The sequence below is a fragment of the Aotus nancymaae genome, unplaced genomic scaffold (genome assembly GCF_030222135.1).
Source record: "Aotus nancymaae isolate 86718 unplaced genomic scaffold, 86718_ANA_hifiasm-v0.15.2.pri h1tg000014l, whole genome shotgun sequence".
Classification (NCBI taxonomy): Eukaryota; Metazoa; Chordata; class Mammalia; order Primates; family Aotidae; genus Aotus; species Aotus nancymaae.
The window spans coordinates 48677836-48749924 of record NW_026988425.1 but is presented as its reverse complement, the minus strand read 5'-3'; the positions used below and the strand labels follow the sequence as shown (position 1 = coordinate 48749924).

At 42.5% G+C, this 72089-nt stretch overlaps 1 protein-coding gene across 1 annotated transcript; it reads right to left on the bottom strand.

Annotated features, from left to right (window-relative positions):
- Window positions 1–12177: 12177 nt before the first annotated feature.
- On the bottom strand, window positions 12178–38917 carry SNX18 (sorting nexin 18). The gene is made up of 2 exons (XM_012437574.2): window positions 37297–38917; window positions 12178–14826 (listed from the first exon to the last, which is right to left on the bottom strand). Exons 1-2 carry the CDS (start codon window positions 38915–38917, stop codon window positions 14573–14575), a joined length of 1875 nt encoding a protein of 624 aa, XP_012292997.2. The 3' UTR covers window positions 12178–14572.
- Window positions 38918–72089: the final 33172 nt, after the last annotated feature.

The window sequence follows — 72089 nt, the reverse complement described above, 5'->3', positions numbered from 1 at the left end:
CCAGCACTGTGGGAGGCTGAGGCAGTAGGATTGCCTGAGCCCAGGGAGTTCAAGACCAGCCTGGGGAACATGGTGAGTTTCTGTCTCTATTTTAAAAAACAAACAAAAATTTTAAAAAAGACAACACATGGAGTGTCCAACCCAATTGGCACTCAATAAATGTTAGAGTCACTCTCTCCCATGACTGCTTAGACGATAACCTTTTTTTTTCAAATTTTTTAGAAATTATGATAAACTATACACAACATAAAATTTACCATCTCAACCATTTTAAGTGTACAAGTCAGTATATTAAGTACACTCATGTTGTTGTACACTTGAATTCTCGTCATCTTGCAAAACTGAAACTCTTAATCTGTACCATTTTAACAACTCCCATTCTCCCTTCCCTCCAGCCTGGGCAACCACCATTATATTTTCTGTCTAAGAATTTGACTACTCTAGGCACATCATATAAGTGGAATCAAACATTTGTCTTTTTGAGGTTGGTTTATTTCAGATCATCGATTTTTGTAGATTCCTCCTTCAGGCTTGACAAATTGTTGCATTCAAACAAAAGTTTTGGCAGCTGCATGCTATATTGCCATATCGTATGATTATCCAACTATTTAGCCAAAGACATGAAGTTTTCCAAAACAAAGGTGATTCACTTTAACAGGTTAGATCACATAAGTTGCATTGGATGGATTTTACACAAGTATGGTCCATTCTCAAATCCCCTGCCATGCATCCTGCACTATGTCTTATACCTTTTACTGCTTTGTAAATTCCTGGAGGTCAGGAGGTGCCTGACACACATTGGGTATATGATAAATACTAATGAACTAATTATTAAATTAATAAATGTATTAGGATACTATTTTATGAATTGCTACCAAGAAAATGTTCATCATAAGGCATTTCCTTTGCCATTGATTCTGTGCTATATCTTTGCTGATCAACTGAGGGTCCTCAAAAAAAATGCCAACTCATTTAAACATTAACCTAAGCAAAACACAGTTCGAAAAATAAAGCAGATGAAAAATGCGGCTTTCATCCTTTGAAAGGCAAACACAGTTGGCTTTGGGATCATAGACACTTCGGTGTCCTATCAGCTTCTTAATGTAAATGGACATGCCAGATTTGGTTAGTTTCAAATTCTGAAGTATTAATTTAATTCTAAAAATAGAATTGGCAAGAATTAAAACATTAAAATATTCAAGACAGGTCATAGTGAGGAAAATAAAGCCTGACACACTGTGCTGGTGGAAATCTACACAGTTTACAGGGGCAGTTGAAGTTTTTCGTGCATACCCCCAATCCTGCAAGTTCATTTCTAGTTATCCTACAAAGATAATCATGCAGGTGTTCAAAGATAGGACCGTAGTAAGCTGCGTAATGCCCCCCTCCAAAGATGTCCACATTCTAATGCCCAGAAACTGAGAATCTGTGAATATGCTGTTCATGGCAGGAGAAAATTAAGGTTGCAACTTGGAATTGAGGTTGCTAATCAGCTGACCTTAATAGAAGAGTCTCCTAGATTATATCAGGTGGAACCAATGTAATCCCAAGAGTGCTTTAAATGTGGACAAGAATATTTTTGTGTCAAAGTGATTCAGTGTGGGAAAGATTCCATGAGCCTTTGCTGGCCTTAAAGATGGAGGGTAACCATGAGCAAAGGAATGAAGGAGGCTAGAAAAGGCAGGGAAATAGATTCTCCCCTAGGGTCTCCAGAGAGGAATGCAGCCCGGCTGATGCCTTGATTTTCAACTTAATTTTCAATTAAGTCTCTTTTGGATTTCTGACCTCCAGAACTGCAAGGTAATAAATTTGTGTTATTTTAAGCCACTGAGTTTGTAGTGGTTTGTTATAAAAACAATAGGGAACTAACATAATGACTAAGGATGTTCATTGCAGCATCATTTGTAATAAATTAGAAGCAACCTAAACGCCCACTGCTAAGAAGCTGATAAAATTCTGTGTTAATACTATGAATGCTGACGATTTCAGGCTTTCACCAAAGAAAGAGCTGCTGGTGGTACCCTCTCTTTCTGCTTTTGGTGAGGGCTGACCAAGCAGTTTAGAATAAAAATGAGGGCAATGATAGCAAAGACACTCCAGTTAATTAATTATCCTGCTTGTAAGTGTATAGCAAATGCAACACAACACTGAAGCTTTAACACTTTGGAGTCTCCAATCTTAATTTAATTCCTTTTTTTTTTTTCTTTTTTTAGACAGGGTCTTCACTCTGTTGCGCAGGTTGGAGTGCAGTGGTGCAATCTTGGCTCACTGAAACCACTGCCTTCTGGGTTCAAGTGATTCTCCTGCCTCATCCTCCTGAGTAGCTGGGACTACAGGTAAAGTGCCACCACAGCTGGCTAATTTTCATATTTTCTTGGTAGAAACAGGGTTTCACTGTGTTGACCAGGCTGGTCTCAAACTCCTGGCCTCAAGTGATCTGCCCACCTTGGCCTCTTAAAGTGCTGAGATTACAGGCATGAGCCACCACATTTGGCCTTAATTTCATTCTAACAGTAAATCTATAGATATGCCAGGCATTAGCCAGGTGCCATGATGTGCATCTATAATCCCAGTGATTTGGGAGGCTGAGGCTCGAGGATCACATGAGGCCAGGAGTTTGAGGCCAGCCTGGGCAACATAATGAGATCCTCATCTCAAAAAAAAAAAAAAAAAAAAAAGATATGCCAGGTACCGCGCTGAACACTGGAAAATGGAGAGAAAAGAAGCCAACTGACTAGAGAAAGAGGAAGAAGGAAGGCAAGAGAATTATACCAACCATGACAAATGTCAAAGTAGCGGAAAGCATCAGGTACCCCGGGTACAACAGAGGATACCTAACCAAGACAGGGTGGGAAGATGGGACAGGGGCAGCTGCCAGTAGCAGACCGTGCCTGAACCCCGTCCCAAAGGAGGAGTAGGATTCAGCCAAACAAAGAAGACTTGGAAGGCTGAACCAGTGGAGGAAACAGCTTACAAAGGGCTGGCTGGCATGAAGGCCAGTGTGGGTGTGTGGCTGTATGGGAGGGGTGGCATATGAGAAAGCCAGCAAACTCTGCACAAAGGACTTCTACACAATTATCTTTCTGAAGTTCTCTGAACCTCAGTTTTCCCACCTTGGCAATAAATGAATTATAAAATCTTCCTTAAGGAATCTGCCCGGAGTCTCAGGACTAGAAAAAGGAAGACCTCGATATAATCTGGAAATTCCTGCTTTACGTTCCTTCCCCCAGGCCATGGCTGCTCCTCAGAAAGTCCCCTCGCCCTTCCCAAGCAGACTGGGGCAACTTCTAGTTTATTAAAGCCATGATGTATTAAACAATGGAAAACATATTTTTGTGTTATATTTTAATCACTTATAATTAGCACATCATTGCTTTTAATACATACACACAAAATACAATGAAATATTGTGCTATTCAGAATAGATTATGGACTACAATTGTATTAATTCATAGTTGATTACAGGCCATGTGTTCTGGTAATGGAACAGATAATTTAATTCATATAATGAACATTTTCATGTGTTTCAACCCCTTCACTGACTCTGTGACTCTCTAAGGCCTCATTTAGAGATGAACCTTTGAGTGCCTTGGTGAACGAAAAGCCTGAACAGCCTGCAGAGCTAGGCCCTGTTTATGTCTACTTGCAGCAAGAAAGTGAAATTGTACATCAGAATCATCTGGGGAGCTTTTAAAACATACTGAAGCCCAAGCCCCCCTTTACATTCTGATTCAACAGGTCTAAAGTGAGGTCCAGGCATCATAATATTTTTAAAAGTTCTTCAGGTGATGCTAAAGTAAAGCCAGGGTCCAAAAATACCATTACCAAAAGTAGGAGAGAATCCTTTAAAGTTTTATCAGCTCACTTGCAGATACTTTTTAGAAGACAAACAATGGGAACAGTAGATGAACAAATGGAAGCAGAAGAAAGGTTCAATACAAGCCTCGCCAAGGGCAATCTGGTGGTAAAAGAGCAGCAGAGCCCTGGCCAGCAGGCAGAGCACGGGAGCTCCACGGAGGCCCAGCCATGCAGAGCAGCGAATCCAGTGTTGGCACATTAGGGCATGGGAAGGAATCCAAAAGAATTGTGAACAGTGTGCTAAAGTTTGCTGATTCAGTTTGCAAATGTCATGTGGCAGCACCCTGACTGGGCAGTTATGAGGTCCCCAGAGTGCATAGAGAGGCAATCACTGGGCCTCAACCCCCATGTTGGAGATGCTAGAGCTGATCAGAGACAACCCCTATGGGAACCGGGCAGACATAATTGCACCGAAGGAGACAAGGTTCTCAAGCCATAACCAGGATGGCTGATAATCTACTGCTGAAATATAGATGCGTGCACCTAGAAATTTAGAAGGCAGTTTTCTGTGTCTGACCTCAGTCAGTCTATTATACCTGGGGATGGTAGTGAAGTGGCCCCAAGAACCTATAAATAAAATTATTCTCTGAGAGCTAACTCCCAAAATAGTATTTAATAGATTATAAGAGTCACCCTAAGGAGAATGTCCCTTGCATCACACCAAGATGATTGTTAATGAAACTACAAGTTATTGATCAAAAGCAGGTGGTTGTCTGCTGTGGAAGCACAGAATACAGACGAGGGACCCGTTGCTGTGCTTGCCAAGCCTGGGGACAGGACATGGTGGCCATCAGCTCCATCATTAAAGACTTGCTCTGCTTACCAAGCTTTATACTGGGGACATGGTGACCACCGAGTCCTCAGCCTCCACTGCCACCGGCTTGGTGTGGGCCACCATGTCTGGTTTATCACAGAGCCTCTGATCTGGTCTCTCTGCTTCTACCTTTGCCCAAAGTGCCCTTGTCACATGAGGCAGATCATATTTTTTCCTGCTCAAACCCCCAGGAACTCCACATCTCACACAGAGAAAAAGCCCAAGTCCTCAGAGCAGCCTGTAGGACCCTCCCCCACTCACCTCTGGGTGCATCTCCTCCTCCCCAGCCCGCACCCCGCATCCCCTCCCACCCTTCTCCCACTGCAGCCACACTGCCTCCCACCGTGCTCCTGCCTCGGGGCCCCTGCCTCGGGCCCTTGCACCGACTGTGGAAGCTCCAGAATGTTCCTCCCCTGGTCTTGCCCATGCCTCACTCTCAGTCCTTTAGGTCTTCAGGTTTGGAGGCCTCTCCTGACCACCTCACTTAAGATAACAAATTCCCCTCACTCGTCATACTCCTTCCCCCGTCCCCCCTTAATTTTTTCCCATAGCACTTACCACGTTCTACATATCATCTAGTTCACTCATCTATTTCATTGTTATGCCTCGCCCACCACCGAGAATGTAAATTCTTGTTGGCTTTGTTCACCGCTATATTCCCAGTGCCTAGAACAGTGCCTGAAGCATAAGCATTTAGTAAATATCTGTGGAATGAAGGAATCTATCAGTCTCAGCATCTGGGATGTCTCCACTGTGCCGATGGCTTTGTCAAGCTTTTAAAGCAAAATGACTCAAATGTGCGCTGGCACTGGGGTGACTACCTTTCTCACAGCAACCTTCAGATGATGATGATCTGGTTTTCCACAGGGTCTGTCCACAGGACAGAATATGCTGGTCTGAAGTCTGGCCTCATTGAAAGTTTTTGTATTGAAAGAGTAAAAGAGCCAGCATGGTGATTTATTACTTTTTCATCTAATTAAGGGCTTCAGAATCCAAAAGCTTTGATGGTGGCGAATTCCTTGGTTTTAGCCTCTTTAGACCCCTTGGGCCACCCCCTCGGAGGCCAGCCTTCCTCATGATTCCTGCGGCTCAGCCTGCGCCTTTTAAACTCTGCTAGATGTGTTTAGGAAGAACAAACAGCAGCAACTTGGCATACGCAGATTTGACAGTGAAAACGCCAGGCTCATGCGTGTCTCAGAAGAGTGTGATGTGTGGTAATGGGTCACGTCTCCGAGGCACAGATTTGAATTCCGCAGGCTGGTGGACAGACGCAACACCCACGGTGGAACAAAGCCGGCACTGTGGCTGCTCTCTCCTCCCGGAGCCGACTCCTCCATTCTCCTGGAACTAGCTCAGAGGTCTTTGTGAAAAGCTGCCATCCTAAGAAGGCTGACTGCTGGTGCTGGTGATGCCAACACTGAGGGCCAGCATATCACTATTTTATTTCTTTCATAAAGGGAAATTTAGGATTGTGTACACATAGAGGATCACAAACGTGTCTGCTCCTAAAACCACAGTTCTGCTGTATTTACTGCTCTGTGCCCAGCGTGCTGCAGGGACCCCAGAGTAAGTGTAAGATGGGCTAGGCCTTGTCCTCCAGGAGACCGCCACATCACCACCTAACCAGGGCTGGTATGTTTGCCTGGTAGTTTCAAGTAAATTGGAAAAGAAGTAAGATCGCAAGCTGTGGTCAGGTGACTGCATTCAAATCCCAGCTCTGCCCCTTTCTGGCTACGTGACCATTATGGAATATCTATAAGCCTGTTTCCTTCTTTGCAAAACAGTTCTGTAGGAGAGTGCTATAGATGAAAGAATAAATGTAACGGCAGTATCATTTCTAGAGCAAAATAAACATTCGATGTGGTAAGAAAAAGAAACTGATGCTAGCCCAGGATCAGTATGTAAATCGTTGTGAAATGCCATCACAAAGGTGAATTAATACAATTGATTATTGTATTAATTGTATTAATTATGAACTATGAATTAATATAATTATAGTCCATAATCCATTTTGAATAGCACAAGTGCAGAGAAGGGACAAGACACTGAGATTAGAGTATCATGGAAGGCTTCACAGGGAAGGGAGGAGGAGGAAGCGCTTTTTGTTCAGAAGACAAAAGAATAACCTGTACCATATAAAACAGACTGTGGTCCAGTGACATCACACATTCTCTTAACAGCCCACTTCCTAATGCTATGGAATTTTCGCAAAGTAACACAATGAAGATTGACTTGATCATTATTTTGAGTCCATTGTCCAAACAAGATAGTTCTTCCTGTGCCTTGAACAATTCACTTCCAGGTCTCGAGGGGGTTGGCACAGAGCGTTTTGACTTTTTTTTTGGTCTCCTTGTCAAATTTAACATTTATGTCATGATTTTTTATACAGGAAATACATTCGATCATTCAAATTCAAAAGAGCTAACAGGGAATACAATAAGTCTCCCTCCTGACCCCCATTCCCATTCTTGAAAGCAATGTTGCCTTGCTACCAATTTTCTGCATTTACTTTCACAAATAAACTACACATAGTCTGGGCGCAGTGGCTCACGCCTGTAATCCCAGCACTTTGGAGACCGAAGCAGGTGGATCACCTGGGGTCGGGAGTTCGAGACCAGCCTGGCCAAATGGCGAAACCCTGTCTCTACTAAAAATACAAAAATTATCCGGGCATGGTGGCCGGCACCTGTTGCGAGGCTGAGGCATGAGAATCACTTGAACCTGGGAGGCAGAAATTGCACTGAGCTGATATCATGCCATTGCACTCTAGCCTGGGTGACAGAGCAAGACTGTCTCAAAATAGTGATAATCATCATCATCTACACATATATAAGCAAACACATTTACTTTGTTTCGCTCAAAGGGTAGCATATAAATATTCTCTGCCTCTTTTTTTCATTTAATTTTTCTTAGGAAAATTCTATATTGGTATATAAAGAGCTTCCTCATCTTTTTTTTTTTTTTTTAAAGATAGATACCTACAGTTTTTAATCCTTCAGATAGCTGAGAAATTTGTTGAGACCACCTATCAGCATGAGTACCTAAAAGGTCAAATTTTCTTTCCATTGATTCTGGGATAGGAGCCATTAAAAAGCAACATTTGTGAAGAAAGCTCCTTTTCTCTGGAATTACAGGTTTCACTTTCCCCGTAGGTACTTTGTTTCATACAAAGAACACAAACTTATGGGCTTGACGCTCTCAGGTTATAGGCACATGTCAATATGTAGTTAGCATCTAGGAAACTCAGTTGGCTTACAAGAGTTCACAAACAGGAGCCCAGTGATTTTTTTAAAAGTGACTAAAAATACAGATTCTGATCAAACACCAACAGAAGCACCACCGGCTTTAAGCTGAACCGAAACTGGGTAAATCCTAAACTGCATTCCAATTTTTTTTAAGATTTTTTCATCCAAAGAGAACTATTTTGACTAAGACTCTTCATTCTTTTAAAACTGCTGGGTTGAACAAAAGTGGAACAAGCAAGTTGCCTAGATTCAAATTTGGTCTACACTAATATTTTCATTCAAGGCATGGCAGCCCCAAAAGCCACTGATAGGCACTAAATTCAACTTCCCAGAGTAACACATCGGCCATCGTCTTACACTGTCTGTACGTAACATGAGGCCAGGGCTCAGAGAGTGAACGCAGAGTAGGCTGCCTCCCTCTGTCCTAGGTCTCAAGAACATACCTTTAAGATGTGAAAAGAATTCACTAAAATCACTATTAATTTGGTGAATAAAGACCAATTCTGAGCTGTCTTTTTCAGATATTTGTAGTTAGAGCTACAGGACAAATTCTTAAACATATCAGTACTTAGCTCTTGGAGACCAAGGGGAGTCTTGCTGCAAAGGGGCTATCTCTGGAGAGCTGGGCCCCTCACCACCCTAACAGGAGGTGGTGGTGGGTCTGAGAAGCAGTGGAGAAGTAGGTTTCCAGGCAGACTAAGAAGTATGCTGTGCCAGGGCTCTGCAAGACAGGAAGCTGGAATAGGGTTTGGTCCTGTAACCTAGATGGGCAAAGTGGGCAGAAGGTGGTTACCAGGGCTAAAGCAGGAACCTCTGTCTGCCTGGGACCCAAGGTTGAACTCCTTAACTTTCTATAGCACAGTTGACACAATGTTCTTATTATTTAAATCCTGCAACTCTTCCTTCTCACATAACTACAGAGGGTTTTTACTCTATCCCCTCTGTCATGCCTTGGGCTCAGGGCTTTCCACCTGACATTCAATTCTCACAATATGTCCACAAAGGGGATTCTATAGTTGGTCCTCGGTATCTGCGGGTTCCACATCTGTGGATTCAACCAATGGACGATTGAAAATATTCCAAAAAAAACCCCAACCAATAACAATACAACTATATACATAGCCTTGACATTGTGTTAGGTATGACAAGGAATAAAGAAATGATTTAAAGTATAGAGGAGGATGTGCATAGGTTATATGCCAATATTATGCCATTTTATGACTTGAGCATCCACAGAATTTGGTATCTGCAGGGAGTAGGGTGGGGTTGGGGGTATCCTGGAACCCATGTCCTGCAGATACTGAGGGGTGACTGTACACCCCATTATAGATAAGAAAACTGAGAGAGAGCTGATGTGACTAGCACATGGTCACATGCTGTTCAGAAATAGAGCTTTTATTAAGTACCTACTTCTAGAATTGTTATCATCTCCCACGTTTGTCAGAGACGGAGGATTGCAAAATGGTTAAGGCTTCACATGGTGGTTAATCTAATACCCTCAATAATTCAATAAAATCTAAGTCAGTCAATCATACAGTTGAGGAAACTGAGGATCAGAGATGGGTTAGTGAGTTGCCTGAGGTCACAGAGAGTGGAGCAACTAGCATCTGACTCTGGTCTCTGGCTCCAAAGTGCTGCCTTTCTCACTGATATGCTGGGTCAGCTTGCAGAGCAGCTCAACAACTCAGCAATTCCATCCTGAGAGCCATTTCCTGGAGTGACAGAAAATTTAAACCACTGCAAAAATAAGGTCTGATGCATCTGGCCACTTCCAACTTAGAGATCAGTTCCAGCATAGGCCGATGGGACACAGGGCAACAAAATACCACACAGCTGGTTTCTAAGCCCCCTGAAAGGTGGCTTCACATGGACAATTGGTCTTGCTTTTGACATGCTTCTGGTAGAAGTCACCCAATGAAGCTGAAATGGCCTTTAAGACAGGAAGGCAGTTTGAGAAACTCTGACACAGGGATGACAGGATTGAGACATCCTGGGATTAGGACCAAGTGGGAAGGACTTGTGATCCCTGGAAAAGCTACAGTCACGACCCAATCCCAGATTAACTAGCCCCACCTCAGAGGCCTGGCTTCCACTGCTGGATTTTTCTGGTTTCCTGCCCATGGAGCCCTAGTACAGCAGCATCCTTCTATACTCTGCCTAGAAGTCTACCCCGCCACTCTTCAGACTCTCTAGAACTTATTACTCAGCGAATTCTCTGTTCTCTCACCTGGGTCCCACCTGTGACCAAGTGGTACTCATGAGTAACCCTGACTCTGACTAACTGGAGTTAAACTTTTTTTGACCTGTGGTTCTGCCAAGTCCATTCTTACGGCAACTGGAATGTGCTTCTATTGGCATTGCATGGAGGTGAAAGTTAGAGAGAAGGGGAAACAGTCAATTTTGGACCTTTTCCCTCACTCTTCCTAACAATACTGGAAGGTAACATCTGGTACGCTTCCCAGTCTATGTAAGGCTGCAGTCAGCCCTTCTGTTGAGACCAAGCAGAGCAGCACAGACTCTCACCTTTCCCAGCAGAAATGGGTGCAAAGAGCAGATTCTGAGAAGTTTCCTTTGTACTTTTGTGCCCAGTGCCCAAAGAATGATAGAATCCCTATCAATCCAGCAGTGGAGACCTGGGAAGATGTTAGAGATTTCTGAAAAGCAGATAAATCACAGTGTAATCTAGTTTAAAAATAGGCTTGAGCCAGATCCTAATTTGAATCTCAGCTCCATGATTTAGTTTGTGTGATCTTGGGCAAAAGAAACATCATTGATCTCTTTAACTCCATCTATGAACTAGAGATATTATCTTCCTCATAGGTTCATTGTGAGGATGATCAGATAAAGGTCATCTTAAGAGGTACCAGCCATGTCCTTTCTTCTCTTGCATACTTTTAAGTGTACCTCTCCTTCTCACAGCCTCCCCAAACCATAGGTGATTTGTCCAGATGTCCATCACTGGTCCAAGCATATCTGTGAACTAAAAGATGGCTAGGCCATTTTAGACATCAGAAGATGCTAAGAAAGGCAAGCCAAGAGAAAAATATCTATGTAAAAAGAATCTGTAAAAATAAGCAGCTAGGAGACGACAAACCCCATAAAGAGGGCAAGCTTTGCCAGATGGGACTTTGGCCCTTTGCAAGATTCACCAGGTCATTATATTTTGGCTTATGCTTGTTGGAGTTAGCCTGTTTATGGCAACCAACAGACAGTATGTGAAGTACTTTGCTTAAGCACCTGCTTCTGTCTCAGGTGTTGGACTCATGGGAGCTATTATTTCAAAACCTCTCACTCACAACTTACTGCTATATGCTTAATTCCTGACGTCACTAATGTAAGCAGATACTCCATGGGACTACCTGAAAGACTACAGTTTTAAATTAATCTAACTAGCTACAGTGTTTGATGAACAATTTACATGGTAACTACAGATGAAGCTCAAGACAGAGAACATGCTCATCTATTTTTCTGTGTAATTCTTCACATTAAATAAATGCCTCCTTGACGAGTGGAGAAAAAATAATTATAATATTGCATTGAAGCTGAGAAATAAAGCAACCTGTTTATTTTTAAAAAGATAAACATGGCTGATCTGCACTAATCATAACATTTTGAAGGAAATAAAACAATATTCAACATTTCTAGACTACAAATAAATACCCTGTTTTATTCTGTCAACCAAAGATGAAGTTGGAAATGAGAAAACTGAATGCATATGGATTTGAAGGTATCAGAGATGGCATTTGATTTTTAGAAAATAAAGACATTAACGGAAAATGGCTATGGCAATGGACCTAAGAAGGACATTTAAAAGTTTATACACAAACTTTACATACTTGACGTGACAAACTAAAACATTTTTCAAGTCCTTAATTATGAGAACAGCAGCAAAATTTAAGACAATTAAAAATCGCATTTAAGAATCTGCTGTACCGTTGTGAATAAATGCAAAACAACTGTATCAGTGAAGCCTGGGAAAATTTCAATTACCATACTATTCATGCACTGGCTTTACATCTCACTTTCAAATGCGTTCTCTCATGCTGGGTGCAAACTGCGTACCTTCAGATACAACAGCCTGAATGGGGAACGAGGTTACCACATATGGCTGTAGGACCAGTCTCGCTGCATTACAGTTACAGCACATAAACAACTCTGCCTAATTAAAACAGTAAAACCAGGCTCAAATGCACACCCTTATGTTACAAACACATCACATATCAGGATTACAAATCATAGAAATAAAGACAAATAATGGCATGAAGGGCATGATAGTTTATTTTAAAAAAATTGTACCACACTGATCATGATGACCAGCATACACATGATAATGGCTTTTCTCTTGGGTTTAACATTGCAGTATTTTTGCATACTGCAATGTTTCAATAGGACCAAGAACGTTAGAGAATAAAGATCTTAGATGAAAATGAACACTAATAATTCTAGTGTCCTCCCCCAGAGAATTAATTTAAATCCCTTATGAATCAGTGGCATTATAATGTTATGTGGTTATGAAGAATGAAAGTTCTCTTAGAAGTAGGCAGCATCAATTTATACTTATACTTCCTTGTACTTTCATCTTTAGTTTTTATAATTTAAGCTCTGTCCACCCTGGCTAAAGTACAATCATACAATACACCTCAGATAATTTCCATCCTACCATTGCACAAGTTTAGTAATTTTACTATTAAAAAAAAAAATCAAACCACCATCAAAATAAAGAGGCAAATAAAAGTAATTTTTAAATCATTTGAAAAGCATGGTGCTTATTTGTCCAATACAGACTCAAACTTAAATGCTATAGTTATAATTTCCAAACTTCTGCAAAATTAGCATTTATATGTACATATGGGTTTTGTTTATAGAACTGTATTTTGCAATCAACAGGTTTTAGAAAACAATATATTTGGTTACAGTTCCACATATCTGTAGTAAACACAAAGCCACAAAATGTTCATGATGTTAAATCTGGCTCTAAGTAACCTAAGGTACAAAATTTTGACGAAATATCAAAATTATGATAATCTGATCTTAAAAATTCAACCCATATGAAACTACTTTTTAGAAAGCAAATGTGCTGTTGAGTAATTATTTCAATAACCCTTTTTTATGAGTATCTGCAAACTGATCCTTTTCTTTAATCTTTGTGACTCACCAATATTTCAAAGTGACCTCTTCATTTCCATGTTACTATTTCAGTACCCAGGGATTTCTGAGGCAGCATAAGTTTGACTTCATAAAAACAGTAGATACTTTAACAGTGACAGTTTTTAAATCTGTACACTCAATAATCACATTAGTTAACTCAGCAACTATAAAAACATTGAGATTGTGGCGCTGCAAGCCAGAATCTCTTTGTGCTTTTTACATTAAGCTGCTTTTCAATTTTTTTGGTATTTATCAGCCATCTGTATTTCCCTTATAATAATAAAAGAATATATTTAAAATAAATTTTAAGGTTAAATGTCCTGGGGGCTTATGAATACTTTTTAAAAAAACACAGTATAAATCAATTATCGTTTTTCCTTCAGTATTTGGAATAGCAAAAATTATTTCTGGTCCCTCCTTAAATCAATCAACATCACTTTTCATGACATATAACACTGAAATTTACAGACATCCCTGAAAAGTTTTAAGTAAACGAGTGAATCACAGTGGAGTCTCAATCAGTTAACAGTGTAGATCCATTTTTTAAAAAAACTGAATATTAAAAGAAAATCTTCAAGGTAAAAACAAAAACAAAGCCCTCCTAAGAACTAAAGCCAAGTGTGTGTTGTCAATGATTCGATACTTTTATCCCCTGACTGATTTAGACTCCTCCTTCTCATGTTGCTAAGACATGTTTGCTGAAATCTTCATGCCAAGCTTTTGGGACGCCTGGGTGAAGAGGCTATGCTACTGTTGCATCTAAGGGAATAGTGGCACCATTTCTTCCCTAATAGACTTCATATCCAAAGGTGAGCAATGAGTCTCACTCCCCTGCATTCACCAGCATCTTATCAGGAGATAATACTTGCTGTGCAAATTGATGACAGCTGATCCTCCCACCCCCACCCCCTACTGCCAATATGAGGTTATCATCAGTTTGTCATTATATGCACTGGCCTTTCACTCTTTCAATCAGAAAAGCTGTGACTTACTTTAAAAAGATGAGGGAGGGACTGGGAGAAATGAAAAACCAAGAGTCTAAAGGCACAAAGTCGCATAGCTGCTCTAGTTGGAGTTTGTAAACAGAGAATAGGTCAAATTTAGGTCATCCCAATCTATGAGAGTAAAAAGGCATCCACAGCAGGCCTTTATCCAGCCAGCTTCTTTGAGACCCTTCATGGGTTTTGAGGTCTACAAAGTATGCACTAAAATACCCATACTTCAAAAAGCAATAAGGCAAATAGTATAATCATTATTCCAAAAGTTACAATGGTAGTGTAGGCATACATAGTATAATTTAGTTACAATGTGTGGTACTGTTTCTATTATATAACCATATTAACTGTTTATTTCCTACATAATTATAAATTCAGCTGGGTTTCAGTTGAACACAAAACCGTCCTTGTACCACCACTGATAGTTGGCAATAGCTCTTTGATAGCAGTTTTTATTCTGCTGTAGAAATTATCCTTGAACTGAAAAAAGTCCACAATCCAATGTCCAGTCATTAAACACTATCATATTTGTGAAGAGCTTCTTCCAACTTCTGGGTCACTTTTTGGAAAAATATTATTTGTTGTTGTAAGAAATGCTGCATCTGTGATTTAAAGTCTCTTACTCGAATTTGATGGAAGTGATGAATTTCAGCCAAAGTGGCAAAAGAAATAGTGTTACAGCGATCCTGAATGCCGTCAGCCTTCTGCACCTCCATCTTCCCTTCCTCCACGTGTCGCCTACTCTCCTTGACTTTGGTAAGAGCTCCTGTAGTTAAAGACAACAATTAGTTAACAACCTATATATATCTGAATATCCCAATGACATAACTACATATTAAACAGAATCTTGGGCATTATAAATAGTTGCTCAAAGCACTTTAAATACCTTTGAAATTTAAAGTAAGGACCATAATTACTCATTTAAAAAAAAAGAAGGAATCTGGTAAAGTTTCTGAAAACATTCTTTGTTAAAATTTCTCTTCAAAAATGAGTGTTTGACATACTGATCAAGTATCTGTAGTATCTCATCTCTTCCAAGTATAGATGCTATACATAAATGATAATAAACTGCAAGGAAATGTCCTTAAGAAGACTAGAAACTGCAGTTTTCACAGGCTTAACAGGTGTGACATCATTATTTCCACATACATTAAGAGAATTATACTGTTTATAAAAACATCCCATAAAGGATCCAAACCCAGTTCCTCAGAACGTCTCACTCAATAATTAAGACTCTTGAACCAGTTTCTGAAACAAGTTAATACCAACACAGGTTGTGTTTGGAAGGTGCTTGGTAATGTTGTCAGTCTACAACTGGAGGCCACCCATCAGGGTTGGCCAAGCCCATATCTTGTCATCCAGAGTAAACACCCAGCTGAAAAGTGCCTGGTGAAGGGGTGAATTGCGAACACATGTCTGATTCTGACTTCACGTTGCATCAGGAGACCCACACCTGGAGTACAAGGGCCTTAATAAGATTTGCCCCTTTTATGGAACTATAAGGATAGGTGAGTGTTAACTCTACCCTAATGATGTCTTAGGAATGGTGCCAGTGGTTCCATAATCTCTCGCCAAAAAGTATCAACAGAAGGCGTTCCAGGGGAGGAAGTGGAGGATCAACCAATCTGGCAGGTGCCATATGAAGGTAGGCCCTCCCCTGGAAGCAGAGTCATACAAAGACACAAAAGATTTAGGATGTTTAGGGGTAGGAAATAGGCTATTCCTGGGTTCTTGAGAATGAGTAATGATAAAGCTCAAATCACTTGAACAAAGCCAGCTTAAGAAGTCAGATTTCTCAACTCTGCCTAGCACTGATTCCACCAAACCATGCTGAAAGACAAGACAGAATACAGAGAAACAGCTAGCGTGCCTGGCTTGGCAGTCTGAGAACACAGTACTACTGAGGAGAGAACCAGGAACACTGAGTAGGAGGAGGTACAGAAACTGAGAGACTTTGTTTCGGAAATGTTGTTTTACCCAGTGGTGAAATATACAGGGGAAGATGCCCTGTTTCTACATTTCCTTAAATCTCCTACAGAATAATATAATATAAATCTAGTATTAAACAAAACCCTTAAAGGTAAAGCAGTATGCTTTTTTGGCATAGTTCAAAGACCTGAGAAAGGAAAAACCACCAACAGGAAATTTCATCCATATACATGTATGTATGTGCAAGTGTGCACATAAGTACACATTTATTTTCATTGATTTATTCTAAATGAGATCTTTAAGTGAAAAGCGGCAGAGCTCTGAAACAAGAACACATGGGTACTGTAGGTGCACGGAGCACACAAGCCGCACACTACTTCCACCTAACCCATGGCAGAGAAGTGTGCTCTGCTAGAAAGACCCCTGCCCCAGTTCTACTAAGAAGCCATCACTCTGAAAGTACAGCCCTTTAACCAGTTCTACTATGGCTGACAGCATCAGCAAAGCACTAAAATTTGACTGCTTGAAGAGAAAGACATCTCCTCAACATAAAAAATTAATAATTTCTCATAAAACATTTATCTTTGTTATATTTGTACAGGTTTCACATTTCATTTACAGAAATTAACGTTGAAAAGACCAGGAAAATATAACATGTAAAAACTAGAGGAAAAAAAAATTCAAAAAGACCGAGAATGTGCAGTGATAAAATACATGTTTTATAATGATAAGAAAGAGAATAGGAAATTAAAAGAGAAAAATCTCAAGTAATTTGACTATATTTTCATCTGATTTCAATCCAAGGTACCTGAGAGGAAGCCATAGTCCAATGTTCAAATGCTAAGGACCAGTACACAGGATCCCATATATCCTGATCTGTGTAATGGTTGTTGCCTGTATTGGTAATATTCTGCAAGTATTATTTGCTCTAATTGACTAGAGCCTGGCTTTTCACCATAGTGAATAGAGTCTAGTATAGAGAAGTTCTGAAACCTGGCCTTGAATTGTGTGAATGTCAACTAAGTTCCAGCTTGACAAACTCCAAATGAGTTCACCATATTTTGAAAAACTGCATTGTATTATATAGAATTACAGATGTGCATCCATAACAACCAATTTAAAAATCAACAAGTCCATGGCTTGCCGTGGTGGCTCATGCCTAAAATCCCGGCAATCCAAGAGGCTGAGGCAGGTGGATGGCTTGAGGCCAGGAGTTTGAGAACAGCCTGGCAAAACCCCATCCCTACGAAAAATACAAAAAATTAGCCAGACATGGCGGTGCACGTCTATACTCCCAGCTACTCAGGAGGCGGGGACAGGAGAATCACTTGAACCAGGGAGTTGGAGGTTGCAGTGAGCTGAGATCACGCCACTGCACTCCAGCCTGGCAACAAGAGTGAGACTCCGTCTCAAAAAAAAAAAAAAGGAAAGAGTCTGAAGTTTTTACAGCTTACCATATCAGCATACATTTTCAAAACTCTTGGATACAGCAATGAGTATTAACATCTCTTAGGCCCCAGGATCTGCCAGCATGTAATACCTTCAAGCTTGCTAAGCATACAGACTAGAGGAGCCAAGAAGAATTTAGTAGTCATTTTTAGCCAGGCGTGGTGGCAGGCGCCTGTAATCCCAGCTGCTCGGGAGGCTGAGGCAGGAGAATCACTTGAACCTGGGAGGTGGAGGTTGCAGTGAGCCGAGATTGTGATATTGCACTCCAGCCTGGGCGACAGAGAAAGACTCCATCTCAAAAAAACACAAAAAAACACAAAAAACCCAAAGACTCATTATTTTCTCAAGTGTGAATTTATTCAATAAATGACACAAAATGTTGCTGTTTTTAAACTCCCCAAAAGGTTAGGCTCTGGGGCAAGAATTTTAATATGAACATTTATGGAAAGCCTGGCATGTATAGAGCACACTGATAGAACAGCGAGATTCAAACAGGAGCCACACTGCAAAGCACCGTCAGGGTAGGCACGCTACCCTGACACAAAGTGAAACAGGTCCACAAAGCACACAATTCTGCGTGGGAGTTGAACGTGGCTTCCTTCAAGACACGTGACCAATGTCACAATGGAAAATGCTCAGAGTGCCTGCTACATGCCCAGCACTGCACTATGGATGGTGGCAGGGTGGAGGGCAGGGAATAGAATATCTGAACAGTAAATGGTAGCTGCTAGAAATAGTAATAATACATGCTAGGCACTTTCCATCTACCGTTTCTAACCTTCAATACAATTTTACAACAGACATTACTCCTAGTTTTACTACAAGGAAATTGAGAAAGTTACTCAACATCTTTGAGCCTAACAGTCATCCAGTTAACACAGTAGGAGGCTGAGATGGGATCTGAATGCATAACTGACTTCAAAGCAAACACTACTATTTAGAAGAGAACTTCTTAGTCTATTTAGAAGAGAAAACTGTTAGCCGGGTATGGTGACGCATGCCTGTACTCCCAGCTACTAAGGAGGTTGAGGCGGCAGAGTCAAAGAGTTCTGAGGCTGCAGTGAGCTGTTACGTCACTGCACTCCAGCCTGTGCAATAAAGCGACACCCTGTCTAAAAAGTTAAAAAAAATTAATAAAAACTATATAAAATTGCAAATGAAGATATTAAATAGCATACTATAAATGTGCAAACTTGTGGAATAAGGAGAGCTATGTGTAATCAAGAAAGATTATATCTCCATAGAATTGTACCCACAAATGTAGAGCAAGTTTTTTAAAACAAAAATAACTTCCTTTAACTGAAATGTAACTCAATTGATTTTTTCCCATACTTACCTTCAAAAGAAAGATAAAAGATGATTAGCAATAAAACAAGTTGATAGTAATATACTTAAAACAAATTAAAAATCGAGAGTTCCTGAATATATCCTGAATTGAAGAGAATAGCTATTAATGTTCAGGATGACAACACCAAGGGCCTTCCAACATCTGAAGCCAAATAAAAAAAAGTGAACTCATAAAATATTTTGCAAAGTTTTAAAATATATACATCTTTTCCCAGGAAAATCATTTGTTTTTTAAAAAATTCATCTCACAACTTTCCAATTAGTTTTTTCTATACACCTTTTAACAAACAGTAAAGGTATCAGTGCTTTCCTCCCTATGAAAAAGATAAGCTAATTATGGAAGTCAATTTACTAGTTTACTGACTAGAAGTAAGTAGAAAAATAAATGACATCTTTTAAACAGCTCAAGTGATCCATGAACAGAGAGCAAGAGTGCTTACCACTTGGGAACTAACACACAGAACCACTATCTGGGGTTCCCAGGAAGCTTCCCTCTGCCCACCTCTGCCCATTGAGCTCCTAAGCTCTGAGTTCACTCAAAAAGAAAGTGGAAACATATTTTTCCAATAGAAACAGTATTACAAGCATTGGATAGATGTGAGGGAAATAGTATTATGATTAGAAGTAGAATTTGGGTTTTGTTACAAACAGTTGGGTTCTCACAGTTTATCTGACAATGCTCAAACTGGGTATTATGTGTGCATATTTTTAGGCTTCACAATTATATTCATATTTAAAATTTTAAACATCACAAGAAAAGCAGAGAGCACAATTTTCAGCTCTAGCATGTTGGAGGTGGAAACTATTGGAGCAGTTAGATATTATAGATTTGCTACTTCTAGGATAGCTTTAGAAATTAAGTAATTTGTAGCTGCCTAAGAAACAATGGCAGAGGTACAATGCAACCAGCTGCAGAGCTGTAACAAAGTATGACAGCATTTTTTAAGCATTCTGGCGGCTGTAGTGCCTTGTTTTTTAACCAAATGCAAGGAGCATAAATGAAAACTAAAAACGTTGCCCAGAATCTGAATAACACAAGGACTACACATTTTTATCACGCAACCAATATGAAAACAGGCAATTACATCAGTGGCTAATTAAGGAGGAATGTGCCCCCTGCCAGCCCCCTCCCCTCATAAACATCATATTGCCACCACACTGCTCTCAAAACAGAAGAGGGAAACAAAAGAATGGGAAAGCAATTATACAAGGAAGTCTAAGGTCAAAAGCACCACTGTTAGAACGAACAAAAGATCCCACAGTACTCATAGTTAGGGGAACAGCTTTAAGATGAAAGAAAACCATAAACAGGTGTAATCAAAAGGAAAAACATTTTCCAATGACAATGTCACTCTAAACTGAAATTGCTTCTTGGGCTAACAGATATTAGGTATCAGTTATCAGTTAGGTGTAACTGGAATAGTATGAGCATATTATGATTTTATTATGAAAAGAAAATGCAGGTGCACATTCTGAGATTAAATAAGAGGCTGACAATACAGAGCAATGTGAGTATAATCTTTAAAAACACCAACAATGAAGTAGTAACGATTCTAATTCAGAAGAAAACACTATTTACAAGAAAGTAACACATGAAGTAGTACAGCCTCCCCAAGTTACACAACCAAAAAGCAATTCTTTCTTCTCTCTCTCTATTTAATTTAAATTGTAGAGATAAGTTTTAGCCAAGTTACCCAGGCCAGTCTCCAACTCCTGAGCTCAAGCGATCTGCCCACCTCAGCCTCCCAAACTGCTGGAATCATAAGTGTAAGCTGCTGCGCCCAACCTGAAAATACATCTTAAAAGGAATTTGAAGTACAGGAAAAATAATTATTGAAAGTGAAGCAACAGACTTCAACCACATCCCATGACAGTGATCCCAAACAGGCAAAAGAAGCCCAGAGTGCCCTCCAGGCTGAGCCTCTGACACACTGCAGTTGTTCCTTCCTCAGAGGATCTTCTGTGAAGGAGGCAGAAGGATCCTAGAGTAAGCTCCTCCTAAAAAGAGTAAAGTTTTGGTTGAGAGTTCAACTTAATTATTGAATTAGTTGGGTGAATTATTAGAATTCTTCCACAGGACAGAAAGTGCACTCAGGAACTTTATAACCCTGAGGGCTAATTCCTAAAGGAGAAGCAGGAGCCCCAGGACACCTTCCCATCTCTCCAGTCCTGGAGACGCCCTCTGGGAAAGGCGAGGCAGAGGTGCTTCCCAGGTGAGAAGGGCAGAGTTGGCTCTTAGATTTTTAAAAAGGTCTTAGAAGAGTTTTTGGTACAATTATCTCAATTCTACAAGCAAGAGGCTGAGCCACTTGTTCCAAGTCCCACAGCTAATTCATGGCAAAGAAGCCACCTCCACCTGCCTGCCAGCCCCAGCACGGCATGTCCCATTCTCCCTTCCAAGCAGGGCATCCTCATTCAGGAGACCTGTTACCCTCTCTGTGGGCATAGATTGAGTGCATTAGGCCTGAGACGGAGCCTTAACCCTGCTACATTGTTGAAAAGGGTCCTTTCCTTTCTACATTTTGAGAGTTAAAAGGAAATTTAAACCAATATTTTTACTTTGCTTTAGGGTTATTAACAAAACCTCCTAGATTCCCATGCTGATTCTGTACCTGGAAATTTCCCAACAGGGCTCATTTTTCATGTTAGTGCCATTGCCCAAGCTCCGAGAAAGGTACTCTGCCCCACTTCTCTATCACCAGTCCCAGCTCCAGAGAAATCCAATGTCCTAAATTCACTTCCATCCCTAACTACCTTTATTCTTTGTATCTAACCAATGTAAGCCATCTCACAGTTTTCAAGGATGCTCAGGCTGAAAAGAGCAAAGCAAGGAATAACTTTGTCCTTGTTTATAATACACATGTTCTCAATTTTAGAGGGATTATATTACTCATGGCTTGCAATGAATATAAAACAATGAAAACAAAAGAATTTAATCATGTGACAAGGTACATTACCTTAAAAGGCTCAAATTTTAAGAAATTACAAATCAGCACCATTTTCAAAAGCATCACACTACTTACATAGCACATCATTAAACTATTTCCATCAGTAAAAACTAACACTTAAGAAAGATTTCAATGCTGATTGTTTTCCAGTAGGAGAGTAGTGAATCTCTCAAGTCATATAGCCCATCAGCACATATTAAGAACTCACTATAATCTGAAACTCAACGAGCACACTAGCAGATGCACTTGCACTACACTAAACTTTTCTATTCCATGTTCCTCGGCTTCTCATTTGCAGGGAGAAACAACTTTCCTGGAAAATTCTGACCCATCAAAGTGAGGCAGGGGTTAAAAAAAAAAAAAAGCCCTCATACACTGGACTGCCTCAGGCATTTTAACCAGGCAAGGCCCTGCCCTCCCTTTAAAGAAGCTGTCTGGCCTCCTTATCATTTTCCCTCTTTTCTGCCTAACCCCCAAACTCAGGCCCCCACAGGGCTTGCCATGGCTCCAAGAGCTCCCACAGCCCAACCCCATCCAGTTCTTGCACCTGAACTTTGCCTTCCTTTCCTCAATCTGATCTCTTATTCTCAGTATGTTTTGTCCCTTGTCTCTTCAAAGACTAATTATACAAAAGGCCCAGTCACTAAGCAACAGGAATCCAAAGGCTACATTTTCTCCCTTAAAAAAAAGAAAGAAAGAAAGCACCTTATTCAATTTTGAAATCATGAATATGCCAAAAACGTTAACTCAATTTCTGTCTTCCAGGGGCCCTTCCCCAAAAAACAGAAGGCAGGGTGTGCGGAAAAGAACAGGAGACAGGCTGAAGGGCAACCAGGACAGCTGCTTAGAAGTCGCTCAAGACTGGACTCAGCCTGTTTTTCTTCATTCCCTGGCACATGTAACATGCTGAAAGAAAATGCTAATTTGGTCAAAGTGGCCTATTGGGTTCTTATCCTCTCATCACTGGGATCCACACCCTGGCCTTCTCTGCTGACTCCCATTAACTTCTTTCCCTTCCCTTTCCTTCCTCCCTGTTGGTCTCCACCTACTTGTTGATTACCCTTTCCCCTCTCCATTCTAATATTTACTTTTACTTTTTCATATTGTTTTGAGCAAAATGTCTCAAAAAGCAAAGGCCAGCATCCACCTAAAATACAGAAGTAGGACAGCCATTCAGCCACGCAATAATCACAGAGGAGCACCTGCTCTGTGCGCAACTATAGTCTGCACTTTGCATGTCTCATTTTATTTTCTTTAACCCTGAAATAAAAGTAATCACTGCCCCATTTTCAGAGGCAGCCAGTGAAACTTAGGGAAACTAAATAATTTTATTCACTGTCCAGCTGCATGTGAACCTGGGTCTGCCCAATTCAGGCAATTCCCTTGGATGTGGCCCAAGGGGTAATGCCTCACCCAGGGCGATTGCAAAGCCCCACAGGTCAACCTCAAAACACGGCACACAACACAAGTACCCCATGCCTCCTTGGAGCCTATGCCACCAACATAGGGATGAGCAACCCACAAACCACCTCCAGACCCTAAATACTATTCCTGCATGGATTCATACTAAGTGGGCTCCAGGTTTGGATCACATTAATAAACTCTGGAGGGTACAAAATTAATACTGAACTCAAGTCAGGGAAAGCAATTTTCTGAAGGGACTCATAAAGGTCCCTAAAGCTAATAATGATCAAAATTCAAAGAATTTAAAATTCACTTTTAATTCATAAATATAATAAATGACAAAGAGAACTTTTGAACCATTTTGAAAAGGAGGGAAGAGGGTCAAGACAAGCATAGTCAAATGCAGAAAGAAAAAACCTGGTTGCTTGATTTAAAAAAAAGAAATCACATAAAGAATTCAGGCCTCTAAGCTTGATTTCATTCTGAAGATCATTAGTCTGTTTCAGGTAAAAGTGTTGTTAATATTCTAATTAAGTAGCTCTTATAGCTTCATTCAGCAATCACCTAATGTCTAAGTGCAGAATAACATTCAGTTTGAATACAAACATTCACTTGAATATAAATACCTTAAAACATGATTACTTTTACTTACTATGCATATATATTCATACAGGTTACCTCACTCCAAAAATGAAGAGAGAAATCACATGATTGTATCTCTTGTGGTTTATTTGGTAAAACTGTTTCTTGCTGGGTAATTTTATATATATAAAAAAGTTCTTGTGTTCTAGCTTATAATGAATATTAAATATGTGATAAAATTACTAAGGTGATAGTTTCAGGAGAATTCTGAAAACACAGTGTCATTATATAAGAAGTGTTTTTGGGTATGATGGCTAAAATGTTGATTTGCCTATAGCCAAGCAAAGATAGATGAAGACTTTGAGAATAAGAAAACCATGTATTGCTTCTTTTCATAAAGATCTGATACCCACAGAATCTTAATAAGGTAGACATAATATCCTTGATAATGACACAGTGTCATTATATAAGAAGTGTTTTTGGGTATGATGGCTAAAATGTTGATTTGCCCATAGCCAAGCAAAGATAGATGAAGACTTTGAGAATAAGAAAACCATGTATTGCTTCTTTTCATAAAGATCTGATACCCACAGAATCTTAATAAGGTAGACATAATATCCTTGATAATGCTGACCATACAATAAAACTTTTAAAAAACTGATTTTGTAAAGTAAAACCCATGTAATGGTTCAAATTCAGAGAACACAAATTGATGCCTGAGGTCTGGAGTGCCTAGTTCTTTAATTACCTGGGACATGTGCACGGATACTGGTCTCTACCAAAAAAAAAAAATAAAGGCAACAATAGATATGTTTGCGAGCTGCCAACACTTTTGACACATGACATACAACAAGCATATCTGTAACCAAAGAAAAGAGTGAACTTTGGAAAGTACCTTTAATGAAAGGTAAAACTTTATTTTCTTTCTTTCCAGAAAGACAAAGGGAGACCCAAGCCAAAATAAATCTAAATTGAAGCTGCTAAAATAAATCTAAACAGAAGTCCTTCTAGATGGGGCCTGGAGGAGAGTAAAGTGGCCCCTGCTCTTTAGTTAGAAGAGAAGCCAATGCAAGGTGAGCCACACGCACAGAGCCAGGGCACTTACGGGACCCTATCTGAGAGCTGTGGTTCACGCTGGAGTTAGCAGAGTATTTGCAAAGAATGCATTTCTCGTTTTCAAATACTTTTCCAGTTTTTATCTGAAATTGTAAACTCCATTGTCCCAATTGCCACGTAAGCCACGGTGGTACTGACCGGTGAGCAGCACAGCACTCACTGTTATCCTGAGTGCCGCTTCACATCCCTTTACGATCGGACACTGTGGAGATAATTCCTAAATCAGCTATTTTAAACCTAAGGACACTCCTTACTCCTGTGGTTTTCCTGCTGCCTTGCGCTGGCAGCGCCCAGGTGTCCGGTGGCTGTGAGTCTTCACTCTGACCGCATCTGGACTTCCTTGTATGAAATCATAAATAACCAACTAAAGACAAAACGAAGCAGCTAAAAATGTATCACATTTTAAAATATATGTGAAATACGAGTCATAAAACATGAAAATTTACAGATTATCCATGCTAACATCTATTAGTATTTAAAAATGTCTTGCTGCAGACAATAGGTGGCTTTTGTGAAAATCACAAAAGTCAATATAACTAAACACAATAAAAGGCCTGGAAAATAGGATTTTCTAAGACTCCCTTCGGCCCCAATCACTGTCTTTCCTTTTAATCCTGCTCCTCTTCTCAGTCTGCCTACTTCTTCTCCACTGGCTTTGCTACTTTCTATCACCCAAACTTAAAACCTCTAAGGTTGCAAACACTAGATTCCTCAGGAGAGCCAGTGCCTCACCAGGTCCTGCCACACTACTTAGCAGGTATCTCAAGTTCACCTGCTCCTTTCCAAGGCCACCTTTTCACCTGGACTACCCTAAGAGCCTCTTCATCTCTGCCCACCAACAGGAGTAACTCCCAAAAGCCCTGCCTCAGGGAGCCAGGCTGCAACGGTGAAGGATGCCTCTGGGAACTCGAAGTTTAAATTTCTGTGGTTTGGCCAGGCAGGGTGACTCATGCCTGTAATCCCAGCACTTTAAGAGGCTGAGGCAGCGGGATCATCTGAGGTCAGGAGTTCGAGACCAGCCTGGCCAACAAGTGAAACCCCATCTCTACTAAAAATACAAAAAATTAGCCAGGTATGGTGGCAGGCACCTGTAATCCCAGCTACTTGGGAGGCTGAGGCAGGAGAATCACTTGAACCCGGGAGGCGGAGACTGCAGTGAGCTAAGATTGCACCACTGCACTCCAGCCTGGGAAACAAGAATGGAGCTCCATCTCAAAAAAAAAAAAATTCTGTGGTTCAGTTCCTGTCTGCAAAATGGGGAGAAGAAGAGTATTTCCCTCAAAAGCTCCTATGAAGCTTAAGTAGATATAATGAATATAAAATACAAAGCACCATGCCTGGCACATAGGAAATCTTCAAAACATGTTAGCTATTTTAATTACGATTAAATGTCACTCTTCAGTTTGAAACCTTTAGTGACTCCCGACTGCCTGTAGAATCAGTCAATGTTCTAATAAGCATATTACGTATTGTAGTGTAAAAAGCACCAGTCTCAAGTTAAGGCAAATAATGTACTCAAATCCTAACTCTCCTCATTAGCTCTGTGATCCTGGGAATCACTTAACTTCCCTGAGCCTCAGTTTTCACAGCCACCAAATGGGATGACACCACTTTGGGGGAGTTAAAAACTGTACTACATTAAATAATGTCACCCTAAAATCCACATGGAATCTTTGACTGTGACCTTTTTTGGAAATAGGGTTTCTGAATATGTAATTAGTTAAGGTAAGGTCATTCTGGATTAGGGTGGACCCTAAATCTAGGACAACTAGTGTCCTTAAGGGAAGACACAGAGACAGACACACAGGGAGAATGTCACATGAGGATGAAGGCACAGGCTGAGGTGATACAGCTGCAGACCAAGGAACACCAAGGACTGCTGGCAACCACCAGAACCTGGAGAGGCAAAGGAGTCGTCTCCCCTAGAGCCTGTGAAGGGAGCATGGCACCGCCACACTGTCCTTCCAGACTTCTCGTCTCTAGAACTCTAAGAGAATCCATTTCTGTTGTTGTAAGCCACCCAGTTTGTAGGAATTTGTTACAGCAGCCATAGGAAACTAATGCAATAGCTAATAATTAAGGCTGAAAAATATTTTTACTGAAATTAATGCTGAAAAAAAAATATTTTTCTGCATGATCAGCTATTGTAATAACATAGTTACTCCATGTTACACATGAGGAAACAGAGCCCAAGGCTGCACAGTGACGCTGGCAGGTAGTCAAATCCATCTGGTTTTAGTCCATGCTCACAACCACTCTGCTGTCTTACCCACTCCTGCGTGGAATTAAGACAATGTATTGCTTCTGAATTTTCTATTGGAAAAAAAAAAAGACACATATAAAATGCTTGGAATACTGCCTATCACATAGTAAGTACTCAATTAACAGTGGCCACTCCCACTCCCCTAACCTGCTTGTCCTCCAAGTCAAGGGTCAGCAAACATTTTCTTTAAGAGCCAGAGAGTAAGCATTTTAGGCTTTGCAGGTCAAGAGGGAAAACTGAGTTTATTATGTAGGTACTTAGAGAACCATTAAACACAGAATCATTTAAAAATACAAAAACCATTCTTAGCTCTAACACAGGTGCCTGGTGACTCTGGCCCGTGGGCTGTAGTCTGCAGTCCCCGCTCCGGGCCATCTCCAGGCATCTCTATTGGTGACCCAGAGCCTCTCATCTGCAGCTTATTTTGTACTTCTCCCTGTCCCTTACCCCACTCTTGCAGCCAAACGGCCTTTTCTGTGTTCTCTCACCCCCATGGATACTGCCCCCATTAGGACGTTATGTGAGAGCTCTGCATTTCACTTAACCCCCAACCACGTTTTACACCTGCCACCAGGACATGCCCATCTAAAGCAGGCCTGACCATGTCAGCACCCCATCTGATCTTCCATGTTTCCTCCATCACCTCCAAAAGCAGCTCTAAACACAGCAGTACATCAAAAGCATGTGAGGAGCTTTTCAAAGAACACCAATGTCTAGGCAACACAGACATTCTGATTCAGATCCAGGGTGGGGCCCCATTTTCTGCTGTATCCCTTCAGTGGCTGGTTCTGAGAGGCTGCCAGGACTGATCCCATATGGTTCCGCCCAGAATGCCCTTCCCCCACTCTGCCTGCCTGGCAAACTTCCACTTGTTTTCAAAACTCTTCTTAGACTGAGACTGGCAGAAGCCACCCCTGAACCCTCCCATCCACTCCCATAATTACTTCCTGTGTCCTATTTCACATCATATTAGATGTCCACAATTATGTGTCACATGGTATAGTGACAGCTCCTCACTTCAATGACCTGAGCACCGGGTACCTCGCTTAACAACTACTATATGCTTATCAACCCTATCCTAAAGCATTTCAAGATTAGGAGTACACTTTCCACCTATGCTCCTCCAAAAGTCACACTGTGACCATGTTCCAAAGGGGGACTCCAAATGCTGCCCATTCAAGCCTCTAACACAAACTGACAATTCCTTTCTATCTCCTGGACTCCCATGCACTGTCCTATTCTCAGCACTAAGTTAAATCTACCTTTTATTTCAGTCCTCTGTGCACACATCCTACCTCCCTTGTGGAACTGAGTGAGCCTTCCTTGAGGACAGGTACTTACTGCTCCACACATGAGCTCAGTGCTCCACGTGTATCCAGGTCAATCAACAAGGTTGAATTTGTTCTCTGGAGCTTATGCTCTGAATTAAGCAAACGAGACCCCAGTAAAAATATAACTTAAACTTACCAATGAGGAAAATGTGTGTGTGTTATGTGTGTGTGTGCATGCATAAGTTTAAACACCAAGAATCAATATAAAGTGAAATGATGAAGTATACAATATTAATTTTCTGGTGCCTTAAGCATTTGCAAACTTCCTCTCCCCTTCCCAGTGAATTATGGAAAGTTATTTCAGAAACACATAATTCTAAGACTTTTAAATCACTCACATGTTAATGACTTCATCCATAAAATACATCCAGATTCTATCTTTATTTCCTGTACACTTTTAGACTGTTATCTATCATCATATAAATGGAAAAACAAAACATCTTATAAATCTATTTCAAGATCAACCAAGTGGCTACTGAGTGCCTACTTTATTAATTCAACAAGCATTCATTAAGTACTTGCTACACATGTATAAAACAGTATTTAACAGCTATACAACACAGGAACATAAAAACATAATCCACACACTAATAACTGAGCACTGCATATGACAATTATTCACAAAAGGACTACAATCTAAGGGGGATAACTCCAAGGAAGGGGACTAGACCTGAAGCTTGACAATGCTTGTGTTGGGGGGTGGGGGGAGAATGCATGAGACTCATCTAACTAAAGGAAGAAAACTCAAATCCTGATTGCCGCTTCCCATCCCTATTCTGACAATTCTTATTGTAGGCCAGGCCAAAGCTGCAGTCACCCTTGATGACTCCTCTTTCTCTGGCATGCCACATCCTTCACAATCCCATCCCTCAGGAAACCTGTTGATTCTACCTTCAAAATATATCCAGAGGGGAGCCCCACCACCACTTCTGTTGTCTTCACTCTGGTCCAGGCCAGCAGCATCTCTCACCCGGATTACTGGAGTATTTCCTACTGGCTCCCTGATTCCATCCACCTTTGATTGCCTTACGCCATTCTATTCTCATCGCTCTGGAGTAAGTCTGTTAATATGTCCAGCTGGATGTCATACCTTGGCTCAAAACCCTGTAATTGCTTCCATCTGACTTGGGCTTTCATTCCAAGTCCTAACAGTGACCTGCAAAGCCTTGCAAATCTGACTTTCCATGACCTCATCTCCTACTAGGATCCTCTTAACTCCAACCACCTGGCCTTGCTGTCCTTCAGCCTGCCTGGCGCATGCCCACCCCAGGGCCTTACTTTAGTTATCCCCTCTGCCTGAAAACCTCTCCCCCGAGATACCTGCTTGAATGACTCCCCTGACTCCAGAATGATTCAGGTCTCACTTAAATCTCACCTTCTCAATGAGACCTACTTTGAGCATCATTTCTAGTACTTCATCCTGCCTCCCATGCCCTCTTTTCCCTGCTCTACTCTTTTCTCCTAGCACATACTAAACTCCAACATACATTAAAACTTACTTCCTATGTTTGTTTTTCAATGAGTGTCTCCACCCTGCTAGACTGCAAGTTCCACAAGGGTGGGGATCTTTGTTTTGGCCACTGATGCAACACTAGTATCTTGAGTAGTGCCTGGACAATGATGAGTACATACGTATTTGTTGAATAAAATCCAGTTTATCTTTTAGAGAGTTCTATGAATAAATCTAATGATTTTAGCTCCCCTACCTTCACTGTCCCATTACCTGCTAAATAACAATTTATTTAGCAGAAGAGGAAAGTCAAATCACAGTGAGAGATAAGTCATAAGAAAAGGTACAGAAATGACATGTAAAATAAAATTCATTCAAATTAAAGCTTAATCAAGCTATAAGATCACTATCAGAGACCAGGTGTGGTGGCTCACACCTGTAATCCCATCATTTTGGAAGGCCAAGGCAGGTAGATTGCTTGAGGTCAGGAGTTCAAGACCAGCCTGGCCAACATGGTGAAACCCTGTCTTTACTAAACAAATACAAAACATAGCCAAGTGTGGTGGCACATGCCTGTAATCCCAGCTACCTGGGAGGCTGAGGCAGGAGAATCGTTTGAACCCAGGAGGTGGAGGTTGCAGTGAGCCGAGATCGCGTCACTGCATTCCAACCTGGGCGACAGAGGGAGACTCCATCTCCAAAAAAAAAAAAAACACCCAGCCGGGTGCGGTGGCTCACACCTGTAATCCCAGCTACTTGGGAGGCTGAGACAGGATAATCGCTTGAACCCAAAAGGAGGAGGTTGCGGTGAGCCGAGAATGCACCATTGCATTCTAGCCTGGGCAACAAGAGCGAAACTCCATCTCAGGAAAAAAAAAAAAAAAACAAACAAACCACCATAATTTATCTCTTTGGTGGTCCTATTAAATTGGGTCAGAGAGAAGTTGCTCCAGCTGTCTACCATACCGCAGTTTCGGAACACCTGGGAACCCTCACCAGGAGGCAACAGGCCAGATATTAATCACTTTCACATTGGAAATACCTAGTGAGATAAGCCTGCAATGCATGTTCATTGATCTGAACTAAATGTGCATAAATGCTCTTTCACATCAATTAATAAGGGCTTTTCATGTTCCCAGAAAACAGTCACATAAGCAGACAGAACACTATTAAAACCAGCCTGAAACAACGTCTAAAAGTTTCCTGCATACTTAAAACTACTCTTATGTTTTTTAGAAGTCAACTAACAAAATGGTACCTGGGAAATCATGAACCTCACTTTTACAGATGAGGAAACTGAAGCTCAGAAACATTAAGTGATTTGCACCAGAATATAAGTGATATGGGTTGAGGGAGCCAGCAGGAGACAATTTACGTGCACTCTTCAAGGTAAAAACCGCAAACCAGTGATTCCAAATAACATCTACATTTATCCCTATTACCATTACTTCTGGTGTGTAATACAGGGCAAACTGACTAAAGTACATATTTAATTGCTAAAGACTGTTTAGGCTTTTGTACTTTTGCCTGCCATTCGGGTAGCAATAGGTTGCCAGGAGGAATGATAAGATTACTGGAATTGTCCTTCAAAGGAGAGTGCCTTTAATTTTATTTATTTATTTATTTTTATTTTTTTAAGAGACAAGTTCTCACTGTGTTGCCCTGGCTGGATTTGAATTCCTAGGCTCAAGTGATCCTCCTTCCCTCAGCCTCTCAAGTAGCTGGGATTACAGGTATGTGCCACCATGCCTGGCTGCCTTCTCCTTTTAAATTCACCCATCTAATTTTCAAAAATAAACATTTAGTGACTAGCTACTATGAACCATAACATTTAATTCTCATGCTGACCTTGTGAGGAGGTGCCCCCGTTTGGCCAAAGATAACTGAGGGTTATGCAGGTTAAAATAACTTGTCCAAAACTCCTCCACGCTCACACACTGGCCCTCCAGAGCTCACGCTGGTACAGACAGGCCAGCTCCCACTGCGACGAGGTTCTGCACTCATGGCTTCTTGGCTTTGCATGCCACCCCTTCACTGGCACAGCTCCTTCAGCAGACCCAGCCCCATCTCATCCCCTTGGTACAACTCCTGAGGCAGACTAGCACCTCAACCAGGCTCTCAGGTTTACAGGGAGCTGCCGAGGCTAGCTGACCTGTCTTTATCACTAGTCCAAGAACTCACTGAAGACCAGAGGCCTACCCACCCCTCCTGCAGACACTGGCAGACAGGCAGATTCTAGTCTGTATTGCATAAGTGTGGGATATGATACAAGTCTGCCTTCCGGATATAATTGCATCAAACAGAGCTCAGTATTACTCTGCCACTTTATAATCCTTTAGTTAATGATATGGAGCTTCAAAAATACACAGCAAATTAAATCTAACTTGATATTTAAACTTAGATTTAAAAATCCATGGGGCAATACAATAATAGCTTTTTATTCAGCCCAAAAAGAAGGAACATATTAGTTTAAGGGAAGTGTTTCTAAGAGAATCACAGAACTTCTCACTTGTTAGTTCTGGCATCATGCTTGGAAGTCCTAAGATGACCAGACAGGATGGCATTTTTGAACAAGGAAACCCCATAGGCTCCCTGAGTTACTGGGAGAAGGTGGGTGGGAGTGCAGGTCCTCTGCCTCCTTCCAATCTCACTGTGATCGATGTGACTCTGAAGGCTTTGCAGCTCAAAAAAGAAGTCTGAGAAACCCCTGACAGGGTGGTATGAGCAGTGCCCACACCCAGTTTCATGCCCAAGACTGTCCTTGGCCAGTCACATTTATATTTTAACCAAGGAACTGAGTCACGTATTTCGAAAGCCCCAAAGGTTACCTTATTGTCACTAAGAAAACACAAACTGGGGCAAAGGCTAAGCAGTCCCAGATGTGTTCTCTAAAAAGACTTCACATCTTTCTAGATAACAGCTGGGGTAAATGCAGGGGAGAGGAAAAATGGGTTTAACTAAGATGCAGTGAATACAAAAAGGATGAACGGCCTCAACTTCTAGTCCAAAGGTTTCAAAAATACTGATGAATTTGCAAACAGCCCTGACTTCTTAGAGCTCTTCTCTGTATTCCTGGCACCACCCTTTCAGGGCTATTTTTAGCCACAGGAGAATGGGAAGCAGACAGGGAAGGTCTTAGTGTGGACCAGCCGTACCTTGTGTGCCCTGCTGGGACTCCAGCTATCTTTAATTAATGTCTGAGGGCCATCAGATCAACTCTACTACTGGTAAAAGGAAGCACAATGGTGAAATTCTACCCAGCAAAACTGATAGGCCCACTACTGGTATACCATTCCTGAGGTCCTGGCACTGTTTTTTATTGAAAAAGGGCTATATCTGGAACATTTAGAGAGCAATGAAGTAGATTCTGCATATTTAAGAGGACATGGACTGCCTATGTACTTATCTAGTCCTGCCTCCCTGTTTCACACAACCCAAACTGACAAATCAATTTAACACGATTTTACACCTTTTCTCTGGAATAAAGACATTTCACTTAAAGTAACTCTCTCTAGCTATCTATATTTAGTCCAAATTCCTAAACAAGAATGAAACCAGTATTTCTCATAATCTTTTACAGTATTTCCTTTTTGCAACAGCTCCATGAGGTAAACCTAAAGCTTTTAAACCTCAATTTGCTGCCATCCAGATTTAGCTTTATTAAATATTACAGATCAATCATATCTTTGGAAACCCCAAACTCACCAACATCAGCATTATAAACATATACTGCAGATAGGCATGATAAGGAGGGAGAAGATAAAATACTATCACTTTTGAAAAAAAAAAACCAGGACCACAGGGGTTACATGTTGGTGATAAACGTGCACACTGCCTAGTCGGGATCAATGAGCTGGCTATGAACAAAGAACTTAAAGGACTCCTGTTAGGTCAAAGCCAGACACAAATAAAATTACAACAGATTCTGAATTCCCATTAATGTACCGCAAACTACAGCAAACTGCCATCTTTCTTCACGCAATTCCATTAACCCACATAGTTCTGTTTATCTAAGACTCCATTTGTTGACAGAAAAAAATCAAAATTCCAAAATTCTCTTTTCGCTGAAGGAACTATATGGCTTTCTTCACTTTTGCAGAAAGTATGTACACTAAAACCATTATTAAAGGATGGGTTCAGTATTTAGTATAGTCAGGAAAATGTCAGCCTTTCACATTTAAGAGTATTTGAGTTTTCCACCCTCATTTTGTAGCTTGGTTCTCACCAGGATGGCCTCAAACATCCGTCCTGAAAGCAGTGTTGTTTTCTGAATGGGACACAAAGGCACACTGCAAGAGATGCTCACACTGCTGAAATGTCACTCGGGTTGAACGCCTGGGAAGTTCAGCAAAGAAGGATCTTGCTTCCCCCTTCCCAGTTTGTATTAATTAAGCCTGTATGGTAAGGAGGAGATACCATGAGATGACCAAGTAAAAATAAAGCTAGCAGGAAAGTACATCAAAAGATAATAATTTGCTGGAGAAACTTACGATGGGGTTGATAGTTAAACCACAGCCAGCAGTTTAACACAGCACTGCTCAATAGAACTTTCAGCACTGACAGAAAAGTTCCATCATCTCTGTTGACCAATAATCAGTTCCTTAGTCACATCAGCCAGATTTCAAGTGTGTAACAGTTGGGGTGGGGGAGGTGATGGAACTGAGATGCTCTTTACAACCACAAGTCCTGAATACACTCAAAAAGCTTTACCCTGTCTTATGATGTTTGTCTCATCTATACTCCTAAAAATGGCCTACACCCGCATCCTTGAGAAACACTGGCTGTAAGCAAATGCTTTCAGCCTTAAGTATTGCACACTGTCACTTTAAATGGTAGTACTTTCTAAAGATATGTCATCTAGGGACACGGGCTCACTGTACATTACACACCACGGTTACAGCAGAAACAAACTATACTGAATATTAACTGCTGTTCTTTCTGAGGTTGATAGAAAGAACAAAGTTCCTAGAGGTTATGTTTAGTGCTCTTGAATCTGTTTAAGCCATATAAAATGATACTGGTTTTAATGAAGGAAGTTTTTCAAATCGCAAGTGACAGGAGACAAATCCAGTTCTATAATTTAAACAAGATAATCTAGGCCAGGGATGGTGGGTTCACACCTGTAATCCCAGCTCTTTGGGAGGCTGAGGCGGGAGGACTGCTTGAGCCCAGGAGTTAGAGCAACCCTGTGCAACACAGCGAGACACCTGTCTCTACAAAATAAATAAACAAACTATATGTTTTTGTTTTTTGTTTTGGACACAGGGTCTTGCTCTGTCACCCAAGCTGGAGGGAAATGGTGTGATTATGGCTCACTGTAACCTCAAACAAACTACTGGCCTCAAGCAAACCTCCAGCCTCAGCCTCCTTAATAGCTAGGACTATAGGTATGAGCCTTCATACCACGCTAACTTGCTTATTTTTTGTAGGCACAAGGCTCTCACTATGATGCCCAGGCTGGTCTCAAATTTCTGGCCTTAAAGTGATCCTCCTGCCTCTCAACCTCCCAAAATGCTGGGATTACAGGTGTGAGCCTGGCCATAACCAGATGGTTCAAAAGACTAAGTAGACCATTGCTGTAAACTCAAAATAGATTATTAGAACACACACCACACCTTTTCTAATACATAATTTCAAAAGCAGGGCACTGGACAAAGGATGAGTGCATGGTGTGATTGACAGTGAATGAACTGATACCAACCTAAAGCAGACAGACACCGGCAGCCCAGCACACATATCCAAGTGTCTGTACTTGGTTCCCTCCTTTCAACTATTTACCAACAATCTGCGCAAACTCACAGAACTGTGTAAAAGGGCAGCCAGCACAGGTCCAGAATGATGTAACACAATGGAATTTACATGCTAAGTTCCTCCATTAAAGGCTCAGAAACTCAGTTCCACCAACATCAGTCAAAAAAGTCAAAGATTCATAACAATGTGTTTAAAAACAAAAAGGCATAGGGAATGTAGGGAATGTAAATACAGATTTAATATAGGCCAACAGCAATATGACTGCACAAAAAGCGAATTCAGTATTAGACTGCATTTACAAATTGCAAATTGCCAAGAAAGTTACTATTCTCTACTAAAATTAGTACTGATGTCCAGGGTATTCCATTTCAGCAGCAGCAACAAGATTCAAAGCGTTTAATCATTCCCCCAGCAAGCCCCTTCCCCCGTAAGAGTCAGAAGACCAGTCACACATTTGAAAGGGGAAGGAAAGAAGCAGAGAGGAAGGAAGTGAGACTGCTGTCTCCAAATGTCTGAAGGCGGCCCCAGGGAACAGAAAGACAATCAAGGAAGGCAAACTTCAGTTCAATACAAGGAAAGACATGCCAGATTATCAGGGCTGCTCATAAACAGACTGGCCCACCAGAAAGGCAGCGAGCATTCATCACTAACGACCAGACCGGCTCAGAAAATGTAGGTTTTCCTGCTCAGGAGGTGGGACTGGATGACTCCCTCTGCCCAGCCGCCCCTACACTGGACTTTCACAGGCAAGACTGCCTCCCTAACTCCCACATCTCCCCATTCTTTCAATCAAGGCATTCTATCAGAATGCGCATTAGTGAGAAATGTTAAGACAAGCACTACTGCTGTATTTTATTTTTTTAATTTGCAAATTCCAGTGCTTTAGCAAAGGTCAGAGACACTAACAACTATTAATAACTCATTAGCTCTGACAGTTGGACAGCTAACTCACTGGTATACCAGTAACACTGCTCTCAGGTACAATACTCAGATTAGATTCACTCTATGTAGTATCTCTATACAATTCTCCTAAACAATATTCTCAATTTCAGTACATTAATAGATTCCAAACTCAAAATGAGTACGCTTTTCCTGAAATTAGAGTGAGGCTGCAGCAAAGGCTGCAGGCAAGAATTCTTTGCAGGAAGCTCTTTAGCTCAGAGAAGTATCTTAATTCCTCTACCAAAGCAGAGATGGAGAGGTATGGAAGGGTGAAAGCAGACTTCTCTCTTTATTTGCAGACATCAGTTTTTCCCCATTATTTCCTCACTTTTTGAAACCCACCACTAAGTGACAGTGCAGTGTTCAAACAGATGCCTAACATGGTTGGGTCTCCTTCTAATTCTACCTTAGTCTCAAGATTACAGATCTGAGCAGCTCATGACTCAACTATTCAAACTCTAAAATGATAGCACAGTCATCAAAGGTACTCTTTGAACCTTCCAGGAAGAGTACTCACTCCCTACTGAGAGATACTCAAGGAAGCTGCTGTTGAGCAATCCACCTTCCACCCTAGGGAAAAGACCCAGGCGTCCACGTCTTTGCTTGCTTCCCCGCCTGCAGAAAATGAGTGAGTCTGAAACCCACAGTGGTACTGATGTCAAAGTCACCCCTTTCAGCATGCACAATACACTCCGTATCACCTGCTCTAAGGGCCAGGGTTTACCTTTCTGAACGTGGATGATGTCCGGGAAGTTGGCCAGATGCCCCTGATACAGAGCTAATAAGTCCATGACGGGGTCCAGGTCCTGCCTGGGCTGCTCCGCGAAGAGCTCGCCGATGGCATCATAGGCATCTCCGGTGAAGGCGATGGCCTGGTTCAGGCCCACCGAGAAGGCCTGCTGGTCCAGCTCAAAGGCCTGGCTGAGGCCGCGGAAGGACTGGCCCACCTTCTGATACTCCTTCTTGAAGCCGGTCACCTGCTTGCGCGCGAACTCGTTGGCCGTGTGGTTGAGCTGCAGCGCGCTGTCGTCCATCTTCTTGGTGAAGCACTTGAAGCCGTCGATCTTGCTCTCCACCTCCTGCAGGTCAAGGGCAGCGGCGGGGGGCGTGCTGAGGGTCAGGAAGAAGTTGGCGCCCACCATCTCGTCCTTCTCGGCCTTCCTCTTGCCCTGCTTCCAGGCTTTCTCGTCGGTGCTGCTAGGGCATGTCAGGAAGTGCTGGAAGACGTCGCACTGCGCCAGCACCGGGTGGCTGGCCATGTGGTTCATCCACCAGATCAGGCCCTTCCTGCGCTTGGAGATGAAGTCCTCCTCGAAGCGGCCGGTGGCCTGCTTCTCGGGCAGATGGGGCACGGAGATGACCGGGAACTTCTCTGCCAGGCGCGCGTAGAGCCAGTCGAAGTGCTTGTAGCGCCGATGCACAGGCACCTGCGTGTGCGTGGGCACCAGCTTGTAGGATATGTAGCTCTTCATGCCCTTGAACTTGGTCTGCTTGGTGGGGTCGTCGATGGTGCACTGGAACGGGTAAGGGTTCTCCTGCCACTCGGGGCCGTAGGGCCCCAGCACCACGCACAGCTTGTCCCCGTCCTTCACGAAGCCTGACGCCTCCCCCAGAACGAAGGCCTCCCCGCCGGACTTGACGAAGGTAGAGAAGCGGTTGAGGTTGCGGCTCACGGTGGCCGAGCTCTTGGCCCCCGACGCGTGGTGCTGCGGGGGCGCCGAGCCGCCGCGGGAGCCGAGGGACAGGTCGGAGCGGGTGGACAGGCGGTAGCGCCCGGCTGCGCCCACGCCCGCCGAGGACGAGCCGTCGAGGTCCGGGTATGCACCGCTGCCCAGCGCGCCCGGCTCGTCTGCCACCGTGGAACTGTCGTCCCACTCGTCGTCCCAGTCATCGTCGCTGCCCTGGCTGGCCTGGTAGCCGCCGTAGAGCTGCTGAGGCGACGGCTGCAGGGCGCCCCCGCCGTACGGGAAGCCCGCGCCGGGCGGCTGGAAGGTGCTCGGAGGCGGCGCCTGCTGTGGCTGCAGCAGCGGCTGGAAGGCGTCGGGCGGCGGCTTGAAGGAGGCGGGCGGCGCGACGGGTAAGGGCTCGAAGCCCCCGGGGGGCACATTGGCGTAGCGGGCCGGGGCGCCTGGGCCGCAGTCTCCCGCCGGGCCGGGCTCGGGGGCGCGGATCACCTGCACGTAGGAGGCCGGGAAGAGGCCGCGGTCGCCGCGGCTGTTGATCCCCTCCAGCCAGCCCTCGATGTCCTGCTCGCTGCACAGGCTCAGCACCTCGTGCTCCCGCAGCGAGATCTCGCCCGGATTCTCCGACCTGAAGTCGTACAGCGCCCGGGCGCGCAGCGCCATGGTCCCGGCGCCCCGAGCCAAGGCTCGCCTGAAGGGCCCGCGGTGCTGCTCGAGCCCTGGCGCGCGGACTGGGGCTCGGGAGGCGGCGCACCCACGCTGCCCGAACCCGCCAGTCGCGCCCTCCGCACGGCTCCGCTCGCAGAACCTCCGATTCGCAGCGCCGACTGCCGCGCTGGGCCGCCGCCGCCGCCGGGGGGCGGGGCCCGCGGCCTCCCACGTCTCCAGCTGCGCTAATCCACGGCCGAGAGCCGCGTGCCAGGCGAGAGCAAGCGATGGCCGAGCCGCCGAGCTCACCGCCCGCCTCGGCTTTGCGGCGGCCACTGCCCCCTCGTGGCCGGTGCTGCGAAGCCGGGCACCGGAGTGAGCGCAGCTGACGGGGGTTTCTATTTTGAGGTGAATTATACGAGAATTTTTAGGCATTTAAATTAAACATTCTCCAGAAGGTAAGTTAGCATTTGCACGCCTGATAAACGTTCCCACTCTGAGCGCTCAGTGAATGCTCCTAGAATGGCTTAACCCACTCATGTAATAAAGCATTTTGCAATGCAAATTAGCGATTGCACTAAGAAAACAGGATTCCTCTGCCGAGGGGCTGTTCACCTATGAAGCAAGGTCCCTTCCCTCTTCTGATCAAAGAGAGGAGATTGACGAGAACAAAGTAAGGGCCATGGAAGGTGCTGTGATTGACAAAACTAGAAGCAAAGGATCATGTACAGAGGGAGGAACTGGAGAGTTTCCAGTGCAATAAATGCGCACACATTTATTACCTGCATGTGTCGCCTCTCCTCCCAAAGATATATGTAGTGCAGTGAATGAGAGCTCAAAATTCGGAGCCAGGGCTTCTGAATCTCAGTCTGTGTTCTGACACTAATTAGCTGTATGACCTGGAGCAAGTCACTTATATCGTACCTACCTCCAGGGGTTGTTGTGGGGATTCGATCATAAGGTAATAACCCCTATTTCACAGATGAGGAAAGTGAAACAGTATCTGGCAGAGTAAGCAGATTTGAAGCGTTTGCTGCTGCTTCTGCTGCTGTTATTGTTATTTAGAGAAAGCAAAATTCCTGGCCTCTTTCACAAAGGGAATAGGGGTACTAAACTCACAATTGCAGGGTGCAGGCACCAGGAAGCGTCCCAGTGTTCACACTGCCACTCCTAGTCTGCTGTCAATGACCATCCATCTGTCGTCTCTATGTCTCACTATATTTATATTATTTTTAAGATAAACAGATCAAAAATCACTTCCTGAAATAATCAGCTCCTATCTATGGTTGCCTTGTTTCCTATCTTCTTTTCCTTCAGTGTATAATTTGCCCAAACCTTTTCTTCTCTTAATCCCCTCTTATTAAGTCTAGCCTAATTATTCCTTTGAAGACGCTTCTAATTGGACTTCAGCATTCATGTGTCATTAATTGCAGCCTGTCCTCTGACCCTTTTCAAGGAAATCTGGGAAACAGGCCAGAAGAGTGTACAATTATTGTAAGAGCTGTGGTATTCTAAGCATCTTGTACAAAACCACCAACCCACTATACCAGAATTACTCCCACAGTGTTTATCCTAATGCAAAACTTCAATTCAGTAAGCAAATTCTAGATTACATTTTTAGCTGAAAATTCTGGGGTTTGACTATTCTCAGAGTAAGCAACAGGGGTCATTGAATTTCAATGCCAACATTTCATGTGGTCAGAAACATGAAGTCAACATTAACTAAACCTCTAGAAAACAACTCATTTTACTTCTGAAAAGCTAACCTGGAATGTGTAGGATACATAAATTTAGTTTCATCTCATCTATTCATTTAGTAGTTACTCAACATTAACTAAACCTCTAGAAAACAACTCATTTTACTTCTGAAAAGTTAACCTGGGATACATAAGATAAATAAATTTAGTTTCACTCCATCTTTAGAATTAAGTACAGTAACTTTGGGCTTATGTCAGGTGTGAAAATTCCAGGAGTTTAAAGTGATGCTTTTTACAAACTGGTTGAGCTATTCTAGAAACAGTGGTTGAGGAACTATTGTGTGTTTGAGGTTGTTTGTGGCACTGGGGCATAGCCATCTGTAGGTGCTTAGTTTGTTGGAGTCCAGTGGGAGACCTTTGTGCTTGCCACACATCGGGCTTCCAGAAGGAAGAAGATGGGCTATCATGATGGGCTGCCATGATGTTTGGCCCTACGCCACTAGTGGCAGGAAAAACCCTGCCTCTAGAGGGTCTGAAATAGGTAGAAAATTGTGCTCAAGGATTAACAACCCATAACAGCTCCATCAGGGAAATAGATGCAGTAACACATTTTGTAAAGATTTCTCTAGAAAATGGAGCATATTATTATAGTTTAGTTTACACAATCATTATAACCATCCATAATGCTTCTGTAAAGTTTTTAAGGGACACTAAATGACCCCAGATAATTGCATTTTCTTACTTCCTCCCTTGGCCTGAGAGGTCTTAGATGGCCTGGCCCTTGGCTATCTTTTCATCCGCCTTTTCCACTGAGAGAAGCCACAGTGGTTTCTTTGCTATTTCTGGGACAAGCCAAGCACGTTTCTCGCTGACGTTTTTGCCTATGCTGTCCTCCCTCCCTTCAGCCCTCTTCCCCGAGAGATTCACCATGCTACATCATGACTGCATTCGCTCAGAATCATGGGGCTCTCTGTCCCTCTTTTCTTCTCCTGCCTTGGAGATCCCAGAAGACGGAGGGAGCCTGGGTCCCTGCGTCACTGACCCCAATCATACTTTGTGAGAGAAAAATCAGTGGCTTTGTCAGACTAAGCCACTGAAATTGCAGATTTGATTTGTTGAGGCAGCTGCTATTAATTATCCTAACACAATTTCCCTCCCTCCCTCCCTCCCATCCCCTGTCCATCCTCCAGTCTCACTTTTCTTTGAAGCACTTATGACCTAAGATAAACACGTCTGTACATGAACTGCCTCCCCCTATTACAATGTAAACCTTTTCAGGGCAACGAGTTTTTCTGAGCACTGAGGATATAGCAATGAACAAAACAGATATGATAGGAAACCAGTTAATATTTGTTTGATGAATGAAAGAATGCCCACTTACATCCTCCCTGGATGAAGTCAGCTCTCCTCAGTAGCTCTGTTTCTGGGTTGGCTTGCCTGGGCCCCTCTGCCACCCAGCTGTAACTAAATGTTTCTAAGGCAGCTACGTAACACTTCTCTTTAAATCAACAACATTAACAGTGTCACAACCACCCAGATCACCACTGCAAATTTTCAGATTGCTAGACATTTCACTATTGTGGAGTGGGTCATTATTATTAAAATTAACACCATATTTATATTTCCCTTGATAATACTCATGTAATGTGTTAAGCATTACACAAATATGTACATATGATTTTAGATGCACTTACACGTTTCCTGTGCTATTTCCTGCTATATTTTCATACTAGCTCGTCCATGCATGGAGCAGATATTGCATCCCCACTATCACAGATCAGGACAGCCAGCTGCAGAGAATGTGGTCTGCTGAGGTCAGGTGACTGGGGAGTGACCCAGCAGCTACTTGGCTGTCCTGAGAACTTCTGTTCACTGGGTCACAGGTCTGCAGTCTGCTGGTGCCTCAAAACTACTATTATTATTATACAGCATCCAGACCCAGCACAGTGGCTCACATCTATATATATATGTAATATATATATGTAATGTTTTATATATTTATATATTTTATATATTATAAATGAAATAAAATGGACAGCATCAGCAACTTACTAGAAGGTTTGTAGCTGAGGTTTAATAGAAAGCCAAGGCGGTCCAAACACTTGACATCAGAAGTTCAAGACCAGCCTGGCCAACATGGCAAAACCCCATCTCTACTGAAAAAAAAACAAAAAAAAAATTGGCCAGGCGTGGCAGTGCATGCCTATCGTCCCAGCTACTCAGGAGGCTGAGGCATGAGGATTGCTTGAACCCATTAGGTGAAGGTTACAGTGAGCCAAGATCATGCCACTGTACTCCAGCCTCAAAAAAAAAAAAAAGAAAAAGAAAGCCTACATTCAAAATCAGTGCTGCATCTGAAAGGAAGGCTATTTACTGTATCTGTTTATTTGGTTTCACCTGGAATTTAAACTCCTTGACTCCATGAAGGCAGGGGGTTTTGTTTGCTTTGTTCACTACTGCATACTAAATTAAATACTTGTAAAATGAATGAAACTTTCCAAACCTTAATTTCTTAGCAAATGTGAGAAAAAAAAATCTACTTCATATGATCATATCAGGACTTAATGAGGTAATAAGTTTGTACAGTGTTTCACAGTGCTCAACATGAAAAGTAATTTTAATATAATTAAAAATATAGTCCAATTATTAGTTAAAATCAATTTCCCAACTTGTGCAATTGATTCTTATAGTGAATAATTAGCGTGGATAATGTTCATATTTGGGTTCTATGATGTTAGCTGCTTCTACAATGGTATTTACAGCTGAGAATGTACAAGTACCTAGAAAATTATCCACCCCTATTGAAGAAATCTCCCATTGTTTTTATTACTGGACCTCCTTTATGTATAGCTCATTTCTGCTCCAAAATCAAATCAAGGACCTGATTCAATATTCATTACCTGACACCTCCCTTAATAAATTTTCCTCTTTTCTCCAACATGTATTTCAGTAAATTAACTCAGCTTTTGATTGATGAATGTGTTCTTGTAGATGTATTTTCCCATTTTCTCTGTAACTGTCCCATTTTGTTTTATTTTTTTGAGACAGGATCTCACTTTGTAGCCCAAGCTGGAGTGCAGTGGCATGAACACAGTTCACTGCAGCCTCAACCTCCCAGGTGTAAGCACTTCTCCCCCCTCAGAATCCCCAGGAGGTGGGACTACAGGCACGCACCACCATGCCTGGCTAATTTTTGAATGTTTTGTAGAGACAGGGTTTCGACATGTTGCCCAGGCTGGTCTCTGACTCCTGGTTTCAAGCAATCCACCTGCCTTGGCCTCACAAAGTGTTAGGATTACAGGCTTGAGTCACTGCACCCAGCTCATATTTTAATAGTTTACAAATGAATGTTCCTTAATGTTTTGTACCAGAAACCACAAACTGTCAAATCAAGGCCAGAATCTAGTCTAATGCTTAACGTGACCAGTATTTAAAATGTAGGAGATTTCTTGTTCCAAAATATTGATTCTGACTTCGTTGGGGAAAAAGTATAATCAGCATTAACTGATTAAAATGACGATCAAGCCGGGCTCGCTGGCTCATGCCTGTAATCCCAGCACTTTGGGAGGCTGAGGCAGGCAGATCACCTGAGGTCAGGAGTTCAAGACCAGCCTGACCAACATGGAGAAACCCCCATCTCTGCTAAAAATACAAAATTAGCCAAGTGTGGTGGCATGTGCCTGTAATCCCAGCTGAGACAGGAGAATCACTTGAACCTGGGAGGTGGAGGTTGGGGTGAGCCAAGATCATGCCATTGCACTCCAGCCTGGGCAACAAGAGCAAAACTCCATCTCAAAAACAAACAAACAAAATGATCAAAAATTTTTAAGAAACATAAAAAAAAAGAATTTAGAAAAAAATCCAGGCCAGGTGTGGTGGTTCATGTCTATACTCCCAAGTACTTTGGGAGGCTGACGCAGGCAGATCACTTGAAGTGAGGAGTTCGAAACCAGTCTGGCCAACATAGTAAAACCCTGTCTCCATCAAAAATATAAGAATTAGCTGGGCGTGTTGGCATGCGCTTGTGGTCCCAGGAGGCTGAGGTAGGAGAATTGCTTGAACCTGGGAGGCGGAGACTGCAGTGAACTGAGATCATGCCACTGCATTCCAGCCTGGGTGACAGAGTGAGATGCTGTCTCAAAGAAAAAAAAAAGAAAAGAAAGAAAAAAATGCAATCAGTCTGGCCACACAGGGCCAGCATTTCTACATAGCAATTATTAGCTTGTTCCCTTTAGATAGAGCATGTCCTCTCTGTTCACCACAGTCCCACTACTTTTTGGTGCCTTATACCTAAGACTACCTTTCTTCACTGTCCCTGTAGGCATAAGAGAGTTTGCCCTGCACACATCTTCTGGGGCAAAGAGCCATCACTCTGGGTAATTCACATCCCTCTCTGCCACAGCCCTCAGAATATCTGGACACCCCCCTCAGAATGTCTGTCAGTCTCCTCCATCCCTTTCTTTCCTCCCCCCTCCTTCCTTTCATCAAACAAATAGGCACCAGAATCTAAAGAAGATACCTGCTTTATCCCTTAAGAAACTGGTGGGTGAAATTGACATGGAAACCATATGCTATGTGGTATGGTTAAGGTGTATGCAGTGTTAAAGCAACTAAATATGGCCTGAGAAGGACTCCGCATTTTTATATTTGAGTCCTTGTGGATGCACTGTAACCTAGCTTAATAGTCAGACAAAATTGAAAACCTTAGTAGTATGCCCCTGTATCATACTACTAAACTGAGTGTCGGCCAGTCCCAGCAGCCATACTTCAACCACTCACAGACTACTAAGTGTTCAAACTGTGTTCAAATGAGGCAAACGCCGAGCTGGAACCAATCTCACTGTTTCTGTACCTCACTTCCAATTCCTGTACATCACTTTACCTTTTTTGTCTATAAATTTGTTCTGACCATGAGGCACCCCTGGATTCTCTGTGAATCTGCTGTGATTTTGGAGGCTGCCCGATTTGTAAACCATTCATTGCTCAATTAAACTCTTTAAATTTAATTCGGCTGAAGTTTTTCTTTTCTCAGCGGGAAATTATGAGTCTTAGCAGACCAGGATGGGAAGTGGAGTGGTGGTCAGGGAAGGCTTTCTGAAGCAAATGGTGCCGAATTCAGTTAATTAATGCTGCAGTAGAATGGGAGAAAGGTAGAGGACAGCTTTCATTCCTTGAGGGTTGACAGAAGCCAGAAACCTAAAGGCTTCCTTTATTGACTATACCAATAGTTGAGTGTTTGCTATGTGTGGGCCACTCACTGTGTGAGTGGCAACCAAGTGAAATGGTCCCTGCATTCATGCAACTTAAGATCCAAAGGACTCTGAGTCTCCAGATGGATGGAGGGTTCATTTGCTGAGATGAGACCCACATAGGGAGAAGCAGGGGCTGTCTAGGGAAGAGTGGAGTTTGAGATGCAGAATCCCTCCTGCAGGACAGCTGGGGAAAATCTTCAGTAGGCAATTGCACCAAAAGGTCTGGAACTGATGAGAGAAATGGGAATGCACCTTGGAGTTAGAAGTCCCCCAGTCCATAGCGAGTAATTGAAGAGCTGGGAGGTGGGCAATTACCAGAGAACAAGAGACAAGAGAGATAGGAAGTGGGCCAAAAACAGAGAGCCTCTTTTAATTGCTCCTTTTCCTTCACATGCCAGGAAAGGAGGGAGCAGATAGGTAAGAAATTTAAAAGAGTGATATATTGGAAACCAAGAGAAAAGAAAATTTAAAAAAAAAAAAAGGTAGTCACATCAAAGAGAGAAAGAGAGAGAGATGAAGAGCATTCATTTAGATTTAGCCAAAGAATTGGTCATTCAGCAGACATTCGGGATCCAAATCCTGCTGGCTACCCCAGGTCCTCTGTGTCCTGGGTTTTCTTTCTCTTTTTTTGTTTGAGAGATGGAGTCTTACTCTGTCGCCCAGGCTGGAGTACAGTGGTGTGATCTCAGCTTACTGCAACCTCTGCCTCCCAGGTTCAAGTGATTCTCCTGCCTCAGCTTCCCAAGTAGCTGGGACTACAGGTGTGCACCACCATGCCCAGTAGTTTTTGTATTTTTAGTAGAGACCGGGTTTCACTATATGTTGGCCAGCCTGGTCTGGACTCCTGAACTCAGGTGATTCTCCCACCTTGGCTTCCCAAAGTACTGGGATTACAAGTGTGAGCCACCCTGCCCAGCCTGTTTTCTTTCTCTAGTGATGGTGTTAGCATACAGCAAGTCACCCCAGGCAGAAACTTCAGAGTCACCCTTAACTCCTGCCAACCCTTCATTCCCACTTGTATCCCAAGTTTAGCCCCTTTCTCCATCCATCCTGCCACCACCTGAGTTTAGCCTATGTTGCTCCTTCTAATGGACTGTTGCAAATGTCTTGGCCTTATTTACTATCCCATTTAGCTATGCTAGACTTGCCACCATGTCCTCAACAGGTCATATGCCTGTCAAGACTTGGGACTTTGACACATGCTCTTTCTTGTACCTGCAATACCCACCTCTCTTCCTCTGTTTGGAAAAACTGTTGGTCATCCTTTCAGACCTTGTTTCTCTTCTCCCAAGAAGCTTTTCTTGGCCTCTCTGCAGAACAATTTGCTCTTTCCCTTGTGTTCTCACCACTTTCTGTTCAGACCTGTTTTGTACAGATATCCCACTATGTTGTGAGGATTTATGACCAGTCTCTAGGTCTGCCCCCATTTACATGGATTTTAGGTATTAAAATTCCAGGAGTTTCAAGTGATGACTTTTACAGACCAGCCATATCGTTGATTCATAACGTGTATTCTCCATGGCTATCTTTGTGGCAGTAATATTTGGGGTTATTCCAATGTTTCATGTTGGAAGTGATCAAATGTGTAGTAGCTGTAGGAAACATTAAGCATATAAATGTGGACATTAGCCAAATCTGGGAGAAGAATGGAAGGAGGCATTTGGGGATAAATATAGTGAGTTTCAGTTCCTGGACGTGGAAGTAGAAAGAATCTTCAGTTCTCATCCTTTAGTTTGGAAAAGAAAAAAAAATCACTTGTAAAGTTAGAATATGGAGGTCAGGAAGAGAAGAGGGGAAAAAAGGAAATAAGCACCCAGTTGCTTTAGGAAAAGAGCCTGTGCTCTCACTCTAGGGAAAGAGAGCCTGTGCTCTCACTCTAGGGAAAGAGAGCCTGTGCTCTCACTCTAGGGAAAAAGAGCCTGTGCTCTCACTCTAGGGAAAAAGAGCCTGTGCTCTCACTCTAGGGAAAGAACCTGTGCTCTCACTTTCCTTATTGCTGATGACGGTGGCTCTCCCTGGAGCAGCTGTGTCTCTTGGATGAATTCTAATGAGGCCTTTATCTCATTAATATGTCAGAACTCCATTCATCCACCTTTGCCTGGAGGTCAGAAACTACAGAAGAATCTAAAATTCAGAGAAGCAAATCAGCAATCAAGCCTAAAAGAATAAATAAGGAACAAAATTTAACTAAAAATGTACTAAAGATTCATTTTCACAATATACTGATACTCGTCAAATAGCAAGTAACTAATGTGTCTCTAAGACGAGGAAATGACTTGGAAGAGAAATGAATATGTATATAATAGAATATTTATCACATTAAGAACTTAATCAGCATAGTATTCTAGGAGAGTATAGCAAGTTACAAAATAGATTTTTTTTTTAAGGGTAAAACTATACAAATCCAGTAATCTTAGTTACATGACATGGGTACCAGCAGGACTACTATTTACATATGAGAGAGAGGCTTTTAAATAGAAAAGATAAATCACATTTTAAAGAAGCCATTGGCTGGGCACAGTGGCTCATGCCTGTAATCCTAGCACTTTGGGAGACCAAGGTGAGAGAATCAGAGGCTGAGGAGTTCAAGACCAGCCTGGGTAATATAACGAGACCCCATCTCTACAAAAAAATTTTAAAAATCAGCCAGGCGTGGCACACACTTGTAGTCCCAGCTACTTAGGAGGCTAAGGTAGGAAGATCACTGAGCCCGGGAGGTCAAGGCTGCAGTGAGCCATGTTTGTGCTACTGCACTTTCCTGGACAACAGAGCAAGACCCTGACTCAAAACAATACAAAACAAAACAAACAAACAGAAGCCATTAATTCAAATGGCCTCATTGGATATAAGGACTAAACTCTGACTTTTTATCTTGCCCAAATTCCTATCTAAGGGGTCTGGGGAGTCATGCCCTACAAATCATAAATTATCATCAGATGGATTTTATTTAACTCTATATATCATGACTTACTTTCCACACTGACTCTGGCATCATAACATTTCAAGACAAAAATCAAAATATTTTACCCCAAAACATGTTTCATTGCCATATTTTGAAATGGGCCTGCAAAGCTGTTCTTTGTAGGGGAAAGTTTGGATCTGTTAAGAATCTCTTAACATAGCTAGATCTTTTTTATTCCAGACCCTCTGAATCCTGAAGAGACTAACTAAGATCTGAATAGGAAACATTTGTCATCTGTTGTCTCTAAGGGCAGCCACTTTAAGACGTCAAAAGAACTTTGGTCTTCCTAATCTTCATCTTAACCTGAGCATTCCCTTTCTATCAATCCCAGATCTTTAGACAAACTCAACCAATTGTTAACCAGAAAATGTTTAAATTTACCTATAGACTGGAAGCCCCAGCTTTGAGTTGTCCTGCCTTTCTGGATGAAACCAATGTATTTCCTAAATGTATGTGATTGATGTCTCATGCCTCTCTAAAATGTATAAAACCAAGCTGTGCCCACCTTGGCACATGTTCTCAGGACCTCCTCAGGGCTGTGTCATGGGCCATGGTGACTCATATTCGGCTCAGAATAAATCTCTTCAAATATGTTACAGAGTTTGGCTCTTTTTGCCAACAGATAGGTAAGTAATGTGTGGGCCTGGTGGAGGGGCAGGGAGTGGTAGGGAGGTGGGGGCCTTTGGTGAACTAAGGAGGACTTGCCCCATCTAAAGGGGACACTTGGACTGAATCCCTTCCCCTATGGTTTTATGGAGGAATATGGACCTTGCGTTGTCATATAGCTTGATTTTCCTGAGAAGCCAGAAATTCTGATTTGTGTATAAAAAGTAGTAATTTCTAAAACATGTTTGCCAGCCATCACGTATTTAATGGCAAGATTTGCCCTCTTGGTCTCCAGTATGCCACAGCCATTTTTGAAAGACCAAGTTATTTCTTACCTGTCTTAATCCTGATTTTAGAAAAAATTCCTGAGACCTGGGAGGTGATGCTGTGTGGCATGCAGTCTACCTCTCTTGAAGATTTCTTTTTTCTTTTTTGAGACAGCATCTCACTCTGTCATCCAGGCTTGAGTGCACTGGTGCCATCTCAACTCACTGCATCCTCCGCCTCCTGGGTTCAAATAATTCGGTACCTCAGCCTCCCAAGCAGCTGGGACTACAGGAACACATCACCATGCCCAGCTACTTTTTTGTATTTTTAGTAGAGATGGGGTTTCACCATGTTGGCAAGGCTGGTCTCAAACTCCTGACCTCAAGTGACCTGCCCACTTTGGCCTCCCAAAGTGCTGGGATTACAGGAGTGAGCCACAGCACCTGACTTCTCTTGGAGATTCTGAGTGATCTTTCAGTTCAGGCCATAGGCATGGCAGACATTTGAAGGAGGCATGCCCATTTCCAATCAAGGTGAAATTATGGATTTTCCCCAGAGCAGCTGTGGACAAGCCCCTCCTTTAGAGAAAAATTGCTGCTCTCTTTAACATGAATTCAAATGTTCCTTCTCTTTTTTTTCTTGAGATGGAATTTCACTTTTGTCACCCAGGCTGGAGTGCAGTGGTGCGATCTTGGCTCACTGCAACCTCCACTTCCCAGGTTCAAGCAATCCTCCTGCCTCAGCCTCCCGAGTAGCTGGGATTACAGGCATGTGCCACCATGCCAGCTAATTTTTGTATTTTTAGTAGAGACTGGGTTTCATCATGTTGTCCAGGCTGGTCTCAAACTCCTGACCTCAGGTGATCTGCCCACCTTAGCCTCTCAAAGTGATGGGTTTACAGGCATGAGCCACCACGCCTGGCCCAAATGTTCCTTCTCATAACAGGAAAGAAGGGTTCCTTGTGCTGGAACATTTTCCTGGTCTCATTCTATGTATATTGGCCAAACTAAGAGAACATGTTTGTAAAAACTAGAGGAGCAGTGGAGAAATGGAGGAGATGACCTTTCAATGGCATAGATATCACTGATGTCAACAAATTTCATATAAAGATTTATATATGTCCCAAGTGTCATTGTCACAATTTTCCAAACCAACTCAAAAATATACCTAGAGAAGGCTAGATGCAGTGGTTCATGCCTGTAATCCCAGCACTTTGGGAGGCCAAGGTGGGAGGATCACCTGAGGTCAGGAGTTCAAGATCAGCCTGGGCAACATGGTGAAATCCCATCTCTACTAAAAATACAAAAATTAGCTGGGCATGGTGGCAGGTGCCTGTAATCCCAGCTACTAGAGGCTAAGGCAGGACAATCATTTGAACCTGGGAGGAGAAGTTTGCAGTGAGCCAAGATTGGGTCACTGCACTCCACTCCAGCCTGGGTGATAGAACAAGACTCCATCTCAAAAAAAAAAAAAAAAAAAAAAAAATACACACACACACACACACACACACACACACACCCCTACAGAAGAATTATCCAGGGTATCACCCCCACCTCCATCTGTTCTCATGTTTTACAGCAACATAATATCCTATTATGTAGGCATACTGAAGGAACTCAGGGAATAGACAGCTTTCATATAAAATAAATAAAAAGATTAAAATTTAGTACCATCATATAGAATATGAGAGACATTTTTTAAATTTTTAATTAAAATTCAGGAAAATAAAACATTTAAGTGAACATGGGCAGTTTCCTTTTTAAAGAAATATTTTAAAATAAATTTCATCTAAAACAAAGATCACAGTTCTTTCCCAAAACAAAATCCCTTCTTGCCTGGGGACCAGACTGCCTTTGTAAGACTAACAGATTAGCCACAAGATTTGCAACTTCCCCATTGCAGGGAACATCACTACTGTAGAACTGAAGATTGTCTTTTTTAGATGTCTTTTCAGGTTTTTGCATTTCTGATGGTTGATGGCTCCATTCAGACCCACCAACCTGTCCAGTGGCCCCACCCAGAAGCAGACTCAGTACACAAAAGGACAATTTTCCACACCCCTGTGATTGCACCCACCAACCAATCAGCAGCACCCATTCCCTAGCCTCCATCCCCCCAAACAAACTATCTTTAAAAAACCTTAGCCTCTGAATTTTCAGAGACTGATTTGAGTCATAAAACTCCAACTTCAGTTGGCTCTGCATAAATTAAACTCTCTATTGCAATTCCTCTGTCTTGATAAATTGGCTCTATCTGGGCAGTGGGCAAAATGAAACTCTTGGGCGGTTACACTTTCACCCCTATGGAGGCAAGGTCAGGAGCTTGTAGCAACACCTAATGCTTTGCCATTTCAGTATCTACAAGGAAGGGGTGTTTGCACTACTTGGCAAAAGATGCCAAAGCCAAGCTCTCAGGAACAAGACATTTTGTTTTGTTAAGATAATCGGGCTTTCCTGTACTCCAAAGGACTCCCAGTAGACCCAGATTTAATGTTAAAACACATTGCTACTAGAAAGAGATGAGGAATAGATTCCTGCTGTTGGGGCTCAGAAACTGATACCTCAAACTATGGCTCTACAAAATATCTTAAGCACTGATCTTAGGCCTTACAATAGTGATATTATCCCCAGGAGTAATTTGGGGAGGGTCAGAATCTTGCATCCTCCAGCTGCATGACTCCTAAACCACAATTTCAAATCTTTTGGTTAATTTGTTAGTCCTAGAAGGCAGTCCAGTCCCCAGTCAAAAAGGGGGTTTGTTTTGGGAAAGAGCTGTTATTTTCTTTGTTTTAAATTATAAACTAAGTTCCTCCCACAGTTAGTGTCGCCTACACCCAGGAATAAACAATGACAGCTTGGAGGTTAGAAGCAAGATGAAGTTGGTTAGGTCAGGTCTCTTTTACTGTCTCAGTTATAATTTTGCAATGGCAGTTTCAGTATGATAAGATGACCAGGAAAAGCATCATAAACAAAGGTAAGTTTTGCTATGCAGATTTAAGTCAATGCCTTCTCCATTTAGAGTCTAGTAATCTAGTATCCTTTTCTTCCTGGTATGGAGATGGAGATACTCTCACTGATGGAGATTTCTTTTGTAGATGTAAATTTCTCTCACACAGGATAATTTCTCAGAGACTCTCCTGTGTCTACAATTTCTCAAAATAACAGCTCAATATTATCCTTATGCCAAAGAGGTATATTTTGGCATGGTATATTCTGGTCTCCTAAAGTCATATTTTGGGGTGACTTGTCCTGGACCCCATCAATAGATTGTTCTCATTTTTTACAGCAACATAATATCCCACTATGTAGGCCTACTGAAGGAGCACAGGAAATTTCACCCCAAAATATGGCTTCCTGGTATAATAAATATTCTGAAAGAAAAACCCTTAGAGATCAACAAGCATTGGGAGAGACTTTCCCCGTATCTACATAAAGATAGGAGGGAAAGATAGAGAGAAAAATTGTTCCTGCACCCCTCTTTGTTATCTTATTATCCATTACAGGAAGGAGACCAAGAATGTAACCACATTCTGAACAGACCCTTTTACAAGAAAATGACCATCTCTAAGTATCATTTAAATTCCAGAGAGAATGATTTACAAGTTAATTTCTGCTTCCCAAACCAGTCATTCTCTCTAATTATCATTTATTTTTCCGCAGTAAAATTCCTCTTCTCCCCTTCCCATAACCTGTTTTCTCAGGATACCCCCATTTTTTTTTTTTTTTTTTTTTTAGGACAGTATCACCAAGCTGCAGTGCAGTGCAGTGACCATGATTCAATGCAGCCTCCCCTTCCCAGGCTCTGATGATCCTCCTACCTCAGCTTCCCAAGTAACTGGGACCACAGGTATGTTGTGCCACCACACTCGGCTAATTTTTCTTTTTCTTTTTCTTTTTTTTTCGTAGTGTTAAACCAAGTTTAGCCTAAGCTGCCTCCTTACATTTTTTTTTTTTTTTTACACTTTAAGTTCTGGTATACATGTGCAGAATGTGCAGGTTTGTTGCATAGGTATACATATGCCATGGTGGTTTGCTTCACCCATTAACCTGTAATCTACATTAGGTATTTCTCCTAATGCTATCCCTCCTTAGCCCCCAACCTCCCAACAGGTCCCAGTGTATGATGTTCCCCTCCCTGTGTCTATGTGTTTTCATTGTTCAACTCCCATTTATGAGTGAGACCATGCAGTGTTTGGTTTTCTGTTCCTGTGTTAGTTTGCTGAGAATGATAGTTTCCAGTTTCATCCATGTTCCTGCAAAGGACATGAACTCATCCTTTTTTTATGGCTGCATAGTATTCTGGATAAAGAAAATGTGGTACATAATACTCCTTACATATTTTAAGTTCAGCCAAAAGGTTTCTCCATACATCCTGAACTATAATAAGTAGAGGTATAAACAGACTGTAGCCTACACTTGTGCCAGTCATGAGTATTGGCCAATCAAATGTAACCACCTGTTCAAATCACTTTCAAATAAGGCAAATGCTGAGCTGTAACCAATTCAGCTGTATCTGTACCTCACTTCTGTTTTCTGCACATCAGTCTCCTCTTCTGTTCATAAATTTTTTTCTATGACATGGCTGAGCTGAAGTCTCCCTTAGCCTACAAGGGCTTGGGAGGCTGCCCAATTCACAAATTGTTCATTGCTCAATTGAACTTTTAAATTCAGCCAAGTTTTTCTTTTGTCAGTAGAAACAGGGTTTTACCATGTTACCCAGGCTAGGAAGCCCCCATTCTTTCTGTAACCTCAAGAGGGTATATAAGTTTCTACACCCTATTGGGATAGTGGGCAATCACTCTGTGATTCTTTTCGTGCACATGGTTAAATAAATGTGTATGCCCTTTCTCTTATTAATATGCTCTATTGTGAATTCTTGCCATGGTTTCCACGTACCATGATTTAAACATTCCATTCCCATTCAATGGACATTTCTAGGTACTATTTTGACCCTGCTCCCTTACCGAAGTCTCTTATTGCATTAGTATTTTTTTCTGTTGATTCTTTTGTACGTTCTTGGATTAAAATATCATTTCTAATTTTATACTTTTTATTTTATTTTCTTATATTATTTCATTGGCCATTATCTAACCTAAGTTGTTTTTTTTTTGTTTTTGTTTTGTTTTTTTAGACAGTGTCTCACTCTCTCACCCAAGCTGCTGTAGTGGTGTGATCTTAGCTCACTGCAGCCCAAACTCCTGAGCTCAAGCAATTCTCCTGTTAGAGCAGGCAGATAGCTAGACATGAGCAGGAGGGGGAGCCCAGAGAAAGGGAGGTCTGGAAAATCTCACACCCCAGATACCACTGGAAACCCGCATGCTAGATATGAGCAGAAAGGAGGGAAAATGCCTATGCAGGAAGAAACACCTCAGAACAACTCTTAAGATGCCCAGTAATAGCTCACTCTATAGTTAATCTGTCAGAATGTAACTAGCCACATACTGATAAGGAGGGAAAGAGAGCAAAGGGGATGGCGGGGCATGGTGGCTCATGCCTGTAATCCCAGAACTTTGGGAGGCTGAGGTGGGCAGATCACCTGAGGTCAGGAGTCCAAGACCAGCCTGGCCAACATGGTGAAACCCCCTTAAAATACAAAAATTAGCCAAGTGTGGTGGCAGTGCCTGTAATCCTAGCTACTCGGGAGGTTGAGGCAGGACAATGGCTTGAGCCTGGGAGGCAGAAGTTGCAGTGAGCTGAGATTGCACCACTGCACACCAGCCTAGGCAACTGAGCAAGACTCTGCCTCAAAAAAAATAAAAAAGGGCAAAGGGGAAATTTCTACGAGATAAGCAGAGACAATAAGTAGACACATAACTGCTGCTATATGACCTTCCTAGGGTAGCAGTAATGAGCAATGCTGCCATTAGATAGGATTATACCCAACACCTGTCCATACATGTGCCTTAACTACCAGTAAAGGAGAATCCCACAAACCTGGGGTGGGAACTAGGCAGGAAAAAATCAGCGACTTAATGCAGAAGCGGGAAGCTAGATGAAGATAAAGGTGGAGACTTCAGACAGAGGCAGGAACTGAAAGAAACAGTCCCAACATAATAAAAATCTCAACGCAGAACTCTTAGGGCTGCTCGCTCATTTGTTTTATTTAGATGAAGTCTCACTCTGTCTCCTAAGCTAGAGTGCAGTGGCACAGTCTCAGCTCACTGCAACTTCTGCCTCTTGGGTTCAAGCAATTCTCCTGCCTCAGCCTCTCGAGTAGCTGGGACTACAGGCGCCTGCCATCATGCCCAGCTAATTTTTTTTTTTTTTTTTTTTTTTTTTAGTAGAGATGGGGTTTCACTATGTTGGTCAGGCTGATCTCAAAGATACACCTGCCTCAGCCTCCCAAAGTGTTGGGATTACAGGCATGAGCCACTGCTCCCAGCCTGCTGGCTCATTCTCTTTCCAGCAGCCCACTGTGACTTGTCTTTCAGAGTGTATCACCTCTTTAAACACACTGCTACCGCCACTGCTCCCAGCAGGGTCAGGCCACTTCTCTCTTGAAGCATATTATTTCCTTAGTATGTCTTTGCTTACTTTACTAATTGGTCTCTTGGCCAGATTCTTTCTCCCAAGAAGCCTAAGAACAGAGAACTCCACATATCCTGGTAACAGTCCCACCTCAGCCTCCTGAGTGGCTTGGACTACAGGCATGCACCACCATGCCTGGCAAATTTTAAAAAAGAAAATTTGTGTGTGTAGAGATGGGGGTCACGCCATGCTGCCAGGCTGGTCTCTAGTTGGTCCTCCTGCCTCGGCATTCCAGAGTGCTGGGATTACAGGCACGAGCCACCATGCCCCACGCTCATATAAATTTTTAAAGGAGTTGGACTTAGTCAAAGAGAGGATTGGTATTTCAGGAAGGAAGAGCATCAAATACATGAAAAATGTTAAACGCCACGGCAGATACTAGAAAATACAAGAAATAAGTAATATTACAGTATAAGACAACACAAGGTGAGATGTAGAAGGAATTAAGGCAAAAACATGTGTAAGGAAATTGGACTGTATGAGGATAAAAGGTATTTAAAATGAGTGAAATGACAAGCTCAGGCAGTAGTAAGACATCAGAGAATGGTGGCCAGCATGCTGCTAGAAGCTTCTTTAGGGAACTACTGAATTGACACATGGTAAAGACAGACAATGGCGGTAGGGAGGGCAAGAAAAGGGTGGAAGAACAAGGCTTAGAAGGTAAAACTGGAAAGACTTGATGCAAAGGTATGACGAGGAGGAGGTCAGGATGGATGGATGATGACTATAAGTAGAGAATTCAAGTGGAAGAATAGGTTTTGGGGAAAGGAGGAGGAGCTTGACTTTCAACAAGGTAATTTTGAGGTACACACACTCCATTACTATAAAAAGCACTATGTTATCACCACTTTACTACTTGAGTTGCCTGACGGGAGGATTTAGTTTCTTATTTGGCAAATGGTAGAGCTTGAATGTGAATCCAGCTTTTTAAACACCAGAACCAGCCATCATTCCACTACATGTGCTCCTTTCAAAGCAGGCAGTGCTCACAAAATAGCATGAATGAAAACAGGCACAGCTGGCTAAAATGAGGTGGCAAATGTCAAGAGAGAATAATGGAGGAAGTATGCTAGAGATAGATGGACTGGGATCCCATAAGTAGCAGAATTATGGGGCTTGAATCTAGCTAACCCAAATTTGGAGAATACAAATGGAAAATAATAATGTGTAAAGATTACGCACACTTCAAGTCACCTGTCTGTTGAGAAAGGTAATAGAATGTGAGCCCTGAACAGCCCTATACATTCTTGCTGGATATGCCAATGTGAGAAGTAAAGTAACACCTTTTCCTCACCTATTGCAAGGATTATAGCTGACACTCCTAATCACAAAAGACAGATTCACAAGAGAATAGCATAACAAATTTATTTAACTACATTTTACATAGCACAGGAGACTTCAGAAACGAAGACCCAAAGACCCATGAAAAATTGTATATGCTTGTGCTTGGGCTATATGAAGAGGGGACAGTTGTGTAGAAATGTAATTGGACAAAAAGGCATATGATCTAACCGTAATAAACTACAGGAAAGTCAACAATGCCTGTTTGTTCAGATTCTCATTGGCCTTTCTGTGCAGCACTTCTTTCCTCTGATATAGGGCAGGACCCCTCTTGAAGGAGGGTCTTGTAACCTACTTCCAGGAAAGATAGGTCAAAGAATTCCTTTATGGCCAACTCACATATGGGAAGGTAGCAGGAGGTCAGAGTCACCTTCTTGCTTCTGTAGTTTTCTTAATTGCCAATGTGCTACATTTTGGGATGTTGTGTTCTGAGCCCCGACACTGAGAAACAAAGCTTGGGCCACTCTTTCTAGGCCATTTCTCAGGGTTATGCTTGCAAAGAGAACCCTTGAGAAATGAGGCAATATCTTTCTCTCGGACAAAGGGGAAGCTGTTTACTGCTTGCTATAAAGCAGTGGGTTCCCCGAGCTCAATGTCCTCTCCTGTAATGCAACTCATTGCATGTGCAGGCATCCATCTGAGCTACTCTGTGTTACTCCCATGGGACTTGGCAGTGGGAGGCAAGAACAACCGACACAAACATGCTGGTGGTCATGCTTTCTGTACTATGAGTACTAAAGCCTTCCTCTCTCTTCCATGAGTCAGATGTCTTCTGCTAACATTCATGAAATAATAACAGATTGATGTATTTGCCAAAAATATGGTAAAATCAAGTCCCAGATCATGACCCTCCCTACTCTGTTAATTTTGAGTCACAGTACTCAGTTTCCTCTTAGCAACTCATTGGAGCCCCCTGAAAAGCCAAGAGATAAGTAGGGATGGAAGAACAAGGTCAAGGAGCTCATTGGTCCAGGCCCTTTTCTGCTTGAGCAGGCCCCTCTTAGCCTTCTCCCTCCATTCTCATTGTGTCTTCATGATGCGAGAGGATGACTTCAGCAAGCAGCTTGCAGCAATCCCATTAGTAATTTTGGTTCTCTTAAGCAGAGTGAATGAGGTCAGGTCATTCAGGGTCTTCCGAAAAGCTCAGCATCTAACTTAGACTCAACAATTTCTCTTACCTCTCCCTCTCTCTGGGTTACTGATGATGCTTCTCACCCTGATCTTTCACTATGTCATCTGTGTCAATCAGTAGTCCAGAATCACCATTACTGATAGGGACAGAGAAAGCAGAGGTCTGAGATAGGAAATGCAAAACCAACTTTTTTTAAAAAATGTATTGCAATCTGTTCATTGCTTTCTCATTGTTTTTATAACACCTTCCTCATGGTGAATAATCTTTTGCTCTGACCTGAGACCCAAAAGGCCTTCCTCAGAGACAGAGTAAATCTGAAATAAACCAGCTCATGAAAGGCTTGGTTTACTACCATCTGGTGATTCTGAAAACCTCAAGCCTTAAACTTGAATTAAGTTGCTCCCAGATTGCTAGCATAAGCCCAGATCAAACAAGTCTTTTTTTTTAGAGGATGATTACATAATTCTGGGCTTCAAAATATTTATATAAATTATTTTTCAAACAACATGCACTTAGCGATGGTCAGAAATATAAGGAGTTTAGACCATGAATAAGAACAGAAACAACAAACAACAGAAATAGATCCACAGGGAGTTCACATAATGGCACCGTTAGATCAGGCTGTAAAACAACAGTGTTTTGCAGAAACTTCTAGGCGTGGTTTATGTAATCTTGAATATAGCATAAACTCTTACATAACTAACCATTTGTTTTCTCCTTTCCAGGTCTTTCCACCTTCTGAGGTCTCCCTCATTTTGCATTTTCAAGAATCTTTTCTCTTTTTTCACAGACATTTTCTTTTCTGTTTTCCAAGTTGCCCAGATTTCCTGAAAGTGGTTAAACACATCAAATCTGGAGACAGCCTGTCAGGATTTGAATCCTGGCTCCACAGTTTACCCAGAGGAAGTTACTTAACCTTTAAGCCTCAATTTCTACATCTATAATACCTACCTTCCTCATAGAGTTGTTATCAAGGTTAAATTAAGACAGGTAAAGTGCTTATAACAGTGGTTGGCATTAGATAGTGCTCAATAACTATTAGCTATTAAAACTCCAAACCACCAAGCTTTAGTGTCAACATTATATAGTCAGGGCACATGACCAGCAGCAACTCTTCACCTGGAACTCCTGTTCTGGGTTTCATTTTCCCCTAGGGCTTCTCTGATGTCAATCTCTCCCATTACCACTTGTCTAGGGATCCATTGTCCCTCTAAGGCTATGGTATATGCTTGGACAAAAATCCACCCACCTCACCAATCTCCCTTAACACCAGAGCAATATGTAGGGGTTTTCAAAAATGTTTTTAAATATACTAAAATACTGAGAGAAAATAAAAGAGAAAGTATACTGTCTTACTCCATTTTCTGTTGCTATAAATAAATGCCACAGACTGGAAAATTTCTAGAGAATAGAAGTTTATTTAGCTCATGATTCTGGAGGCTGAGAAGTCCAAGAGCATGGCACTTGCATCTGGTAAGGGCTTTCCTGCTGTATCATGACATGGTAGGAGACATCACATGACGTGATGAGACAAAGCAAGCACAAGAGAGCCAGAGGGAGCTCACTTTTTATATCAAAGCCACTCACACAATATGAACCCACTCTTATGATAGCATTAGACATTAATCTATTCAAGAGGGCAGAGCCCTCATTAATCTCTGAATCCATTTAAGAGGGCAGAGGGATTAAGTCTTTGACATATAAATTTCAGGGGGACACATAGAAACCATAGTATATAAAACATAAACCCACTGACTTACAAGGCACAGGTCTCTATTTCTACTCCTTAGCTTTCCACTCTTTTTTTTTTTAATTTTAATTTTTTATTTTTTAAAATGAGTTCTCACTCTGTCACCCAGGTTGGAGTGCAGTCGTGCGATGTAGGCTCATTGCAACTTCTGCCCCTCAGGCTCAAGAGATCCTCCCATCTCAGCTTCCCAAGTAGCTGGGATCACAGGTGTGCACAACCATGCCCAGTTAATTTTTTGTATTTTTTGGTAGAGACAGGGTTTTGCCATGTTGCCCGGGCTGGTTTCAAACTCCTGAACCCAAGCAGTACTCCTGCCTCAACCTCCTGAAGTGCTGGGATTATAGGCATGAGCCACTATGCCCAGCCTTAGCCTCTCACTTTCACAATCTGTGTCCCATTCTGCTCCCTGTCTCAGTTCAGAGAACCTCTCTCACAGTTTCTAAAGGCTGGAGCTGGGACACATGGGCTCCTCTCCTTGCCTTTTCACCTCGAGCTGTCAGTTGTCCTCCCTTCCATGTACAAGATACTAGATGGTATACTACCTGAGAGTCACCATTAGAAACCTTGATTCTTCAGGAGTCATTTCAACTAATCTAATTGGTTTCCAGTAGGAAAAATCAGGTAACAGGACTGTGGTGACTGTCCAGAGGAATCATCTCAACCTTCAGGTGGGCCTTTGCCCCTCTGGGCCAGGAAGACATCAGTGCTGTAATAACAATAAGCCAAATGTTATTACAGCACTGGTCAGATCCAGGACATGTTTGCCCTCAGGTGCTCCCTGGCCAGTCCCCTGCTCTGCTCTGTGTCATGGAGCCTATGAGAGTTTGCCTGGGCTGCCATAACAAAATACCATAAACTGGGTGGCTAACAACAGCAATCTATCTTCTCATAATTCTGGAGGCTAGAAATCCCATGTCAAGCTGTTGGCAGGGCTGATTTCCTGAGGCCTTGCTCCTTGGCTTGCAGACGGCTGCCTTCTTGCCGTGTCCTCATGTGAGTTTGGTCTTTCCTCTGTGCATGTGTCTTCCTGTTGTCTCTGTGTCCAGATTTCTTCCTCTTCTTCTTCTTTTTTTTTTTTTTTTTGAGATAGAATCTTGCTCTGTTGCCCAGGCTAGAGTACAGTGGCATGATCTTGGCTCATTGCAACCTCTGCCACTCAGGTTCAAGCAATTCTCCTGTCTTAGCCTCTCAGGTAGCTAAGACTAATGCATGCACCACCACACCTGGATAATTTTTGTATTTTTAGTAGAGATGAGGTTTCAGCATGTTGCCCAGGTTGGTCTCAAACTCCTGACTTCAGGTAATCCACCTGCCTCAGCCTCCCAAAGTGCTGGGATTACAGGAATCAGCCACAAAGCCCAGTCCAGAGTTCTTCTTTTGTAAAGACACCAGTTAGATTAAATTAGGCCCCACCCTAACAGCCTCATTTTAACTTAATCACCTCTTTAAAGACCAAATTTCTTAGTCTGTTCACACTGCCATAGACGCATTAACCATAAACAATAGATATTTATATCTCCCAGTTCTGGAGGCTGAGAAGTCCATGATCAAGTCACTGGCAGATTTGGTGTCTGTCTGGTGAGAGCCCAGTTCCTGGTTCACAGATGGTGTCCTCACATGGTAGAAGGGAAGGCAGGTTTATGGGGCTCCTTTCATAAAGGCACTAATCCCATTCAAGGATGCTGCCTTTGCAATCTAATCACTTTCCAAAGGCTCCAGCTCCCAATACCATCCCATTGGGGATTAGGTTTCAACATATGAATTTGAGGCAGGGGTGGGGGGAACAAACATTCAGACCCTGGAACCTTATCTCCAAATACAGTCACATTCTGAACTACTGGAGGTTAGGGCTTCAACATGTGAATTTGGGGGGACACAATTCAGCTCATGCAGGACCTGACCCCTGTTGGCTACATTTCCTAGGCTCCCCTGCCAGCCAGTGTCCAACTGGGTTTGGCCACTGGTAGGTTCTGGAGGGACACTGTAGACTGGGAGGAAGGGAAAAGAGATCTCCCCATCCCTATTCAGGCTCCAGCAGCAGCGTCTCTTCATTGTCCAGTCTTCCCTGGATATTGGGCCACCATTACCAGCCTCTGCTGGGTAAAACTTGCCTCTGGGTTCTGCTAACACTGTCTCTTCCCTCTGGCCCTCTAGACTTGAGTAAAAGCGGCTTCCTGTTGCTGCTAATCTCTGGGTTGCCTCTCTATCCTCTGTTTGGCTTTTCATCTGTTTCCATCTCCTATATAATGAGTTATGTATATTACATCCTCCTATTTCTAGAAGTCATTATGGTTTCTGCATTCTTGGTGGGAACCTGACAAAAATGTCTTCTCAGAAACATAATCATTATATTTATATAGGAAGGATTAAATACACATGGTAATATGGGCTAGGACAGTCTATAAAGTTCTATCTAAAAAGCTTTGAAAAATGTGCTATTCTTTTCTGGATTTCTTTGAATTGCCAAGCCTCTCACAAGCACATCTATTTTGCCTGCCTTTATTGTCTATTGCTGTGCAATGTTTTACTAAAAAACTTAGCAGCTTAAAATTTACACACATTCATTATCTCACACTTTCTCACAGCAGGTCAGGAATCCAGGAATGAATTTCTTGCATCCTAAAACAAAGGCCTCCATTTCCTTGCCGGTTGTTGTATTTTGTTTTGTTTTGTTTTTTTAGAGACAAGGTCTCACTCTGTTGCCCAAGCTGGAGTACAGTGGTGTGACTTTGACTTACTGACCTCCTGGGCTAAAGTGTTCCTTCTGCCTCAGCCTCCCAGTTAGCTTGGACCACAGCCACAGACTACTGCATCTTGCTAATTTTGTACTTTTTGTACAGACAGGTCTCACTATGTTGCCCAGGCTGGCTCCTAGTCTTGAGTGATCCTCCCGTCTCAGCCTCCCAAAGTGCTGGGCTTATAGGCATGAGCCACTGTACCCTGCCCTTGCTGGCTGTTTGGGGCTGCTGTCAGCTCCTAAAAGCCACCCATAGTTCCTTGCCTCATGACCCTTTCACCACACGGCAGTTCCTATCTCCAAAGTCAGCAAGAAAGTCTCTCTAGTTAGCTTAGACAGTCTTGTATAACAAAATGTGATCAAGGGAATGATACCATGTTTCAAAAAAACTCTCAAGCCAAACTCCTCTACTCATATCAACACAACAATAAACACAGAAGACTTCTATGACTACGAATTTTGTGGGGGTTTCTCTCCACCAGCAAGTAAGCAATAGATTCTGCAGTGGAAACCAGCCTGGTGTCCTCCAATTCAGTTCTGACATTGTCTACCTGGGGATTGCGTCAGATCCCACAGGTTGAGGGCTCAGTCCCACCAATCACTAGTCCAAGCCTCCTGAACTTCTTTAAGTTGAGGTTCTCATGACCCTCTCTTTGGTTTCAATTTTTTTTTTTTTGAGATGGAGTCTCTCACTGTTGCCCAGGCTGGAGTGCAAAGGTGCAATCTCAGCTCACTGTAACCTCCACTTCCAAGATTCAAGTGATTCTCCTGCCTCAGCCTCCCAGGTAGCTGGGATTGCAGGTGTGCACCACCCCACACCCTGCTAGTTTTTTGTTTGTTTTTGAGCCAAAGTCTTTCTCTGTCACCCAGGCTGGAGTACAATGGCATGATCTTGACTCACTGCAACCTCTGCCTCCCAGGTTCAAGCGATTCTCCTGCCTCAGCCTCCTGAGTAGCTGGGATTACAGGCATGTGCCACCACGTCTGGCTAATTTTAGTATTTTTAGTAGAGATGGGGTTTCACCATGTTAGCCAGGACTCGATCTCCTGACCTCATGATCCACCCACCTCGGCCTCCCAAAGTGCTGGGATTACAGGTGGGAGTCACTGCACCCAGCGCTAATTTTTGTATTTTTATTAGAGAGGGGGTTGCACAATATTGGCCAGGCTGGTCCCGAATGCCTAACCTCAGGTGATTCACCCACCTTGGCCTCCCAAAGTGCTGGGATTACAGGCGTGAGCCACTGCATCTAGCAGGATTCAATTAATTTTCTAGAGTGGCTCACAGAACTTGGGGAAACACTTGCATTTACTCATTTATTATAAAGTATATTACAAAGGATATAGATGAAGAAGTGTGTAGGGCAAGGTATAGGGGAAGGGGTACAAAGCTTGCAGGTCCTCTCCAGGTGTACCACCTTCCAGGAACCTCCACATATTCGCTTATAAGGAAGCTCTCAACCCTATCCTTTTGTGTGTGGCTAAGGTGTGGCAGGGGAACGGTTGTGGGGTTGTTTTTTGAGACAGGGTCTCACACTGTCACCTAGGCTGGAGTGCAGTGGCGCAATTACAGTTCACTGCAGCCTCTACCTCCAGGGCTTAAGCAATCCTCCCATTGCAGCCTCCTGAGTAGTTAGGACTTACAGGAGCACACCACTACGCCTGGCTATTTTTGGTAATTTTTGTAGGACTGAGTTTCACTATGTTGCCCAGACTGATCTTGAATTCCTGGGCTTAAGCAATTCACCTGCCTTGGCCTCCCAAAATGCTGGGATTACAAGCATGAGCCACCACACCTGGCCCTCTTGTGTTTTAAAGGAGACTTCATTACATAGGCATGATTGACAAAGGTGTAGAGATGTCATTGGACAAAAAGGGTATGATTTCGTGTGAATAGGCTGAGTGGAGAAACCCAGTAAGACCTGCCTGTTCAGATTCTTCCTGGCCTTTCTGTGCAGCATTCCTTCCTTCAGAGTATGGGGCAGGACTGTCTCTGGAATGAGGGTCTTTTGAGCTGCAATCAGATTAGAGTCCTGCCTTGGGCAAGTAAAAGGAGGACAGAAGTTCAGAGAGAGAGAGAGATTATTTCCTGAGGCTTGTTCCCAAGGCTTAAAATGCTCCAACCTTATAACAAAAGGGCTATAACAAGAGGGCTATGGAAGTTCTGAACCAGGAACTATGACTTTCATGCTTTACATATAATCCTATCACACATCACATCAACTTTGCCATATTTTCGTGGTTAGAAGCAAATCCCAGGTACTACCAGCACTCAGGGGAAGGGCATACACAAGGGCACGACTCCCTGGGCAGGCGGGTCACCTTACTGTGCATCCACCACCCTGCCTGTAGGGGGAGCAGAAGGGCAGCAGATGCACAAAGTGACAAGTCTGCAGGCACAGCCGAGGTAATTTGTGGGTGGCAGAGTAGCTCTAGGGAGCCAGGAGAGGCAAGGAGGAGAGGCTGGCTAATGCTTCCTGGAAGGAGTGGGACAATCCGCACTGGGGTCGGGCAGGGGCTGAGAGAGACATGGGGCAGGGCCTCTCTTGAAGGTCACAGCTGGACAGGAGTGGTCACCAGGAAATGAACTGCCCGTGACATGGGCAAACCCAGCTAACAGCAGAGGGAATATCAAAGATCAGGAGAGTAGGAGGGTTGAGAAGAGCCCATGGGAGAGGTGTGGTGCCAAGGAGGCAAGCCGAATGCACAGAAAAGAATTCCAGTTTTGTAACTTGAGGACTCAGTTCCTCACCCCCATGCCCATCCCAGCCAACTTGAAAGAGGCCCTAAGTCCCAGGAGGGTGGGAAACAGGGAGGAGGCCCACATGAACCAGACATGCCTTTTTTGACCTCGTGCAATAGCGTCTTAAGGGCAGAGCCAAGTTTCATTTCCTCTCTTCAACCTTCTTAGGCTCATTGTTACATTTCCTGGCTTCATCCCAGTTCTCATCTTCTGCCACCTCTTTGAAGTGGCTGACCAGGAACTTCTTAAATTGTGCAGAGAGTAACTTCCATAGCACTGTGCAGTCCATATGCCCTCCTCTGTCGGTGTTTCTCTTCTGCTTCCATTAGGGTCTTTTTTTTTTTCCAGGGAGTTCTTGTGTTTTCAGATCTCAGATACAGGTGAAACCTCAAATTCATACCTCCGGCCTTGCTTGTCTTCCAGGCAGGTGCTTGGAAAAAAGGGACAAGAGAACATGTTTCCACTTTCAGCTCTGGGCCTTCCCAGCAGCAGCCCAGGGGGTGTGGAGAGGGTCCAATTTTGGTTTTGTTCTACCCTCTCCTCATATGTACATAAGGTCGCATCTACCAAACTGGAACCCTTGAAATCTTTGGAATTAGTGCAATGAACAGTATAGAATTGTTCTTGATCAGGAACGTGGAAAGATGACTCTTCTTTTTCTTTCTCCACAGCCAAGTTCCTGTGTCTTAGCTTTCCAAACCCTCCACTGATGAGCCCCTGATGAGCCCCTGCTACCTCCAGCTTTGTGTGGCAGCCTCCAAAGTCCAAGCCATCACTCTGGTCTCTTCCTTGGTTCCCTTCACAAGAGACACCACCCAACCTCTTCCCTTGGGCTGAGAAATCGTAAAGTTGAATGATGCGAGAGAATGTGCTGCAGGGTCAAACTACCTGGGTTCGAACCCCAGTTCTGTCTCTTGCTGGCAGTGTGACATTAGGCTGACAACTACTCTCTATGCTTCAGTAGCCTCGGCTGTAAAGGGGGAGAGATGATGTCTATGTCATACAGTTGTCGTAAGGGGTAAGTGACTTAATACGTGCAAAATGCTTACAACATTCCTGGCAATTGGGTCACATAATAGTAGCGAGGACCTTTGTCACCTATTTCTCTGCCATATCCTGGCTAGGTCACCATGTGTCATCAAACAGGAATATAACTAATGTTAATCAGTATTTTACATATTTCAATTATATGGAAGTACAGACTTCAAAAATAATTGCTTTGCTTGCAGAAAGGCTCCTTTTTTTCCTTCTCCCCATCCAAATTCTATCCCGTTCTTCAAGAACCAGCTTAGGTCCCACTTCCATGAAAATTGATTCCTGTTGCTTCAGTCTACATCAAACTCTCATTTCTGGAAATGTTTTCATAGCAGGCTCACACCATAGAAGTTGGCATTGAATGACTCTTGTGTTCTGTGGGGTCTCTAACCTCAGTAAATAGTTCACCACCTCTCAGACTGAGTTCTGAAAAAAATGAACTATAACAGGTAGTTGATGCCCAGAACCCAGGTTATTACCTTTATTATTGCTGGAGCCAAATTGTAGGATATACTATAAAGTAAGGGCCAAATGTACTTCCTAACTCCATTTGAAAATGTGTGTCCACATGCACATGAATGTTCACTGCAGCACTCTTTACAATAGCAAAGACTTGGAACCAACCCAAATGCCCATTGATGATAGACTGGACAGGGAAAATATGGCACATATACACCATGGAATATTATGCAGCCATAAAAAACGATGAGTTTGTGTCCTTTGTAGGGACATGGATGAACCTGGAAACCATCATTCTCAGCAAACTGACACAAGAACAGAAAATCAAACACTGCATATTCTCACTCATAGGTGGGTGTAGAACAATGAGAACACATGGACACAGGGAGGGGAGCATCACACACGGGGGTCTGTGGCAGGGAACAAGGGGAGGGACAGCGGGGGGTGGGGAGTTGGGGAGGGATAACATGGGGAGAAATGTCAGATATAGGTGATGGGGAGGAAGGCAGCAAATCATGCTGCCATGTGTGTACCTATGCAACAATCTTGCATGTTCTTCACATGTACCCCAAAACCTAAAACGCAATAAAATATATATTTAAAAAATTTTAAAAATAAAATAAAAGAAATAAATAAAAGAAAAAAAAATGAAAATGTGTGTCCTTTTTCTTGTGGGATTAGACCTAAAGCCACTTCACTCCAAGAAAATTACTCCACTTCTTGCAGGAGAACAAGAATAGGGACATGAGAAGCCAGGGGTGTGTTTAAAAAAACAGTCCCACTCCTGCAACCAACAAGTGGAGTAAAGGCCCAATACTCTATCAAGATATTTCCATATAAACTACAAAATCTTGACAACAGGGCCTAGATTTTAGGCTTCTGATGCATTCTCTATAGTCCCTAAAATGGTATAGGTGCATAACAGCTGCTCAATAATAATTCCTCTGTTCTAATCACTGTCTATATATTAGCTTAATTCACCATGAGAACCACCTGTGAGGTAGCTAGTATTCACACTGATGTTTTATAGATGAAGAAACTGAGGCATCAAGCTCACATAGTCAGCAAATGATAAAACTAGGATTTAAACGCAGTCTGGCTTCAGAGTTCATGCTCTTAACTACCATCCTGTACTGCATGGATTGGGTTTCAAGAGCAGCAATGTTGGTAGAAATGGAGATTGTAAGAGTTCAGAAGCTGGATGGGAACCAGCCCTGCTAACGTCCAGTGAAGGCAAGCTCTTTAACAACTAGTGCTTAGAGAAGGTCATCAGAGAAGATCCTACAGCACGTTTTCTTTTTACTACACTATCAGAGACTATCAAATTCTGTACAATGATCCGTTATGAACTACTCTATATATTTGGAAAGAAGTTTTTAATTCCACTTAAGGAACTAGTGAAATAAATTTTAATGCACTATCTGGTCATTTGTGCAAAAATGAATCAAAATGGCTCATATTTGACAGACAAAAAAATCAAATGTGATTTGATATTTTTCTGGCTCTGATTTTTGTTTTGTTTTTGTTTTTTTGTTTTTTTTTTTAAAAAAAAGACAGGGTTTCACCATGTTGGTCAGGCTGGTCTTGAACGCCCGACCTCAGGTGACCCACCCGCCTTGGCCTCCAAAGTGCTTGGATTACAGGCGTGAGCCACCACGCCTGGCCTCTGACTATTTTCTTTTTTTTTTTTTTGAGACAGGATTTTTCTCTGTCGCCCAGGTTAGAGTACAGTGATGTTATCATGGCTAACTGCAGCCTCGACCTCCCAGGCTCAAACAATCCTCCTACCTCAGCCTCCCGAGTAGCTGAGACCACAGGTGCATGCCACCATGGCTGGCTAATTTTTGTATTTTTGGTAGAAATGGGGTTTCACATATTGCCCAGGCTGGTCTCAAACTCCCGGGCTTAAGTGATTTGCTTGCCTTGGCCTCTCAAAGTGCTGGGATTAGAGGCATGAGCCACTTTGCCTGGCCCTGATTCTTTTGTTGCTCATACGATTAAACTGCAATTTTTGGCATAATAGAAGGCAAGGACATTTTCCTTTATTTTATTGTTTTATAGGATGGCATGAAGGTTAAATTCTTTTCCAAGTATTAATTAAATTTGATCTCACAGCTTTACATTGCATTTCGGTGATCCACTTCAGGCTGAATCCGAAGTAGTGGAGAAAATAGATCAATAGCCTTCAGGCATTTTGTCTGTTTACCACTAGAGGACACTATCTAGTCTTTTATCTGTGAAAACCAAGCCCTATGCGTTTGTTTTGTTTCATTTGTGTTTATCAAGGAAAAGCATGAAAATCTTTTACAGCATGTCTCAGACTTATTGTGAAATCATGTAAAGTAGAAATAAGTTTCAAATTAAGCTGGTTAATCAGCTTTATTTGATGTTGACTACTATAGGGCCTACTGTGGGCAGGCTCTGTGCTAGGTGCTTTCACATGTTACCTCTGAATTCTGCAACATTATCCTCATTTTACAGATGAGGAAATTGAAGCTCAGCAAAGTCCTGTGATTTCCTCAACATCACACAATTGCACAACAAGGACTTAATTCAGGTTGTAAACCCAGCTCAGGACTGCTAAATAAAAAAAGGAAACCTGGCTGGGCGCGGTGGCTCAAGCCTGTAATCCCAGCACTTTGGGAGGCTGAGGCGGGTGGATCACGAGGTCAAAGGATCGAGACCATCCTGGTCAACATGGTGAAACCCCGTCTCTACTAAAAATACAAAAAATTAGCTGGGCATGGTGGCGCGTGCCTGTAATCCCAGCTACTCAGAAGGCTGAGATAGGAGAATTGCCTGAACCCAGGAGGCGGAGGTTGCAGTGAGCCGAGATCGCGCCATTGCACTCCAGCCTGGGTAACAAGAGCGAAACTCCGTCTCAAAAAAAAAAAAAAAAAAAGGAAACTTAGGCCAGGCACAGTGGCTCATGCCTGTAATGCCAACACTTTTGGGAGGCCAAGGCAGGTGGATCACATGAGGCCAGGAGTTCGAGACTAGCCTGGCCAACATATCGAAATCCTATCTCTATAAAAAATACAAAATAGGATTTGCTGGGCATGTGGCACACACTTGTAATCCCAGCTACTCGGGAGACTGAGGTGGGAGGATCGCCTGAACCTTGGAGGCAGAGATTGCAGTAAGCCGAGATCATGCCACTGCACTCCAGCCTGTGGAGACTCTGTCTCAAAAATAATAAAATGAAAAAGGAAAATTTCCATTGATACCTGACCTGAAACAAGGTCCAAGAAAGTTTATTCTACCTTGTAGGACATTTGGCAATTCACTGTGATGATAGGCAGGTTAAACAGAGTCAAAGAGAAATCCCATTAACAACTCTAAATGAAATTTAAAGATAAACTGATTCTAGCAAAACAGCCATCCAGCTGTACTAGAAACCTTGTTTTAAATTCAATCAAGTCTAATTTGTCCCACTTTTTTTTATTTAAATGTAATTAGTGGGATAATTTAAGGGGTCAGATGTAACAAGACGTTTTAGTTAATAAAGGAGCTGTGTTTCTGCCTGAGACCTTCATCTTTCTTAGGTGATAAAGATTTAAGTGTCTATGCATAGGAAAGGGGCCAAGTTTATATATGTCTATGGGTCTTGACAATACATTTTCTGGTATAAAATTATGTTGTAATGACTTTCTAGTTATTTTTTATTTTTTCTGTTTTATTTGTTAAAGATAGAGGTCTCACTATGTTGCCCAAGCTGGTCTCAAACTCCTGGGCTTAAGCGATCCTCCAGCGTTGGCCTCCCAAAGTGCTGAGATTACAGGTGTGAGCCACTGCTCCTGGCCCTGTGACAACTTCCTGTCTTTCCACAAACATGGCTGCATTCGGCAGTGCAGTATCACACTAAATAATGGCTCCATTGAAATGGATCAGATGTGAACCTTGTGCCATAGATGTTAATCAGTTCTAGTATTGTGCTGAATCTGAACCTGTTCACTGAGATCATAATGAGCTTAGAATTATTCATTATAATGCCCTTGTATTTCCTGGTCTAGTGCTGTTTAATAAGCTACTGATACTACTTTTATATGAGAAGACAGATAAAATTTCAGTCCTGACTGTTCCAATTGCGTTTTTTTTTCTAAAAAAAAAAAAAAAGACATTCAAATTCATGCTGCATGAAACACATCCTGCCCTAAAATAGAACTACTTAAATTGATCTTCAAGGATATGAATAAACAGCATGCTGTCACTGACAGTTGTTTTGCATACAGGACCAAGAATTATATTTGTTCTGTAACTGTAGCCTACCAATTTTTTTTTTAATATAAAGAGACGGGGTCTCACCATATTGCCCAGGCTGGTCTTGGCTCCTGAGCTCAAGCAATCCTCCCACATCAGCCTCCCAAAGTGCTGGGATTACAGGCATGAGCCACCATTCCCAGTCCCATTTATTAAATCTGCAAAAAAAAAAAAAAAAAAAAAAAAAAAATCTAGGGGTAAAAATGTACCTGGAAACTTTACATATTCCACACACTCATTTTAATTTAATAAGTCATCAAGCTTCTGATCTAGAAATATCTTTGGGATCGGGTATTTTAACACCCCCTCCTCCTCTGGGATCTTGGAGCAGCTGTTGTTCCCCCTAACCAGCCTGTTAATGTGGATTTGTTTTTTAAATTACTACTTTGTTCCAATGATAAATGAGCTAGTTAATTCCA

What these genes read in the sequence shown, in the direction of transcription:
- SNX18 (XM_012437574.2), bottom strand. Translation starts at nt 38,917, where the DNA reads ATGGCGCTGCGCGCCCGGGCGCTGTACGACTTCAGGTCGGAGAATCCG. An exon ending in CATCATCCACGTTCAGAAAG is followed by an intron (nt 14,827 to 37,296) that starts GTAAACCCTGGC and finishes CTTTAACTACAG; the next exon opens with GAGCTCTTACCAAAGTCAAG.